Source organism: Camellia sinensis, chromosome 2 (genome assembly GCF_055761805.1).
Source record: "Camellia sinensis isolate YWXY chromosome 2, ASM5576180v1, whole genome shotgun sequence".
In the NCBI taxonomy this organism is placed as follows: Eukaryota; Viridiplantae; Streptophyta; class Magnoliopsida; order Ericales; family Theaceae; genus Camellia; species Camellia sinensis.
In genome coordinates, this window is record NC_138962.1 from 94,068,953 (window position 1) to 94,141,041 (window position 72,089).

General features: G+C 35.5%; 1 protein-coding gene, 2 long non-coding RNA genes and 1 pseudogene across 8 annotated transcripts in view; 3 read left to right on the top strand and 1 right to left on the bottom strand.

Annotated features, from left to right (window-relative positions):
- Positions 1-3,202: 3,202 nt before the first annotated feature.
- LOC114269394 (cell division control protein 48 homolog C-like) lies at positions 3,203-10,687 on the top strand (annotated as a pseudogene). The gene is made up of 7 exons (XR_014358430.1): positions 3,203-3,947; positions 5,481-5,633; positions 8,382-8,448; positions 9,110-9,174; positions 9,612-9,813; positions 10,084-10,221; positions 10,362-10,687. The product of XR_014358430.1 is annotated as a cell division control protein 48 homolog C-like (transcript).
- Positions 10,688-14,610: 3,923 nt separating this feature from the next.
- Positions 14,611-23,410, bottom strand: LOC114269338 (putative disease resistance RPP13-like protein 1). Of its 5 annotated transcripts, none has more exons than XM_028210648.2 (4): positions 18,728-23,369; positions 18,363-18,428; positions 16,382-16,470; positions 14,611-15,420 (listed from the first exon to the last, which is right to left on the bottom strand). In XM_028210648.2, the coding sequence occupies exon 1, from the start codon at positions 23,133-23,135 to the stop codon at positions 18,831-18,833; it is 4,305 nt and encodes a 1,434-aa protein (XP_028066449.2). In that variant the 5' UTR covers positions 23,136-23,369; the 3' UTR covers positions 14,611-15,420; positions 16,382-16,470; positions 18,363-18,428; positions 18,728-18,830. The 5 variants fall into 5 exon arrangements, with proteins under 5 accessions (XP_028066449.2, XP_028066451.2, XP_082771226.1 ...); XM_082915098.1 differs by having other exon boundaries at positions 14,792-15,416; XM_028210650.2 differs by lacking the exon at positions 18,363-18,428 and having other exon boundaries at positions 18,728-23,410.
- Positions 23,411-60,012: 36,602 nt separating this feature from the next.
- On the top strand, positions 60,013-61,522 carry LOC114309507 (uncharacterized). Its single transcript, XR_003645770.2, has 2 exons — positions 60,013-60,338; positions 61,230-61,522. It is a non-coding gene; the product is annotated as an uncharacterized LOC114309507 (long non-coding RNA).
- A 9,768-nt stretch (positions 61,523-71,290) lies between these two features.
- Positions 71,291-72,089, top strand: part of LOC145820195 (uncharacterized) — a 2,050-nt gene continuing 1,251 nt past the window's right edge. Inside the window, exon 1 of the long non-coding RNA XR_014361361.1 lies at positions 71,291-71,429. This is a non-coding gene — a long non-coding RNA (uncharacterized LOC145820195). The remainder of the gene's footprint in view (positions 71,430-72,089) is intronic.

Consider the following 72,089-nt stretch of genomic DNA (forward strand, 5'->3'; position numbering starts at 1 on the left):
GATCAAAAGAGAGAGGGTAAGAATTACACTCAAATGTATAGTTAAATTATTAAATAAAATAACATAATTAAATGCTGAAGATCTATAATTAAAAATTCTTTAAAAAATAAAAAAAGGGTTCTGAAAAACTCAATTATCTTTATATCTTGCATTCAGTTTATTATTTTGTTTGCTTTACATTTTTTTTTTTTTTTAAAGTTTATAACAATAATAACAATAGTGTGGTGGAGGGATGGTGGTACAGGGGGTGGATTCAGGTAAATGAGATAAAACAGATTGAATAAAAAATAGTGGTGAAGGTGGATAATGTGGAAGGTTGGTTGTAGTCAGGGTCGGCCCAACCTTCTTGGGCCTTAAGGCAAAAAATGAGGCATTTTACTATTTAAATGTTAATTATCATTTTTTATATTTTATTTTCATTCCAAATTCATCTTTCTTGTTTTTTGTGATGCAAAACTTTTGCAATCAAAATTTTCTAACGTGTTTTTTCAATTGATAGAATTAATCCACTTAATCTTTTTTCTTTATTTTTTTTGTTTGTAACATAGTTGATTCTATGTATGATTTTATCAATTTCAATTTTGAAAATTTTCTTTATGCATAAATAATTGTTATAAGTATTGTTAATAAATTTCAATTGATAAAATAGTTAATCCAATTGATCAAGTTTTTTTTTTTTTGATATTATTTCATTAGTTTCTATATCTTTTTAGATAAATTTTCACCTTAACTTTTTGTTATTATTATTATTATTATTATTATTATTATTATTATTATTATTTTTTTATTTATTATTTATTTTTTTGTCTATCAAATTTTTTTTAATGGTTGATAGAATTGTGAAAGTAATTATACCATTTTCCATGAATTCCACGTTGGTTAATAGTAAAAGGCTAAATGAATACATGACCCTAATAATAAGGAGCTGGTGGACAAATTATAGTATTTCATTGGTCAGGCATATAAACACGCGGTCTTCCTGACCTACTAGTTGTGTAGTATTTGGTTCTAACTTTACAAATTCTTGCACCGGTTATACATAGAGGAGTAATTAATTTATTTTTTGTTTTTTTGTGATAAGAAATAAATCATTACCTACATTTAAAGAAAGTAGACTAGGCCTTTTAATTACTTTTGTTAATTATGCGAATTCTTTTATCGCCCTTATGCAGTGAAATGTGATGAAATGTATAAAGGAAAATACTAAACACATACGTAGGCATAATAAAATATTTGGAGGCCTTATTAGTTTGAGGCCAAGGCAACGGCCATAATATCCTTCTACTTGGGCCGACCCCGGTTGGAGTTGGAGAGATAAAATGGAAACAAAAGACATGGGAGAAGGTGTTGTAGTGGTTGTCGTGGGAGAAAAGTGGCATTGGTTTGGGATAAAAGCAACCAAAAAAAAAAATTAAAAAATGATGGCGGTTATGATAAAAGGTAGTGATGGTGGTGATATATTAGAGAGGGAAAATAGAGATTAAAAAAGAAAAACATAAAATTGTGGTTGTGGTGGTGATTATAGTAAATGATGGGTCGTTTTCACATTAAAAATAAATAACTAAACTAAATTTTAATTTTGTAAAATAATGGTAAATTCAAGTATCGATTTATAAGGACTAAAAGGCTGAATTGTTTAAATATTAGAAAATCAATTCTTGATTAATTCGAATTGGAAGAATATTTTGATTTTAATATAAAATTAACTAGAAACAAGTATTAAACAAAAAGAAAGATTGAGATGAAATTGAAGTAGAAAATAGTTTTGGATTTCGAATTCACTTCTAATCTCATAACAAGTAAGTAATATATTAAATTACAATAAATCAAAGATTCGGATAATAGTGATGTATCATGGCTATAAGTCCCTGTATCATCGTCAAGAGAATGAATATAATCAAATCCCAGGCACGAATTATCTTCAGTTCGTACAAATCGTTCACACTAAATTAGGATTGCAGCACGACTTGTCTCCCCTAAGTATGATTCGTCTCATGATTTGTATGTACAACAAAGTAAAACAATTGTATGATCATGTATTCTCAATAACAGAAATTGAATAAATAAATGTTTGAATAAAATATCTAAAACAATCATACAATGATTATTCAAATTCAAAGTAGAATCTAAATACAAAATTACAAGTTACTTGATTACAAAGAAGTCCTTCAAATCTGGATCGCATGGAGTCGCGATCCAGATGTGATCCTAACGATCCCGACGATCCCACCACAATCCTGATCTGGAGTCGATCCAAAGTATGAGTCGGATCGAATGGTGTATATTGAGTCGTAGGATCGTACGATCCTACGATCCGGATCGCGATCTTGACAACCTTGCTTATTTCATTGGGTTGCCCCTTTTATTACATCTTATTTTAGATTCTTTTGAAATGTTTTGGTTTTAAATGCATTGCTGTTACATTATAGATGTATATTTGGCTCAGTCGGAATACCTTCCATCCCCTGCCGTCCTTGTTTACGTAGTGTTCTAGTTCACATAATCTTCTAATCAATGAGGCATCATTTCAATTGTAAAATTGTATAATGGCACAGCATGTGTTGAAGCCCAATCGAATTAAAATTTTGAACTATTTGTTTCTTGAAAAATTTTGAGGGCCCGAAATATGAGGGCCGAATGCGGGTCGAAGTCCAAAACGACGTCGTTTTGGGCTTCAAATTTTTTTTTTTTTTTTTTTCGTCTTTTCTTCTTCTTCTTTTCTTCTTTTCTTCTTCTTCTTCGTTTCTTTGAACACAGGAGAAGCAGAGGCGAGAGAGAAACAGAGGGGAGAGGCGGGAGCTCGTCGTCGCAGGTCGTCGCTCGTCGGCCGATCGTCGCCTCTGCCTCTGCCCACCTCCGCCTCTGCCTCCGCCTCCGCCCGCCTCCGCCTCCGCCTCCCTCCGCCTCCGCCACCGCCACCAGCCCCATTTTTAGAGCCCCCTCCAGTTCTGCTTCTCCTCTTCTTCTTCTTCTTCTTCCTCTTTCTTCTCAAATTCGAGCCAAATTTGGCTCGAAACCTTTCGGGCTCTGTAACAGAGCTCTTGTTTCTTAATGCTACCAACTTTTGGATGCTGACATTTTACCGTAGTGAAGAGCTATCGTGAGGAACTCCATTTGAACAACATTGATTCTGACATTTTACCTCTTGAACTTATTATGTATTTCTTTGGAAATTAAAGCTAACAGTCTTTCACAATTTTAATACTGATATAACTTTTCCCGGCGAAGCTTGTTTTGAGCCAAAACCCAACCTTTTTATTTGTTCGACTAAATCATTTTTGGTTTTCCTTCTTCTCTGGGCTCGGCATCATGATAGAGAAGCTTTCGAATGCTTATCATTTCAGGTGCATCGGAAGAAAACATTTGGGAACTTTTTGCGAAAGCATATAGGACAGCACCGTCTATTGTATTTATTGATGAGATTGATGCAATTGCTTCAAAAAGGGAGAATTTACGGAGGGAAATGGAGAGAAGGATTGTGACTCAGTTGATGACTTGCATGGATGAATCACACAGGCTTGTACAACCGGTTGATGTTGATCCAAATGCAGAAAGTTCCAATAGCAGACTTGGCTATGTTCTGGTAATTGGAGCTACCAACAGGCCCGATGTTGTTGATCCTGCATTAAGGAGGCCTGGACGATTTGATCGGGAGATTGTTTTGGGTGTTCTAGATGAAAATGCTTTCTGTTCTTACACGCAATCTCAGACTTGAGGGTGCTTTTGATCTTCTGAAAATAGCCAGGTCCACGCCAGGGTTTGTTGGAGCAGACTTGGCAGCCCTAGCTAACAAGGCTGGTAACTTTGCTACGAAGAGAATTATTGACAGAAGAAAGTCTGAGCAATCTAGAGAACCCATAGATGAGGATCATATTGAAGATTGGTGGAGCCTTCCATGGTTGCCTGAAGAGATGGAAAACCTTACCATCACCATGGCTGATTTTGAGGTATCTGGAGACAGAACACTGTTATCTATGCAAAATTTTAATTCTATTTTAAATGAATACTGTCTACATGGTATTTTACTTATTCGAATTGTAATAAACTTGGGATTTTATCATTGCTTGTTCTGGATGCATGCCTGTACACATTTGTCACTTGTGATTTTATCGTTGTTTGTTCTGCATACATACCTGTACTCATATATCACTTCTGATTTTGTCATGCTTGTTCTGCATATGTGCATGTACTCATATAATGTGATATATGAGTATGGGAGATCGAGTTCGCTTCTGGCAAGATCGGTGGTGTGGGGGCGTCACTATGGCTCCATGTTTCCTTTGATTTATGCTATTGCTGCTGATGGAGAGGAGTTGGTTGCTTTAGTTAGGGTGAAGCAAGGGGAAGCAGTGGTTTGGAATGTTCGTCTTCGCTGTGATGTACAAGATTGGGAGCTCGACCAATTGGTGGATCTTCTTGGCTTTTTGTATGGATTGCAGATTGGGGGGGATGGGATGGATTCTTTAGTATGGGATGTCCGGGGCTCTAGGGGTGTTTTCTTAGTGTCCTCTTTTTATGGGGCGCTAGCAGGGGGGGTTGGTGGTGTGTTTCCTTGGAAATGTATTTGGGCAACAGGTTGCCCTTCCTAGGTTGCTTTCTTTGTTTGGATAGCTGCTTTGGATCGTATCTTCACCATTGATAATTTGATTCGGCGGCGGCATGTGTTGGTCAATTGGTGTTGTATGGATGCGAAAACGGTGGATCATTTGCTTCTTCATTGCCCAGTCACGTCCAGCCTTTGGACTTTTCTTGTTGCTTTGTTTGGTGTAGTGTGGGTGCAATTGGGGTCTTTACTGGGAGTGTTACAGAGTTGGGGTGGGGCTAGGGTGGGGAAGCGGCGCCGGAAGGCTTGGGTTCTTGCTTCCCATTGTTTGCTTTGGTTGGCATGGTTAGAACGGAATAGGCGTGTGTTTCAGGATGAGTGTCATTCTGTTTCCTGGCTAGAGAGTAGATTGTTGATGGTGTTGGGTAACGGGTACAGTCGAACCCAATGTTTTGGTCTTTGTAGATTTTGTGGAGGATTTGATTAGTTAGTTTTGTTTAGCCCTATGATGGGTTGCATTTTTGTATTCTTTGCATCGTCTTGATGCTTTCTAATAAAGTTTGATTATTTATCAAAAAATATTATGTGATATATGAGAACATTTTTGTCTCATCCTTTCCACTCTTAACAGCATTATCCTCTGGAAATCGTACCTTATTCTTTTTGATAATTGAGCTAACTAAATAGTAATTAATTTATATTGTTTTGTAGTTCGGTATGTGCTCCCTTGACTCAATTCTCTAATCTTAATTTGCATGCAGCTGAACATGTAAAAGTGGTTGATGTTTTATAATGGTTTTGTGACCAGTAACTTTGTATCATTTTTCATACCTAAAGCCCAGTTTGCCTACTCATGTTATTGCCGGTTTTAAATGTTGTTTTATGATTGATTTACTTGTACCATGGTGCATATAACCTTTTTACATGTTATCTGCAGGAAGCAGCTAAATTGGTTCAACCCTCTTCTAGAAGAGAAGGGTTCTCTGCCATTCCTAATGTAAAATGAGAAGATGTTGGGGGCCTCCATTTGATAAGGCAGGAGTTTGACCGTTACATAGTTATGCGTATAAAATATCCCGAGGATTATGAGGTAATTTTTACATCTGAATCTCATTATTTAATTAAAATAAGACATTACAAAGGGATATCAAAAGAATTGGGTAGAGTCTTCGCCCCATAGCTGTTCTTTTTAAAATCTCTCTCTCTCTCTCTCTCTCACTCGCGAACGTTTCTAGTCTAATGGTTGACTAAATTGGGCAAACCATGTATTCCAGTAGGAACTCCTGAATTTATTATCCTGAAGTGCTGTTTTTCAAGTTGGTCCATATGCTGTGAGCCGAGCTTCCATATTGGAATGGCAGCATTTATTATGTATATATATATATATTATGCTTTGATTCTAACTAAATAGTTAAAAATGCTAGTTCTATCTCTGCCACTTAATGGAGATCCCTAGTGATTTTGGTCAGACTTGTTATGAAACTGATGAGTGCTGGAACAGCTTACACATATATATGCATATGTATGTTAGTGTTATTATAAACTGGGTAAAAAGCAATCCCATCTCCTTGTTCATTGTGGGGTTGCATGGGATTTGTTGACGTTGACCGTTGTTTGTTTGGGTGTTCCCTAAGGAGATGGTGGACCTCCTTTTTGCTTGTTGTAAGGGGGTGTGGATAGGGGGGAGAAGGATCCTTGGGATTTAGTCTCTTTGACTCTTATGTGGATAGTTTGGGGAGAAAAGAATAGGCTAAGCTTCAATTTTGATTTTAAAGAATTGATTGCTTTCCATTTTGTATAGTTGGTTTTCTGGTTCGGTTAACCTGTCTTTGAATCAATTTTTGGACTTCGCAGAGGCCTTTGAATAGGCATTTTGATTTAGATGCAAAAAGGCATTTTGATGTATAGATGATATAGCCTTTTTGTACATGGGTTGCACCACGGAGGTGCCTCTTTTTAATCAGGAATATGAAAATTTCTATCCTGTGTATATAGATATTTCATTTCATCTCATCTCAACCTGTTGACTTCCCATGTGTTTTTTTCTCATATATAAACACCTTAACATTTTTATTTCCATGTTTTGCTAATATATAAATTTGCAGTGTCATAAGCTATCACTTATATATTTATTCCTACCCCTTTAATTGTACTCAATAATAATAGCCATCTTGCTGCTTGTTATATGTATACACCAACAAATATGGAGCGCTCCTCCCTTCACATAAATATATACATGTGCAAACTGTATGTATACTCATATTCTTACATTTATATTTATTCCTATGATAATTTTTAAATATAAGAAAATAAAATTTAGACTCATTTTCAAAGGCAGAACATTATTTTGTTGCATCAATAGTTTTCTTTCTATTAAACATACTGCTATTTTTAATTTGTCCCTGGATGTATAGTTTATAGGTTTTGGGCTTCTAATGTACAAGGTTTGCTCCCCCTTTTGGTGCTTGTTTATATTCCTTGTAGAATAATATAAATCAACCAGCATTCTAATAAATATATTTTTTATTATTTTAAATTTTCTGTCAATCACAGGCATCCATGGTCTTGTTTTTGCTTACTAATGTTTCAAATTACTGCTCATTCTATTAAAGTATATTTGCTTAGCCAAATAAAGAAAGATATTATATATGGCATCAACAAACATCTAGATATTGCTTTAATTTGCTTATCTACTATATATAAAGTTAACAACCCACTTAATCTCCTAAAGCTTCTTCTCTCTTTTTGCCAAGTGGATTTTTTTCTATTGAAAACAAAAAATTAAATGGTAAGGTGAATAAGACTTGAACCTAAGACCATTGGTCTTCTCAATAACAATTTTACCACTTGAGTAACACACAATACATGTTTTTAATTCAAAATCAAATTTTATATTTTACAAATTTAACAGCACACCCATTGGGTGGGCACACACTTGCTAGTATATTATATGCAGACAGTTATGAAGTGTCATTTTAATGTATATTTGTTGTATCATTGTTTATTGTTGGGTTCTTGTTGCCTAAAATTCAATCTGCTTCTTTGCTACTGTCTATTACAGTATAGAAAGTGAGGCATGACTTCTACATTTCAGGGCAGTTATGAGGCCATAATTTTCATATTTGCACAACATTTCCTTGATATGTTTAGTTTAAACAGCACCAATTGACAAGATTTTGGCAAAATTGTAATTCGATATGTACTGAGTCTACAGACAGACCCATGTTTGGAGTGATTTCCCACTTCCTGCCAAAATATGGAAATTAATTATTTCGGTGTCCTCCATTTGGTAGAGGTTTGATTATGTGCACGCGTGCATCGCTGTTGTGATCCTCCAGTTGTACCAAATCACTCGATCATTATGTTTTTTTACTCTTTAGAATCTTCTTAGGCTTCTTCTGCGTATCAGCATCATATGAAGGAATTTGTGGTTTCAACATTGTAAGATTTGTGTTCAACACTGTGGATGTAGGTGGACGGAGTCATTTACAAAAGCACTTTATGTATAAATTATTATTTTTTTACTCAACCTGTTTGCAGTGGGAGGGGCAGGGGGAAGAGGGTCCCACAGGATTAGAATTCAAGCCAACTATGTAACATTGTTATTTATGCTATGAGAGTTTAACAATGAGGTCTCTCTTCTTCTTCTTTTTTTTTTTTTTTTTTCCAGTAATGACCTTGACTATGAATAGATGATTTTTTTGGGGGGTTTGGGTGGTGGTACTAGTAAAAAAAAGGTGCACCTTTGGCATTGGCCTTAAGGAGTACTGTTTGTGTATCAACAATAATTATCCATGTTCTTAACTTGGTTTTGGAACTCTTGCTTCAACTTTTGTAGGTGGATGCTTTGACTACAAAGCGTGGCAAAGAAGGGGGGCTGGGTTGTTGAGCGGCTCCTGAACCAGGTCTAATAAATTACAATTTCAGTTTCTGAACTCAGTCATTCACATATACTTGTCTTATGTCTCCTTGGTTTGGTGCAATTCTCTGGTCATTATGATTTGGTCTTGCTTCAAGAAATAGCGGTTTCACTTTGTTTTGGTTCAGTCCCAGTTTAAGGAGTTCGGTAAACCGAACCAAATCAAAAGTCAATGGTATATATATGTGTTTGTCACAGAGACATATGTAATGACTCAATTTCTATACATGGAGTCATATCCTACTAAAAATAGGTAATTTATTGTGTTTCAGGTTACTGCTTTATGCTTCTTCGTTCAAGTTTGATAACATTTATTTTTTTATACCAGTGCTTATTATAAAATGCTTGGGTGACCTGAAAAGAAAATATTTCACAAAGTGCCTTTTAATTTTCATAATCTTTATTTTCAAACTGTTTCAATTGGGATTTGTGCAATAATAAGAGAAAAAAGAAGAGAGAGAGAGAGAGAGAGAACTGCACATGGATTGATTCTTGCTTGGTTTGTGGATGGTTTTTGGATCAGAAAATGAGAATTGAACCTACTATGATATAGTTTAAGGTGGAGGGTAAGCTGAACCAAATGGACGTTGAACCCTAATTCTACTATGTTGAAACTCCATTACGAGATGTCTTATTACTTATTGCAGCTACTGGTAGAGCTGGATGGTGCAGAGCAGCGACAGGGTGTTTATGTCATTGGTGCTACAAATAGGTGAACTGATTGTCTCTCTTTTCTTGAAGTTTGCTTCTATGGCGCTATTAATGTTGTAATAAGAGAAAAAAGAAGAGAGAGAGAGAGAGAGAACTGCACATGGATTGATTCTTGCTTGGTTTGTGGATGGTTTTTGGATCAGAAAATGAGAATTGAACCTACTATGATATAGTTTAAGGTGGAGGGTAAGCTGAACCAAATGGACGTTGAACCCTAATTCTACTATGTTGCAACTCCATTACGAGATGTCTTATTACTTATTGCAGCTACTGGTAGAGCTGGATGGTGCAGAGCAGCGACAGGGTGTTTATGTCATTGGTGCTACAAATAGGTGAACTGATTGTCTCTCTTTTCTTGAAGTTTGCTTCTATGGCGCTATTAATGTTGTTTTATGTCTGTAAATTTATCATCTATGATTTTGCTAAAATATGTGCCAGACCTGTGGTGATGGACCGCGCTGTCTTATGGCCTGGAAGGTTTGGGAAACTCCTGTATGTCCCTCTCCCAAGTCCAGATGAGCGGGGGTTGATCTTAAAAGCTCTTGCTAGGAAAAAGCCTATAGATGCCAGTGTGGATTTAATTGCCATTGGGAGGGATGAAGCTTGTGAAAACCTTAGTGGAGCTGATCTTTCTGCACTGGTTTGACTCTTTTTGAACTTCTGTTTGCATAATTTGTTTTTGTACTTCTCTCTCTCTCTCTCACACACACACACACACACACACACGGTGACAGTACTAGGATGCAACTTGGGCAGGTTGACAGGTTATCTAGGATCAACTTACTCGAGCTGTACTGAGAGTTGCCCAATCCCGGCTTGCAATCCGAGATTGTCTGCTCATGCTCATGCCAAGCTTGGCTTGTGGTTGGGCTTTTCCTAACTGCGTATGGTTTGTTTTTTTCAATGCTAGATGAATGAAGCAGTCATGGCTGCACTCGAAGAGAAACTGATTGCCCGAAGTAGTAGTTCAGATGCCACGTTATTGACTATCAAGAAAATGCATTTTGAGCAGGCTCTGGAAAAAATCTCTCCATCTGTCTCAAGCAAGGTATGAGTTAAATAATGATTTTAGCATTGTCTTTGAATGCAAAAACATGCATGTATGTTGGCCTTAATCAGCTCAGTTATATTTATTTATTTATTTATTTTCCTCCCTCCACCTAATTTATGAACTTGTTTGGGGTGCAGCAAAAACAATACTACCAACTTTTGTCAGAAAGCTTTAAAGCAGTGCGAGAGTAGACTTGGGAAAATGGACTATTTGTTGATAGTTTTTGAGATAATCTGAATTTTTTTTTTTTAATTTATATTTTTTATAATCAATTTTGTAGATATTGTGGATTGATTTCTAGTTGCTACTATGCGTGAGATTGCAACAAATAATCTCGAGATAACTTATCTGGCCTGAATATAGTTTTCATCCCTATGTTGGGGAAAGATTTTGTAGTAGTGAAGAATGATGTATTTGGCTTACATGGTACACCATCATTCATAAAGAAGGTTTATTCTCATTATTTGGCTTACATGGATACTTCAATTTTCAGAATTTACTATTTTGGTTTTTGGGAGGTTGGTAAATGGAAAAAAAATGTACAGATTGAATTGAACTATGCCAAATTCAAATAGTGCAATACTTGAACTCCGGGTTTTATGTTCTAGTTTTGTTATGAAGATAGTTGAGACAGCCTAAGCTATTTGTTGGTTTAACAAAATAGGGTTGTCCTTTCTTTGTTGCATATGTATTATATACCTGCATAGCATATACCAAAAGGGGTTGTGTATTATAGATTTTTGCTATAGAATTTCTCATGTATATATGTACATGCATATATACATTGTACATTTCTGTTGAGTGCCAAAGGAAATTACCCAAAACGAGACTGAAGCTTACATTAAAGTTTTTAGCTGGTTCATGGTCCTGGTGAACAGCCCTGGAGCTTTTGGAAAACAATATATTATCAGAAATGGTGGCCGGTGGTGGGTGACTGCCCAGATGTCACAGGGCGGTTAAAGGGTGGAAGTTGGCCTAAGGCTTGCCCGAGGGTTGCCAAAGCTTGCTGGAGGTCACAAGGTGATTAGAGGGTAGCTGGAAGGTGGCTTAAGGCTGCCAGAGGGTGGCAGAGGTGGGTGGTGGCCGGTAGTGGTGAGGGTGGGGGAGGAGAGTGAACGTATTTTGAAAATAAAAAGTATATATATCATAAAAAAATAAAAATAAAACTTAAAATGGAAATTGAAACTTGTTTAGTACTCCCTTGTTTTCAAGTTGTTTTTTTGATCCCGAAAAGGAGAATTAAAAAATATATATTTTTAAGCTCTCATTTTTTATGTCGAATAAACAATTTGAGGTATGGTCCACCTTTAAATATTAATATGATTTTATCAAAAGAAAAAAAGAACCCTCAAAGTTGTGGGTAATTGAGTCCAAATCTGAGTTCAGTTTATTATATTTAGGGTAGGCTTAGGCAAATAAATTTATTAAACATAAGTGTGAAGTTTCATCCTTACAATTTAGAGTAATGTTAGGCATCATAAAAAAAATATCATAAAATGTTTCATGAAATCTTTTCGCCATTTGATTAGTATGTGGTGTTTTATAGTATGTGGGATAGAGAAAATCCTTCAATTAAACACTGTAAAATACACAAACCTCATTGAGCCAAAACTCATTCAAGGGCCACTCCAAAACTCGTACCCCTTCATATCTACAATATATACTCAGATATGTGATATTAACTTCATCATTGCATATATATATATATATATATATATATTCAAATCAACAATTTCATGCAAAATTTTGAGTGAAGAGAGAGAAGATCAAAGTGAGCAAGCTGGCCTTGAAGATAATACAAATAAACATAAGCACTACTATAATAAAAAAGAATGACACTTACCAGCAACGGAAGCCAAAAGAACACTGCTATAATTTGAAGTTTGATTTTGCACCTAATAGAAAAAGCAGTTGCCTATAACTTGTTTTCTTTTTAAAGTTTTGTTGGATGTTTGAATATTAATAGGCTATTATAATTCATATTGAATGTGTGGTAGATTAGTAAAGAATTTTTTAAATTATTTTCATGAATATTGACTTACTCCTATATATTAGGAAAAATGGATTTAAACACAAACAATTCAAAATAATTTTACTTTTATGAAGGTACAAGTGAGCTTGTGTCTGGTGAAAGTGAAATATGTGGTATGGGATGCACTTCTCACATTGCTCTGACTTACATTTCCATATAAGTGCAATTATTTTAAGTTATTCACACTTTAATGTATTTCTTCTATTCTATATATTATCGTTTTCGGTGTTAATATTTAAATAAGTTACCCTTATGAGCTCGTTTGTTTGGCCGCGTGAAGGATGTGAAAGGATTGTGTATGATGTGGGGTCACCAATGGCATGTTTGGTATAGTAGCTCGGGTTTAGATCCGACCTTTTTATGTTCTTTGATCCGGAATCCGGTACTTATTGTTGTTGTTTGTACTCCTTGTTGTCTTGTTGTGATGTGGGAATGGTTGTTTGGAGTTATTGGTCGTGTTTGAACAGGTTGGGAATTGGAATTTCAAAAGAATTTGTATATGTTTGTTGTTGAGTTCGCTTGAGCAGTTTTTCCTTCGCTCGAGCAAGCTTTGGTTCTGCCTAGTATCTGTGTTTGCAGTCTGAACTTCTGGGAGTGGGGTGTTCTTCACTCAAGCTATGGGTTAGTCGATCGAGTAGTATTTTGTGTCTGACACTCTCTTTTGCTCGAGCAGTATCTTTGCAGGTCTGAACTTTTGGGAGGAGGCCATTGTCATCGAGCCATGATTTGGTTGCTCGAGCCGTTCCTTGTGTCTGACGCTCGAGCGATGTTTTGGTCGCTCGAGCGGTCTGTGCTTATATTAATACAAAAAAAGATATTTTCTTTCACTTTTTGATCTCTCTCTCTCTAATGTGATGTGAAACAAGTTTGCTTGAATTAGGATGTACAATCTGCTTATAATCTAAAATAAATTCTAATGCTAACCATGTTAGTCGTGTCATGTTCGGATTGACACAATTACAAGAAGGTTAGGTCAGCATGATATTTAACATGTATAATTAAACGGATCATGTTAGTGTTGGGTGTTTTGGACACGAACCCGTGATGATACGATATGACATGACATGATTCCTATCCCCACTTGGGATGAGGATATTCTTAGAGTGCGTTTGGATAAAGGACTTGAGGGGGATTTTTGGAAGAAAAGAAAAAAAGAAGGGAAAAAAATGAATGTAATAGAAGCTAAAATTTTTCACTTTCACTATCTATTTTCTCCCCCTCCATAATCCCAGAATTCTCAATCGAAACACAACCTCAAAGTTTCAAAGTGAAACACTGGAAATAGCTATCTCGATGAGCTGCAATACATGAGTTCAATGGTTGCCTTGTTGAACTACATATGTAAGACCTTAATTCCAAAGGGTTTTGGTTCATTTGGACTAAAAAAAAAAGAGCAAAAGAAAAAACCAGCAAGTAGATAGAGTATTAGTTAATAATCCCAGTGGATTCTAGTTTTTAAATATCATTCTCCTAATGCTTTGTGTTGTTACTTTAAATGCCCGAAATTAAATTGAGAAATTTTTTCGAATTCTTGAACTTTTGGATGATGCATGGAAATGTCATGGAGATTTCTCAAAATTCTTAAAATTCAACAAGTATTAGGTTCTCTAGTGTGTTGAGAACAAGTATTAGAATAGAAAGACTTGAGTTTGTACTTAGAAAATTGAACAAAAAATACTACTCTAACATTAGCTTGAGAGTCATTAGAAGCAAAAGAAAAACTAAATTAGATCCGCGAGTGCTTTTAATTCTCCATATAACCATAGAAAAAACAAGAGGCCCTTCAGCATTATATTAATTCCTATATTGCAAAGAATCATTCCACAACTACAATGCCACAATAAGATTAGAGTTGATACCTATACAATGAGGAATAATATTATCAGCCATTATGACAACAATTGGAAGAAATTAAGAGATAAATAAGATCTAGGGTTCGAATATAGGTATATAAATGGTATAGATATATTATGTATGTCCACATACATGTATTTCATTCCTTTGAAAATTTTTATACTTGACTCAGAGCTCGCTTAGAATGTGGGTTGGCTTTTTGACTATTTTAGCCTGGGGTTAAAAAGCCTCGTTTGGGATAGAATTTTTGGCTTTTTTGACTTTTATGAGAGAAAAAATGAAATGATTATGGATTGGATGTGACATTTTGTCTTATTTGGCTAAAATAGCCTATTTTGTTTTTAGTTTTTATTTTTTTGGGTAGGTATTATGTTGCAAGTGCCTAACTAGCATTTTGCCTCAGAACATCAACTAAATTGAATACATAATCAAAACTTTGTTCTAGTCATTGTGCTTCTACATCATCTATATGAGCAAGTAACAAAACATACTGTCAAGAATGATCTTGAAAAGTGAATAACATTTGAAAACTCAATTAGGCCATGTGGCACAAAAAAGAAGGAAGTTAAGTTCTAAAAAAATCAGCCACCTAACCACACCTACAAATGAAGAATGTGAAGGATTACAATGCTAACATTGTCAATCACATTGTAAGCTGACTCAAACCACCAAAAACAGTACTAATTTTCCGCTAATGAACAAGTTAGCAGTCATCAAATTGAATTACTTTGTAGCTACTCAAGTTTCACTGAACATGAAGGATATTCGAACAGATTTTCCATATGAAGATTATACTTTATTCAGAATTTTCAGCGGCCAAATCTTCTTCCCAAATGCACTTTCAAAACTCGCACCATCTGAAGAACTGACCTGTTTTTCTCTTCTTTGCAAATCCATCTCCAAATGATATGCAGATTAATAGAAAAAAGAAGGCCATTTTTAGTAAAGTGTCAAACCAGTATGTCATCAGCAAGCCTTGGGCAAAAAGGGATTTTACATATCAACTCAGCTTCAAAATACAAAAAAACATTATCTAATGAGAGCTTCATTCCATTCCAGACACTAGTGCTTTTATCAACAAGAGAGCAAACTTTAGCATCAACATGGAATCCATCTAACTTTCCAAATCATCACAGACCAGACATTCAAATCCTTTCTTGTAGATTGCACACAAAATCTATTGCCTTCGATGACAAGGGAATTCTCAGATGTGCATGGATATTTCAGCCTGCACTACCATTTTTTTTTGAGTCTTCCCATAACAAACCTCCAAATTCTTGTGCAGAGTCTCAAGCATCCTCAAAAGCTACCTGCAAGATAAGGAAACAAAACCATAAGTTGATAAGAGGTTCAAAGTAATATACATGAACACAATTGTAATCGAGATGAGAAGACAAGAAATTTGCTTAATAACAAATAAATTGAAATTAGCAACCCAACTCAAGCTCACTTAAAGGAAAAAGGACCAAACTTCATCATTTTATTAACTATTATTGTAAAGTCTTAACTACTCTATCAAGTAAAAGATGAAATGACCGATTCTTCCATATTGCCATTTTTGGAGTGGCAAAGTAACCATAGATTGCCCATATGGATTTTGACTAGACTAGGTGGCTTCCTAACCAAGGATGGATCTAGGGGGGTGCGCCCCCAAAAATTTGAAAAATTTCATATATTATACTAAGAAATTTAAAATAATTTAAAATTATAGGGGTTTGCACCCCCAAACATACTTTCGCACCCCCATAGTAACAAAGTTGGATCCGTAACTGTCAAATATAGAATAGCATATGAGCAGAAAGGCTTAAGAACACAAAGTGATTTTTTGCAATGTCTGGAAATTTAAACGATCAAAATTCTTGCCTAAGAGTGTGCTGAAGGGAGGTTTTTTTCAATTTTGGAAAGGACTTCTTCTCAATTATGTTGATATATCTCTTACTCCTTTATCATTTTTTTTTTCCTGACTCTTGTTCCCTTATCTCCTATGAGAGTTTTCAACATTACTAGATAAAGCCTTAATTTTAGAATAGAGCAATGTCTGGAAATTTAAATGATCAAAATTCTTGCCTAAGAGTGTGCTGGAGGGAGGTTTTTTCAATTATGGAAAGGACTTCTTCTCAATTATCTTGATATATCTCTTACTGCTTTATCATTTTTTTTTTCTTGACTCTTGTTCCCTTATCTCCTATGAGAGTTTTCAACATTACTAGATAAAGCCTTAATTTTAGAACAGAGCATCCAAAGTACTCATCAAGCAAATTTCAGGCATACCTTGAGAACAAGTGCAAAAACTGGCAATGCAGTTTAGATGATGAGCATGCGTACATCCTAAAGTTTGTTTCAACAACAACAACAAAGCCCTGAGAACAAAGAGGTAAATACAATAGTCAGTACATTTTTCTATTTAAATTTTCAACAAAACATTGAAAAAATACTGAAAAACACAGTTTTACAAGCGGCAATTGCAGGTTTGTAACAGACTGAGGAAGTTGTCCTCTTTAGAGTAAACAATATTGTCGAAGCTCATGGAGGTGTATCTGTATTTGGTGGAATAAGCGAATGTACTCATGAAGCAAATGAAAAACAATATCAGCATTCAAGTGAAATGGAACCACTCATTAGCTCTTGTCTTGGCAATTTCAAAAAGGAACAAATAACTCGAACTAATACAAATTACTGAACCATTTATTTTGTAGCCATTGGAAACATTATGCAGCTAGCTAATACATCATGTGTCAACATTTCAATTGCTGATGTAATAGATTAATTTTCGCAAAATACATTCCATGCTGCCATGGATATTGCTATATGTTTTGCATAAATGGAACACACCAAATTTTTATGTCCCACCTAAGTCCAAAAAATTGCAAGAGTGGAATACATAATTCTAATTCTATTGAAATGAACTTGGAAGCCATGGTATGGACTATGAATGGATAACATAATGAAATTAAAGACAATGAAAATTTTGTCTGCCAATTACGTGGAATCGAAGCAGCATTACAGGAAAAATGAAAGATCAAGAGAAAAGGCGCCGTTTAGCTTAGATTGTGAATGAAGCACCTGAATTTTTTTTTTGTTGTTAAGTTGGTGACAAGGATGAATTAGAGAACTAATGTGTTCCTAAAGTAGAAGTGAACCATCAAAACCTACAGAGTAGATTTTGATTGTCATCCATAGGTGAGCATGGAAGACCGTGAACATAGTGGCTAAGATTTTGGATGATGGATGAGCTCAACATCTTTAGAGATTGTCATTGATACGGTTTCGGAGAGAAGCACTGTTGTCTTTTAAGGATAATAAGATTCTTCAACCTGCTAGCTATTCATTTAGAGCAAGACCCTAATATCTGAAACTCAAAATTTATGCATAAGCCCATCATCAATAAATTTCGAATTTACTAAAACTAGAACCTGAAACAACTCAAAATTGCAATGATGGTAACGATAGAAGAATTATGTTTGAGCAAGTTACCGTCGTGAAGAGTATCAAAAAGTGATGCTATGCTTTTCAATAGACTTTAAAAAATTAGATTTATATAGTTCAAAGCTTGTGCATGCATTTTTTTTTTCTTTTTTTTTTTTCAAGAATGAGATTTAATGTATGTTAAATGCACAATAGTAAAATAAAGTCTCTCTTAAGGTCCTAACAAAAAGGCAAACTCGAGATATAATTGAAACATGGTGCACAAGTAAAATTTTTCCTTCCATTTAGGTACTTTACTTGTAGAACAAAAGTGTAAGGATTCTTTTGTTTACTTAAGCATGGATGAATTAATGTGGGAACAAGTAGAATTTTAGAAGAATGGTAGTTGATTATGCATGAATTGAGCTCAGGGTAAGTAAAAACAGTCATCAATGTCTATCCCTTTGACAGAATATTTGCTGAACCTAGCAAAAATTCATCTCTTATGCTTTGTTTGTTTCGGCAGAAAATATTTTTTGGAAAATGTTTTTCACATTTTCTGGCGGTTAGTACGATAGAAAGCGAAAGTTAAATGGAAAATGTTTTCTATGGTCAATAAAAACAAGCCTTTTTGAGTGAAAAACGTTTTACACTTTTGAAGGTGGAAAATTTTTCCCCCAAGTGTAAAACATTTTTCGGTCTAAAGACTTACCAACACCACCACCCCCACTACAATCAACACCACCACTAATACAACCACTAGTACATTAGTTTTAGAGAGAACATTTTTTAGAAAGATAATTTCGGTAGAAAGGCTCAGTTCATAAGGTGAATTAGTTAATCTTACCTTGTAGAAATGTGTAAAGATTGCTAGTGGCGGTAATAATGAATAGGGCAATTTTTCCATTGACACCTATGAATAATACAAGATAAAATAACAAATGAGAATGAAAATTATCCATTCATTATTAAGGAAAAATTAAGAGAAGGAAATATTTGAAAGGAAAAGATAAAGAATGAATTGAAAAACAGAGCAGTGTGTTTAATTAGTAAGGTATTGGTAATATCAACATTCACAACAAACTGAAACTCTCTTACGATCCAAAAGAAGTAGATAGTAAACTCTCAGTTGTGACAAAAATCTGAGATGATATTAGTAATGAGAAAATAAATAAATAAATAAAAATGGTATGACAGATTTTGTGTTTGTACCTTGCAGGAACTTAAGGCTGACCCGTTTGATCGGAGTTAAAAGACTTGGTGGGGTTTGGTTTGGTTTGGTTTGTTTGTACCTTGCAGTTGGCTGCTTAATAACTCACTCGAAAACTACTTGAGGAATGTGTTGGATGATGGGCCAATATTCTTTCCCCTTTTCACACTTCTGTTTCAGTATTGGATTACGTTCCCCGATAGTCAGTGACAAAAGCGAGGGAGGGAATCCTTGTTCTGGAAAGGTCACAAGCTCAGGGCAGGAATAGATCTGTAGATACAAAAGAGAGGGAGGCAACCCTTCCTTTGGAAAGGACGCGAGCCTAGGGCAACCCTGGATGTCAAGTCTTTGGAGAGAGGTGAGGTTTTGAAACTCCTCATAAGAGAGTCTTTCCAGATTTCGGAAGTGACGGATACTCAAAGTGACGAGAGAGGTGGGCAGGAACATCTCTTCTTCTGGAAAGGACACCGTATCTTCCCACGGCCACTCTTGGCCATGAAGTTGGAGTGCTGTAAGAGAAGAGAGTTTGTGCAAACCCCACTCTAATGGAGATGGAAGTTGACCGAAGTCGTCCACTCTGAGACTCCCTATTTCAAGTGAAGTGATGTTGGTGGGGAAACTCCCTTCCTTGACAAAGTTGGAGACCATTCCTGCTCTGCATTTATATAAACACAGCCTTCGAAGCGAAGTGAGTTGGTTGATGTTGTTATTCTCATCACGACCACCAAGTGACAGGGGCTCCAGATTATGACACCAGCTTATCTGCAATTTACTGAGATTCCTGAGATTATTGGCTTCAGGTAAAGATTTGAGACTGCTGCAATCCGTAATTTCAATATTTTCAAGAGATGGACAATCAATTTTGATCCCTTCCTCTGCGAAAAGTGACTCCAGATTTTTACACCAATTAATCAGAAGTTGTTTTAGTGTGGATGGTAGCCCACCTCTTGATAATAAATATGTGAGTGATGCACAGTCAGAAACCATCAACTCTTGCAGATTATTGAGTGTCATCAACTCGGGTAGGGACTTCAAAGCATCACACCCTGAAACCGCAAGTTCTCTCAGCATAGATGGCAAACCCTTCATCGGAAAAGAGATCAGACTTGCGCAAGCGTGGATTCTAAGCACCCCAAGAGATGTGTATGTGTGCATATCTTGTGGCAGTTTCTTCAGCATTCCACACCAATTAATTGTTAAATACTCGAGTCTCGTCATGCAAGGCAGCCCCTCATGTTGCTGCTTTTTCGAACCTTCTCCTCCTTTTTCTTGCTCTTCTTCAAACAAGCAAACCAGTTTGGGGCAATAAGAAATTTTCAAATGGCAGAGGGAAGGGAGACATACTTGTATTCTCATCTTATTCCGCCACAATGTTATGAGTTCTTGGCAGTTATGAATGTCCAAGTTCTTGAGTCTCGTCAAATCTCGAGTAAACCATGCCGGTAGGAACGCTAGTTTTTCAACATGAGAAATGCTCAAAGCAGTTATTGAAGGCAAATGCTTAGACATTTCATTAGCCAGTAACTCTTCATCAGTTGTGCTTGGATTGCAGAGGGAGTCGAGAACTGTAACATGTCTAATATCCATGGTGAGGGAACCAAGTTCAATCGTGTTCTTCGTCCCTGAGAGTGCTGGAAGGCTTGGGAGCATAACATTGTTCATTGACAAGGACGCAAGTGATGGGTGAACGAGGCTCGAAACATCAATCAACAACTGCGGGCAACCATCAATTTTGAGAGAATTCAGACAAGGAAGATCATTTGGTAATCTTCCAACAAGTTTGGGACAATTTATGATGGAAAGCTCATTGAGATGACCGAACGGCTGAACTCCCTCTGTTTCAAGAGCAGACCAATCCTCCCATTCTGGCATAAACATAAAGCTTAATCTCTCTAGAGAGCGGAAAGGTTTGGCACCACACTGCTGCCCATAGAACTCACAACCCAGGTGCTTTATTGCACTCATTCCTTCAATGTAAAGGTCTTTAAGCAAGGGTAGTTGTCCAAGTGGTGGCAAAGATGTGCAACATTTGCTACCTTTCAATCGCATGAACACCATTTTGGAGAACGAAACATCTCCAACCCAGTTTGGAAATTTTGTACTGTGATACCCACTGATGGTGAGTCGCTCCAACAATTTGAAAGGTCTCATCACGTCAAGCACATTCCTCTCAACTATGTCATTCTGTGAACTATGAGATTCATCCCATTCTAGTGATAACTCTTTCAACTCCTCCTTAGACATTAAATTGGCATCCCTTGCATCCTTAACACCACTGACATTCTCTAGTCTTGATATGTGTATTGCCCCTTGAATGTGTGATAGATTTTTCAACTCTCCTATTTTACGCCCACAATCTTTACCCACCATAAAATTTGACAATGTTTGGAGATTAATTAATTTACCTATATGTAGCGACATCTCTTCTGATGATGGAATATGCACGCCAGTCATGTCAAAATGTCTCAAGTTCACCAGCCTCCCCATGCTTAGAGGCAACTTCTGAAGTTGATGACAAAATCTCAAAAACATGACTTGTAAATTGTAGAGAGTTACCACTGTGTCAGGTAACCTTCTAATCCCAGAACCGGATACATCAAGATACCGCAAATGCTTTAGATCTCCAATGGAATCTGGTAGTTCAATTATACCAATACCACACAAACGCACCTCACGTAAGCATTTTAACTTTGGCAACAAATCATGTGTCAAGTACCTCGTTACTGAGTGAAAATGTTGTTTTGGCAAAAATTCTAAGAATGTTCGTAAGCATTTGGCATCATCGAAAGCTTTAAATTTTTTGATTCCATCATGATAGCTAGCAACATAAGATGCATGGCGTGCTTTGTCCGAAATCTTGTCCTGCCTGCCACCCTCTAAATTATTTTCCAACCTAAAACATTTGTCCCCTGCAACATCTTGAGCCAAATCATTGATGAGGTCATGCATTATGAATTGCGATTTGTTACCACTTGAAGGTTGAAAAAATGATCTTGACACCAATTCGTGAAAATACTCGCGGCCTAAATCTTCCATTTGGTCTCCACATTTTGGTTGCTCAATTAAACCTTCAGCCATCCATAGCAAGACTAATTTCTTCTCCATGAATTCGTAGTCCTTTGGGATAATTGCACAGTAGGAAAAGCACCTCTTCAAATGGATAGGGAGATGAAGGTAGCTCAATTTCAATGCTGTGAGAATGCCACTTTTCTCATCCCATATTTTGCTGTTTAGTATATCTTTCCATTCATGTTCTTCTTGTTTACAGCATAATAAGCCGCCAAGGGCCCTTGCTGCCAAGGGTAAGCCTCTGCACCTGTTCTCAACAATTTTCTTACCAATTAATACCAATTCTGGGCATTCCATGATATTTCTGTTCTCAAATGCATGTTGGGCAAAGATTAACCAACAATCGTCATATGATAACTTGTGCAAATTGTGATATTTATCCATTCCCATCTGCTTTGCAACACCACTGTCTCGCGTTGTCACAATGATTTTACTTCCAGGTGCTCCAGCTCCAAATGGCAATCGTAACAAATTCCACCCATCACGTCCATAGTCCCACACATCATCTAGCACAAGCAAAAACTTTTTCCCTGCCAAAGTTTTGCGAAGTTGAACTTGAACCTCATTTAAGTTACTTAGATTACATGAACCGTGAGTGAACGACTCGAGAATTGCCTTTGTTATTCTCATAACTTCAAAGTCATCAGATACACATACCCATGCTTTTAGATTGAAATGATTTTCCAGTCGGTCGTCATTGTAAATGTGCTGAGCTAGTGTAGTCTTGCCGATCCCACCCATTCCTACAATAGGAATTACATCAAAAATTTTTCCAGTAGGTGCATCCCCAAGTAACAATTCGATAATTTGCTTGATGTCTTCATCTCTGCCATGAATGTGAGGCTCCTTCAAACATGTAGTTTGTGATCTCTGCCGTAAATCTGTAGACATCCTCCCAACAAGTCTTTTATCTAAACCAAGATCTTTTCCTTTCGTAGCAACTTCTTGTAATTGACTAGTAATCTCATTTAGCTTAGACCCATTTTTTAAATTGAATGGAACCATAGAAGAGAGGCGTAGAAACTTAGCTGGTCTTGTTTCCATCGTCGTCTCCTCCGCCATTAGCTTCCTTTCGAGAGCTTCAGTGGCAAAATCATCCAGTAAGTCATCTGCATCGTAAGCCAAATGGTAAACTTCTTCAAGCCACTTTTTGATATCCTTGCGGTCTGTCTGTCTGTTCTCTGCATCAGCCAACAGAGTCTCTAAATCCTCTAATGCCTTCTTCAGATTCTGGATGCCAGCGCCGACGTCCGCTGTGCTCACTAAGTTGTTAAAATAAGAGGACAATTTATCAACCATAGCTTGTATGAATGGAGAGATAAAGATCCCAAATACATCCATGGTGTTTGTTCTGAAAGAAGGAAAGGTAATGAAAGCAAGCAATACAGAGATCAAAAACAAGGTTGAACAACCTCTGCAAAGGTAAGAAAGGAAGCAATACAGGGATGGAAAAAGAGGCTGAAGGAACAACTTTGGTAGGTAAAGGTTGTAAACTCAATACAAACCAAGCAATGCATAAATCAAAAACATGGTCAATTCATGAAGACCCCCCTCCCCCAAAAAAAAGAAAAAAAAAAAAAATATATTTACATTAACGAAGGGCACACTAGTAAATAACTGGTTAAATTATTCAAATGGACAAATGATTTTTCTGCACCTTTAACTAAAGTGAAAGCGATGAAAGAAGTCAATAATGGCGCCTCATCTCAGTGGCTGGCAATGACCCACTTTGCACTCATGTTGTTTGTAACTTTGGGGAAATTGCAATTACGTGCAACAGTGGGAAAAATCATATTCTTACGGTGGTGACACAATTCTTTTTGTGTGTTAAAGTTGCAATGTTTCATATATTTGCAATTTCCCCTACTTTCTACTCGTTTATTCTTCAGTTTTCCTTTTTTTTTTTTTTTGGATTTTCCGTTTCAATCAATTTTTTTTTTTTTTTTTTTTTTTGAGTTCTTCAAAAAATTTTGAGAAGAAGAAAAAAAATGATGAATATGTTGAAGCAATTAATTATAGAGTCAATTTAATAAAATAAAATTAGAAGAAAAGAAAGGAATTAGAATAAATTATTTAATAAGAAAATAACAGATCTAATAATATGTAATTGACTAATGATTAGAGAAAGAAGAGGGAGAATTTTTTAAAATATTTTAATAGATTATCAAATCATTAAATTTGACATTTTAGTTTTTAATATAATCCTTTTTTAATTCTTCCATGGAAGCACATGCAACTATTTAATTTTTTTTCCTATTTAAATCTTTAACTTTAACCATTATAAAAGTTTATTTATAAATCTCATTTAGAGCACTTATAACCAAATAAATCTGCAAAATATTCTTATATTTCACCTAATACTATCCCTTTGAACTGATATTCTAATAGATATTTTATCCTATATTACAAGTAATATGTGGACTATTCTACCCTTACAAACTTTTATTAATATATATATATATATATATAATTATTATACCATATATCTAAGAGAAAGAAAATCATTTATTAGATGTATTTCATTTATGATATATATAAAATAGGAAAAATTAGAGATGAATCCAATTTAAGGAGGGTATAAGACATTAGGTCCAATAGATATTTTTTGTTGGTGAGAGGTTCACCTTTTGTGAAATAGTTTGCTGAGAAGTTCTTTTGTTATTCTGGGAAAACATTTTGTTTTCAATTTTACCCCTTAATTTATCTGTTGACTTTTTTTTATCGGTTGACTTTTTTGACTATCTGTTGAAATTTGTATCTATCTGTTCAAATGTTTTTTCTATCTATTCAATTTTTTTGACTATTTGTCCTTTTTTTTTTTTTGGTTCAAATTGAAGGCCCATTTTCCTATATGTTTGAAATTTCACAAACTTGTTTTATATCTGTTGGAATTATCCACTACAACAACAACACACCAACAGATAAAAAAACAACAACACAAAACAAATAAAAAAAATAAAATAATTTTACATATTTGAACAGCTAAATCCAACATATATCTGTTCAACAAAGAAAAAAAAAGTTATCATTAGGGAGGCATGATCAATAGCAACACAACCAACAACAACAACAAAAAATTATCTGTAACAACATATCTATATTCTAGGGTTTTCGTCCAACAGATCTGTATTTTAGGTTATTTTGCAATTAAAATGTATTTGGCCTTATATTCATCTTGAATGCCAAACTCCGAGTGGCCAAAGACCTCGCCAAAGCAGATCTAGCGATGTACATAGTCACAAAGATCGCATGAATACGAAGGCTGAACCCTAAACCCAAAATTATGGATTACTTGGATTTTTATACACATATGTTGATACACAACTACGGAATGCTCATCTAATGCATCTATGTAGACATCTGAAGACCCTGCAATGCAGGATTTAGCTGAGGTTTGAGGATGGATAGGTTGAGATATTCAACGTCGACAGACACCGGATAGAGCATTACTCGCTAGGGTTGACTTCCATTACCGGAGTTCGCTATAAACCACAAAGGGAGGAGTTGGTGGGGTAGATGATCGTCTTAGATTAAGGTTTCTCTATTGCTGAAGACCTAGAGTAGACTGAGAACCCTGAAATGCTATATACCAACGTCGGAGTGAACTAGTGCGATTATTTTTGTCGAGCTTTGAAGGATCTAGATCCATTACCACCGCCACTTTGTTCACGCTGTATAAGAGTACAACACTGACTCCGCCAGATAAATCAGGTGTTGGTGGCGAAGAGTTGTTTCTAATCTTCTTCTTCAGGCCTTCGGTGATGGAGGACAACGGAAAAAGAAGAGGGGTTGTGGTAGTTCACAAGTGGTCCAATGCAATCGAGAGATTGAGCAGTGACTCTGACGACTCCGGTGACTACAAGAGAGAGAGGATTAGGGTTTGGAGAGAGAAAGAGAGCGGGACAAGCTTTTCCTTTTGGACAAAGTATTCTAGCGCCTGGACCTTTAGCTAAAAAAATTGAAAATTAGACTTTTTGGCCAAGTGCCCTATAAAACATTGTATGTAAGTATAGAAGATTATTATTCTTAGTGCTTTGTTTGCCTCAATGTGAGGGATTTACTTTATCAAAGATCTTCAGTCACCATTATTTTACAATAAGCTTCTATTATAGAAGAACATTTAGAAGAGAAGATTAGTTGTATATATAAACTGATGATAGAGATGATGGTGGACTCGCAATAGAGATGATGGCAAACTGGCGATGAACAATCATTTTTCATTATTGTTGTACTTAAACTGTAGTCTCCCCGTCGATATGTGTATTCATCAATATTGTGTAGTTTATTCACTAGTATTATTGCAGAATTAATTATACACATATTTTTCTAAAAATGTGCATCAATATATATATGAACTATTTGATATTTTTTATATATTGTTTGTCACTATACTTGTTGGTTGAACAATTATTTTTATTGCCATTGAACAATCAAAGTCAATTTTTTTTTACTTTATTCAATTTTGTTTCACGTTTTCACGTTGCAGTGTAAATGTTCACATTGGTATGAGTTTAACTTTTTTAAAGCTAGTTGTATGTTAATTTAAACTGTAAAGATTCACATTGTATTTTGATGTAAATTTTATTTTTTCGAATGTTAGTTGTATGTTTGTTATTTTTGTTACTATACTTGTTAGTTAAAAAATCATTTTTTGTTACTATTGAACAATCGAAATAATCAGTTTTTACTTTTTTAATTTTTTTTATTTATGTTTTCACGTTCCAGTGTGAATGTTCACAATCGTATGCGTTTAGTTTTTTTTAACGGTAGTTGTCTGTTAATTATAAACTGTAAACATTCACATTGTATTTTAATATGAGTTTTATTTTTTTAAGGTTAGTTGTACGTTTGTTATTTATTGTGAACATTCACATTGTACTTCGATATATATTTTGTTTTGTCGAATGTTAGTTATATATTTGTTATTTACTATGAATATTCATATTGTATTTTAGTTTTTGTTTAGATTTTTGGTTGCGTTATTTTTAAATTTTCGCATTATAAAAAAATGTGAAAATAAGATATTTATTAATCTTCAAAATTTTAAAACAGTAAGATTTTAAATATGATATTTATTAGCTTTCATGATTTTAGATTTACAATTCATCTTTTGTATTTATAGTGCCTAACTCAAATGTGAATGTCCACACTTTTGATGTTGAATGTGGTTCGGAAAACAATGTTGAAGTAAGATAGCTCAACTAGGATGATAACAGATGCCTGTCAAAATCGCTGTGAAATTTGCAGTAATAGGATTCCGCAATGAGACTGAAATATTGGTTTATTCGTAGCAATGAATTCATGTTTGGAGATTTTAGAAAGTTAACTTTCTAGTATATCGTTAGTTAGGAGATTACAATTTGAACTCCAAAACATGTATGATTGAAATATTTGAGTGTTTATATAATTACATGCCACAAGATTAAATGAGTTATAAGAAGAAAAAAAGAAAGTAAGAGTTTTTAGATAGATAAGTCCCAATACATGGGATTTATGGAAAAAAATTCCTTGTAATTTGTATATTCTTGTCATATATTTCAATATTTTTTTTTTACACAGTGGTTATAAGAAGAAAAAAAGAAAGTAAGAGTTTTTAGATAGATAAGTCCCAATACATGGGATTTATGAAAAAAAATTCCTTGTAATTTGTATATTCTTGTCATATATTTCAATATTTTTTTTTACACAGTGGTTATCATTTTCTTATTTGAAATTGTTCAAACCTATTATAAATTGAATAAATTAATAAAGTGGTATAATTGTGATTTAAATTCTGTCTTCATTTAGAATTTAGGATTTTAGTATTTGTGTTTATTTATTTATGGATAGGGAGATTTTTAGCTATTATTTAGTTTTTAATATTTGTCTTAATTCATAAAGTGGTAGTTGAAGGTGTTTTTCAAGAAAATGTGGTGGCCAAAGGTGGTTACTGCCAGCAAGAGAAGGCAGGTGGTTAGTGATTGAGGGAGATGGTGATCGAAGGTGGTTGGCGAAGGAGGTCATTCGATGGTAGCCGATAGCAATGAGTAAGGATGGCAATGGAGCAGGTTTGTCATCCTCTGTCCTCACCCCCACCCCATATCATAGTGGGGCATGGTGAAAGTGGGGGCGAGAGGCGAGTTAATTTTGTAACTTAACAAATGATTTTTTAAATAAAATTATAAATAATAATTTATAATTAACGAGAGTTAAAAGATGTATTATAATAAATAATGAGTGAAAATGAATACTAACTATAATATTTTACTTTTATTATATTGAAAAAAATTTAAGGGAGATTTATTTATAAATCCCTTTGAGTAGATTTATAGCCCAATAAATCCGTAAGGTTTTATTGTGTTCTATCAAGTCCCATATATTTAGACTTGTATCCCACGAGGTCATTTTTTCCTGATTTATAATTTGTTTTGGACTATTATACTCTTTGTTCTATTTTGATAGTACATATTATACACAATAAGATATATACGTTTTTTAGATTTTGTTATTTCTATGTTGGAAGTTTTGGTGATAGGATCTTGGAGGAATCAATAGATACGTTTTTGTAGGAGTTTCATTTATATGTTAGTGGTGATAGAACATTTGAATATTTTATTTTTCCATCGTTGTGGTTCGAAACTCTATTTTTTATTTTTTATTTTTTCCATTTTTACAGTTTTGAAGTTTTATTTTCTTCCATTGTTGCAGTCTTGATGTTCAGAATTGTTGGACGAAGGTTAGAGAACATTCAAATACTACCTTCTTCTATTGTTGTAGTTCGGAACTCTATTTTCTTTCATTGTTACGGTTTTGAAACTTTATTTTCTTCCATTGTTGCGGTATGTAGGTATGTGTTTAGGTATGCCTTTGGTAGGGATTCATGTTCTATAATTGATTAAGAAAGGAAGCAATGCAGGGATGGAAAAACAGGCTGAAGGAACAACTTTGGTAGGTAAAGGTTGTAAACTCAATACAAACCAAGCAATGCATAAATAAAAAACATGGTCAATTCATGAAGACCCCCCCCCCCCCAAAAAAAAAGAAATATTTACATTAACAAAGGGCACACTAGTAAATAACTGGTTAAATTATTCAAATGGACAAATGATTTATCGGCACCTTTAACTAAAGTGAAAGCAATGAAAGAAGTCAATAATGGCGTCTCATCTCAGTGGCTGGCAATGACCCACTTTGCACTCATGTTGTTTGTAACTTTGGGAAAATTGCAATTACGTGCAACAGTGGGAAAAATCATATTCTTAGGATGGTGTAATTTAGTGTGTACAATTCTTTTTATGCGTTAAAGTTGCAATGTTTCATATATTTGCAATTTCCCCTACTTTTTACTCGTTTATTCTTCAGTTTTCCTTTTTTTTTTTTTTTTTTTTGTTGGATTTTCCTTTTCAATCATTTTTTTTTTAATTTTATTTTTGAGTTCTTTAAAATTTTTTTTTCTCTCTATTGGTTCAAATTGAAGGCCCATTTTCCTATATGTTTGAAATTTCACAAACTTGTTTTCTATCTGTTGGAATTATCCACAACAACAACAACAACACACCAATAGATAAAAGAAAATAACAACACACCAACAGATAAAAAAACAACACAAAATAGATAAAAAAACAACAATAATTTTACATATCTAAACAGCTAAATCCAACATATATCTGTTCAACAAAGGGAAAAAAAAAGTTATCATTAGGGAGGCATGATCAATAGCAACAGCAACAACAAAAAATTATCTGTATCAACAAATCTGTATTCTAGGGTTTTTGTCCGACAGATCTGTATTTTAGGCTATTTTTCAATTAAAATGTTTTTGGCCTTATAGTCATCTTGAATGCCAAACTCTGAGTGGCCAAAGACCTCGCCAAAGCAGATCTAGCGATGTACATAGTTACATAGGTCGCATGAATACGAAGGTTGAACCCTAAACCCAAAATTATGGATTACTTGGATCTTTATATACATATGTTGATACACATACTACAGAATGCTCTTTTGATGCATCTATAATGCATCTATGCAGACATCTAAAGCAGGGCCAGCCCTGAAATTTAGGGGGCCTAAGGCGAACTTTAGAAATGGGGGCCCCTCTTTCATTGAAAAAAAGAGAGTTCATGGATAAAACGATAAGTTACAATAATTTTTTTATTTGTTTGTAGCCACAAAAAATTTACTTGCACATATAATCATTAAAGTTATAAACAAAACAATTTAATGAAACAAAATTGGGGGAAAAAAATGAGGAAAAAATTATTCAATTAAAACTGATAAAGATCTAAGTAAAAAAAATTAGGGACTACAACATGGGCTAAACCATACATGGACCCAATAAAATTAGGGCAAAATTTTTATATATTTTTTCATTTTAATAAATATGGGCCAAACTACACTTATAAATAAATATGAGCTAAACCATATATGGATCCAATAAAATATTTTGGGGCCCTTTAAATTGATCCTAAAAAAAGAAAAAACATTGGGCGTATAACATTTTACTAAATTTAGGTGCCTTATTTTTGGGCCCGAATTTTGGGACCTAAGGCACAGGCCTTACTGGCCTTAGGGTAGGGTCGACCCTGATTTGGAGACCCTGCAAGGTAGGATTTAGTTGAGGTTTGAGGATGGATAGGTCGAGATATTCAGCGTTGATAGACACCAGACGGAGCATTACTCGCTAGAGTTGACTTCCATCGCCGAAGTTCGCCATAAACCACAAAGGAAGGAGTTGGTGGGGTAGATGATCGTCTTAGATTAAGGTTTCTCTACAGGTGAAGACCTAGAGTAGACTGAGAACCCTGAAATGCTATGTACCAACGTGGGAGTGAACTAGTGCGATGCTATTTTTGTCGAGCTTTAAAGAATCTAGATCCATCACCACCGCCACTTTGTTCACTGCCGTATAAGAGTACAACATCGACTCCGCCAGATAGATCAGGTGTTGGTGGCGAAGAGTCGCTTGTAATCTTTTTCTTCAAGCCTTTGGTGATGGAGGACAACGGAAAAGGAAGAGGTGTTGCGGTAGTTTGCCAGTGGTACAATACAATCGAGAGATTGAGCATTGACTCCAACGACTCTAGTGACTACAAGAGAGAGGGGGCTAGGGTTTGGAGAGAGAGAGAGAGAGAGAGTTAGGGGCATGTCGGTCAATTTGTCCAAGCTTGTCCTTTTGGACAAAGTATTCTAGCGCCTGGACCTTTGGCTAAAAAAAATTGAAAATTAGACTTTTCGCCCAAGTGCCCTATAAAATATTGTATGTAAATATAGAAGATTATTATTCTTAGTGTTTTGTTTGCCTCAATGTGAGGGATTCATTTTATCAAAGATCTTCATTCACCATTATTTTACAATAAGCTTCTATCATGGAAGAACATTTAGAAGAGAAGATTAGTTGTATATATAGACTGATGATAGAGATGATGGCAAACTGATGATGAACAATTGTTTTTTACTATTGTTATACTGAAAGCGTAGTCTCCCCGTTGGTTTGTGTAGTCATCAATATTGTGTAGTTTATTCACTAGTATTATGCTAGAATTGATTATATATAGATTTTTCTAAAAATGTGCGTCAATATATATATATGAACTAATTGATATTTTTTATATATTGTTTGTCACTATACTTGTTGGTTGAACAATTATTTTTGTTGCCATTGAACAATCAAAGTCTTTTTTTTTTTTTTTTTACTTTATTCAATTTCATTTCATGTTTTCACGTTGCAGTATAAATGTTCACATTAGTATGGGTTTAACTTTTTTAAGGCTAGTTGTATGTTAATTTAGACTGTAAACATTCACATTGTATTTTGATATAAATTTTATTGTTTCTGATGTTAGTTGTATGTTTGTTATTTTTGTTACTATACTTGTTAGTTAAACAATCATTTTTTGTTACTATTGAACAATCGAAATAATCAATTTTTACTTTTTTAATTTTTTTTTTCATGTTTTCACGTTCCAGTGTGAATGTTCACATTGGTATGCGTTTAATTTTTTTTAATGGTAGTTGTATGTTATTTATAAACTGTGAACATTCACATTATATTTTGATATGATTTTTATTTTTTTAAAGGTTAGTTGTACGTTTGTTATTTATTGTGAACATTCACATTGTACTTCGATATATATTTTGTTTTGTCGAATGTTAGTTATATTTTTGTTATTTACTGTGAATATTCACATTGTATTTTAGTTTTCATTTAGATTTTTTGTTGCGTTATTTTTAAATTTTCACATTATAAAAAAATGTGAAAATAAGATATTTATTAATCTTCATAATTTTAAAAGAGTAAGATTTTAAATACGATATTTATTAACTTTCATGATTTTAGCTTTACAATTCATCTTTTGTATTTATAGTGCCTAACTCAAATGTGAATGTTCACACTTTTGATGTTGAATGTGGTTCAGAAAACAATGTTGAAGTAAGATAGCTTAACTAGGATGATAACAGATGACTGTCAAAATCGTTGTGAAATTTGCAGTAATAGGATTCCTCTATGAGACTGAAATATTGGTTTATTCGTAGCCATGAATTCATGTTTGGAGATTTTTGAAAGTTACCTGTCTAGTATATCGTTAGTTAGGAGATTACAATTCGAACTCCAAAACATGTGTGATTGAAATATTTGAGTGTTTATATAATTACATGACATAGGATTAAATGAGTTATAAGAAGAAAAAAAAGAAAGTAAGTTTTTAGATAGATAAGTCCCAATACATGGGATTTATGAAAAAAAATTTATTGTAATTTTTATATTCTTGTCATATATTTCAATATTTTTTTTTACATAGTGGTTATCATTTTCCTATTTGAAATTGTTCAAACCTTTTATAAATTGAATAAATTGATAAAGTGGTATAATTATGATTTAAATTATGTCTTCATTTAGAATTTAGGATTTTAGTGTTTGTGTTTATTTATTTATGGATAGGGAGATTTTTAGCTCTTACTTAGTTTTTAATATTTGTCTTAATTCATAAAGTGATAGTTGAAGGTGTTTTCCAAGAAAATGTGGTGGTCAAAGGTGGTTACCGCGAGTAAGAGAAGGCAAGTGGTTAGTGATTGAGGGAGATGGTGATCGAAGGTGGTTGGCGAAGGAGGTCATTCGATGGTAGCCGATAGCAATGAGTAGGGATGGCAACGGTGTAGGTTTGGAATAGGTTTGTCATCCTCTATCCCCACCCCCACCCCCACCCCCACCCCATATCATAGTGGGGCAGGGCGAAAGTGAGGGGAGGGACGCAAGTTAATTTTGTAACTTTACAAATAATTTTTTAAATAAAATTATCAATAATAATTTATAATTAACGAGTGTTAAAAGATGTATTATAATAAATAAATGAGTGAAAATGAATACAACTATAATATTTTACTTTTATTATATTGAAAAAAAATTAAGGGAGATTTATTTATAAATCCCTTTGAGTAGATTTATAGCCCAATAAATCCGTAAGGTTTTATTGTGTTCTATCAAGTCCCATAAATTTAGACTTGTATTCCACGAGGTCATTTTTTTCCTGATTTATAATTAATTTGTTTTGGACTATTATACTCTTTGTTCTATTTTGATAGTACATATTATACACAATAAGATATATACGTTTTTTAGATTTTGTTATTTCTATGTTGGAAGTTTTGGTGATAGGATCTTGGAGGAATCAATAGATACGTTTTTGTAGGAGTTTCGTTTATGCGTTAGTGGTGAGAGAACATTCGAATATTTTAGTTTTCCATTGTTGTGGTTCGAAACTCTATTATTTTTATTTTTATTTATTTATTTATTTTTTTTCATTTTTACAGTTTTGAAGTTCTATTTTCTTCCATTGTTGCAGTTTTGAAGTTCAGAATTGTTGGACGAAGGTTAGAGAGCATTCAAATACTACATTCTTCCATTGTTGTAGTTCGAAACTTTTTTTCTTTCATTTTTGCGGTTTTGAAGCTTTATTTTCTTCCATTGTTGCGGTATGTAGGTATGTGTTTAGGTATGCCTTTGGTAGGGATTCATGTTCAATAATTGATTAAAGTTGGATTCAACTTTTTGTTTCGAGATGAATTGATATGGTATTATGTTTGAGTGTGTGTATGCTGATTGAGTGAATATTTCAATGACTTTTTTAAATGACTTTTTTTCTCCAATTTAACTATTATTTTAATATTAAAATGAATATTTATTTAATTATATTGAAATTAAGTACAAATGTGTCATATATATATATATATCCAAAATGGGTATATTACACTTTGCCTCCTTTATGTTTGGTCACTTTCCTACTTTGGTTCTTGAAGTTTGTTTTTTTCTCACTTTGACCCTCATGTTTCAAGTTTTTCCCAGTGCACTACTAAAGCTAATTTCTGTTGAAAATTAGATAGAAAATTATACATTGACAATCACGTGCCATAAAAATATTTTGGGGTAAATTACATTAACACCCCCTGACTTTCTGGAAACTATATTTACACCCTTGTGATTAATAGTCTCATTTTACAAACCCCTCACTTATATAAAAGGCAACAACTCCTAGTAGAAAAACAGAGAAAATTACATTGAAAAAAAAAAGTAAAGCAAATGAAAGGAAAAAAAAAAAAGATAGAGGAAGTAAAGCAAAGTAAGAAAAAAGAGAATGCATGAGCTCTCTTGATTCCGTCTAAATAATTACAATGACAGGGGTTAGTGTAATTTCCCAAACGTTCGGGGTGATATGTATTAAGCCCAAACCTCAGGGGTATAAGTGTAATTTATCCAATATTTTATTATATAAGACACAAACTCAAATTTCAATATATATATATATATTTTTTGTACTCAAATTTTTTTATTTGTTATTCGCACCAAGAAAAACTTTTACAAATTAAAGAGGTTCGAGATGAACCTCAGAACAGAAAACAAGAACAACAAATGACAAAAAAGAATAGAGAAATTCATAAGCAAGCTACATGTAACGCCCTCAAAATAATACATATAAACTCACATTCTTGACATGCATAGACATAAGAGAATAAAGTATATTTCCATTTATCAGAGTATTAAGTACAAAAGTATTACATGTTGACATCAAAAGTAAATACCCTACGCGCTTACAACTTTCCAAGTCAATACTTGGTTACAACAAAACAAGAGTCTAACTCTTTATACAAAATAAGCCCTTGGCTTGAATTTACATGTAATACCAAAAAGATAACAACAAAAGATCTCTCAGTCTCTAAGCCTCCCAAGCTACGTTCTTGGAGGTGGCATACCATCTGTACTTGAAAATGATGTCCCATATAGGGTGAGTCAAAGCCCAGTAGAGATATACTAAACCAAATATGAGCAATAACTAAAACATTAGCATTCGATAAAAGGTTAACACTTGTAAACCAACCTACAACACTTTCCAGTTTCATAACAAACACACTCGTGTTTCGTTCCACTTTCCTTTACTTAACCAATTTCAATTCATAAACATGGCTCATTGTCTAGCCAAATAATTAAATGAGATTATAATTCACATTAAAACACTTCCATCATCCGCAATTCAAATGAGACTACATCTCATATTAAACACTTCCATCATCCGTAATTAAGATTTCGGGACTTTCACCCTGGACACTCCGGCCAACTTAGTTATAAATGGAGTCCATCCTCTATCTCCTCCCAAACAGGTTTGAGAGTGCATCCCCTATCTCCTCTCAAACCATGGAGTACATCCCCTATCTTTTTCCACACAATATACATATACAATGTATTTAAACACTTATCATATACAATGATCATTCAATACACATATTCGATGTATTATTCCAACCGTCATATTCAATGACATATTCAAAGTGATTAGTTTCAGTTTTCTCTAATCAACATACAGTGTCTACAACAATCAAGACTATCTTCCACCGATAGCCCAAAGCAGTTATCTCTAAACAGATAATAAATTTATCAAACAGATAAACTATCAACATTTTTATAGGTGAGTGATTAACTAATCCAACTACACCATTTAATCCCATAATTTCCCAATTTCATGATTTTCAACTCAACTTCACTCTTACTTAAATTAATTATTCAACATAACTAGGGCATTTTTCCCTTATTCACAAGGTTGCCCCCAAGGCTCAAATTTCACTCATATTTTATAACCAACCCCAATTTCAAGTCTCTTACACATATTTGACCCAAACATGGAAAACCCCTCTTTTATAAATTACAAATCAAACCCTAACTTTCCCAAAATTACCACAATTCACCAATTGATCAAAATGACTAAAATTTATGTCAAAACCCATAAGAAGGAGTAGGGTATCCCTACCTCAAAAGAAGAGACCCAAAGGAGAAGATGACAAAACTCAAGATGCTCCAAATCTGAAGATTTTCGGATCAAAACGAAGGCCACGCCAAGCTCCATACTTTTTACAAAGGAACTAGGGTAGGAGACCACTTGAACTAGATGGATTTTTATAGAGAAAGTATGTAGAGAGAGAGGGAGCAGCCGTTCTAGGGTTTGTGTAAAAGAGATAATGAAAAAGTGAAGAAGGAGCTGCTGTTGCGAACTGATATATTCGAGGCTCGCTCGAGCGAAGGAGTGGTCGCTCGAGCGACCAGACACAAGGAAACCTCGCTCGAGCGCAGAAAGCCTCGCTCGAGCCAACAACACGAAGCTTCAGGTCTGCAACCCAGAAGCACACTCGAGCGAAGAAAAGCTCGCTCGGGCGAAGAAACCCAAAACATAGTCCTCGCTCGCTCGAGCCAAGAAATGCAACCTTCAGGTCCAAAACTAGACACAGACGCAAGCTCGAGCGCAAGACTTCTCGCTCGAGCCAACAGACACACCAGTCAACTCTCGCTCGAGCGAAGGAACCCTAGCTCGAGCGAAGGAACTAAAACACAGAGTTCGCTCGAGTGACAAAAGCCTCGCTCGAGCGAAGACACCAAAAACTGGGCAGCAACCTTTTGTTTCTAATCACAACCAACCTGTTACAAACCTGCCCAACATGTCCTAAAACTCATATACAAAGAATTAAAGGACGGAAATGAAAACTATACAACAACAAACATCTATGGAACCGAGTCCGGAATATAATAACAAATGGAGGGAAAATCGGGATCGCTATAACCTTCCCCCCTTAAAGAATTTCGTCCCCGAAATTAGATATAAGTTTCAAAAACATGTTTTCTCAATTCTCAACAGTATTACCATTCAATGTTCAACATTTAGACCCATTACCAGTCATCCCATCTCTTTTCAAGAGGCAATTCACAACATAATTCAATATGCATTTATAACATGCTTTTCCTTGAAATTCAACCATTTCCAATACCATATTCCATCATTCCATAACATACTCAATGTTAATGATATTTGCATTTCTATAATACATTTAACATATACAATGTCAAATTAAACTGCCATTTTCAAGGTATATTCAATGATACTTCCATAAATCAAACATATACAATGTTTTACAACTTAAGACATATTCAATGTTCTTAAAGTTTATCAATATAACAAAATATTCAGCATAAGCTCAAACATCCAGAAATAGATCCGGATACTTCTCTCGGACCTCAAATTCACGTTCCTAAGTGGCTTCCTCCACCCCGTGATGTTTTCAGAGAACTTTTACCAAGGGAATGGTCTTGCCTTGCAAGACTTGATGTCGCCTATACAAGACCCTCACCGGTCTCTCCTCATACGAGGCATCCTCGTCTACCTCTAAGTCGGTCCAATCTAATACATGTGACGGATCCGGCTCGTACTTCCGAAGCATACTAACATGAAACATGTCATGCACTCCGGACAACTGCGGCGGTAAAGCTAGACGGTAGGCAACCTCGCCAATCCTCTCAAGGATCTCGAAAGGGCCAATAAACTGAGGGGACAACTTCCCACTCTTCCCAAATCTTATCAAACCCCGCTTAGGTGATATTTTCAGAAAGACGTGATCACCCACCTCAAATGACAAAGGCCTCCTCCTATGGTCGGCATAACTCTTTTAGCAATTTTGGGCTGTAACAAGTCTCTTACGGATAAGCTTAACTTTCTCCATCGTTTCCTGAACCAACTCCGGGCCCAACAAAGGTGCATCATCCACCTCAGCCCAACACACTGGAGACCTACAAGGTCGGCCATACAAGGCCCCAAATGGTGCCATACCGATACTCGACTGGAAACTGTTGTTGTAAGCAAACTTCACTAAGGGCAAGTGCCTCTCCCACAACCCACTAAAGTCAAGGACACAACCTCGAAGCATATCCTCAAGGATCTGAATAGTACGCTCGGACTGCCCGTCAGTCTGAGGATGATAAACCGTGCTAAAGGTCAGTCTAGTGCCCAAGGCACTCTGCAAACTCTGCCACAACCTAGCAGTAAAACGTGGATCTCTATCTGAGACGATCGACACTGGGACCCCGTGCAACCTCACTATGTCCCGAATATACAAGTTGTAACGCCCTCAAAATAACACATAAAACCTATCACTTTAGACATGCATTGATATAAAAGAAACCAACTATTTCTATTCATCAGAGTAGTTCTTACAACAGTATTACATGTTAACAACAAAAACAAATGCCCTATGGGCTTACAGCTTTCCAAGTCAACACCTGGTTACACAAAAGAAGAGTACTAACTCTATACAAAATAAGCCCTTGGCTTGATATACATGTAATACAAACAAAATAATCAAAAAGAGTCTTCAACTCTCATCATCATCCAAGCTATGTCCTTGGAGGTGGCATACTACCTGTACCTGAAAATAATGTCCCATATAGGGTGAGCCAACGCCCAGTAGAGATATGCTAAACACAGTATGAGCAATAACTAAGACATTAGCAATTGATAAATGTTTAATTTTCATAAATCAATTCATAACCCATTTCCATTTCATGACCACAGTGTTCATGTTTCATTTCATTTTCCATTTCTTATCACTTTCACAATTTACATCAACGGCTCAGAACCTGGCCAACCACTTATATGAGATAGTGACTCATATTAAACGTTTTCCATTTTACAATAGATAAACACACTAGTTGTATTAACATCTCAACAGATAAGCATACAAGCTGTATCCACATTTCAACAGATAAGCATATTGGCTATATCAACACTTCCAAAGATAAGCATATGAGCTGTATCAACACTTCCATAGATAAGCATATAAGCTATATCAACACTTCCATAGATAAGTATATAAGCTATATCAACACGTTAACTGACAAGCATATGAGTTGTATCAGCGGAGTCTATCCCCTATCTCCTCCCAAACAACATCCGGTTTAGAGATCTATCCCCTATCTTCCCCTAAACCGTGGAGTACATCTCCTATCTCCTCCCACACACACAACGTATATACACATAGGTCATATACACAATCAATCAATACATAACGTTAATGTATTCTATCAACCGTCATACTCTATGACATATCCAATTGATTAGTTTTAGTTTGCCTAATCATCATGCATTGTCTACAACAATCAAAACTACCCTCCACCGGTAGCCCAAGCAATTATTTCTAAACAGATAATAAAAGCTCCAACAGATAAAATATCAATGTTTTCAAAAAGTGAGCGATTAATAAATCCAACTCCACTATTCTACTATATAATGAGCCAATTTCATTATTTCTAACTCAATTCCATATAACCACAATTTTCTCAAATTAATCATACCAATTAATTTATACAACCAATTAGGGTTTTCTACCCCATTTCCCAATATTGACCCAATGGTCTATATATTAACAACCAACAACAATATCATTATTTTGAAACCCACAATACACATTTTTAGAATCAAAATAACAAAACCCTCTTTTAACATTTTGAAACCCTAAGTCCCAAAATTACCCAACTTCAACACTTTATCAAAACAATCAAAAATCTATGTCAAAGACCATAAGAGTGAGTAGGAATCCCTACCTCAAATTCGGAGCCCAAGAGAAGAGGATGAAGAAAATCAAAATGCTCCAAACTCCAAGATCCACGGATCAAAACGAAGCCCTCGACGATCAACACAACTTTTACAAAGGCCAAAGGGGAGGGAAGCACTCTAACTAGATCAAACCCTAGAGAGAAGGGAGTTTCTAGAGAGAGAGGCTCTCAAAAATGTTTTTGGGAAAGTAAGAGAGAGAGTGGAAGTGTAGAAAATGATTCAAAAGTGCCCAGCTGTCCTCTATTATACGACATTCCCGCTCGAGCGGAAAACATAACGCTCGAGCGTCAAGAACAAAAAACTAGGTAAGCTCGAGCGCAAGAAGTCCCGTTCGAGCTCCAAGACACAAGAATAAAGTACATCCGCTCGAGCGCGAAAACCAGTCCGCTCGAGCGTAGATTTCTCCCTTCCAGAACTTACACAAAAAATGTACTACCCGCTCGAGCGCCATAGTACCTGCTCGAGCGCGACCGCTCGAGCGTGAAAAACATGCTTGCAGAAGGTTCGCAGAGCACCAAAATACTGGGAGTGTGCAATCTCCGCTCGAGCGCAAGAAGACCCGCTCGAGCGGACCTCCTAAAAACTGGGTAACAAGGAATTGAAACCCAAGCCTAATCAACCTGTAACAACTCTGCCCAATACATCCTAAAACTCAATCAAGCGGAATTAAAGGATGACAACAAGGTATACAACCACCAACACCACGGAACCCAAGTTCGGAAAACAATAAATACAGAAAGGTAAAACCGGAATCGCTATACAAGTCGGCAAGATGATCTACTGAGTCTCTCACGCGCATAGGAATGAAGTGCGCCAACTTAGTCAACCGGTCAACTACCACCCAAATAGCATCACTACCCCGCTGAGTCCTCGGAAGACCTACAACGAAGTCCATAGTGACATGCTCCCACTTCCATTCGGCAATAAGCAAAGGTTGCAACAAACCCGCTGGCCTCTAATGCTCGGCCTTCACTTGCTGATAAGTAAGGCACTTAAATACAAAAACTGCAACGTCCTTCATCATACTCCGCCACCAAAACTGGCGACCCAAATCACAATACATCTTAGTACCTCCCGGATGCATCGCAAGGCGTGAATGGTGAAACTCTCATAGTACTTCCTCTCGGCAAGACTCCGGCACAAACAGGCGGTCTCGATACCTCACACTCAGGTCGGGATACACAGTCAAACCCTTCTCAACCTTCCCACTGGAGATCTTCTCCCGGAGGGATTCTACTTCAAGGTCACTTCCTTGTGCCTCTAACACTCGATTCACAAGTATAGGCTGCGCAACTACTGAAAACAAGGCCGCAGACTCAACAGATTTGCCCAGAAGCAAGTCAAACTCGCCAAGTGCACCCAACATTTCCCACTCTCGGATGGCTATACAAGCTACATCACTAATGGATTTCCTACTAAGAGCATCGGCCACAACATTGGCCTTCCCTAGATGATAATACAACTCGAAGTCGTAATCCTTAATGAACTCCATCCACCTCCTCTGCCTTAAGTTCAAGTCTTTCTGTGTAAACAGATACTTCAGACTCTTATGATCCGAGAACACCTCGAATCTCTCACCATACAGGTAGTGCCTCAAAATCTTCAAAGCAAAAATCACCGCTGCTAACTCTAGGTCATGTGTAGGGTAATTCCTCTCGTGTATTTTCAACTGCAGCGAGCCATAGGCTACCACTTTTCCCTTTTGCATCAGCACACAACCCAGACCCTCTCATGAAGCATCACAATACACTTCCAAACCCAAACCCCTCTCCGGAATAATCAAAACCGGAGCGGTGGTAAGTCTAACCTTCAGCTCTTGGAATGACTTTTCTCAAGTCTCACTCCATACAAACTTGACCCCTTTCCGCGTCAACCTAGTCAACGGCGAAGCTAGCCTGGAAAAATCTTTCATAAACAGATGGTAATACCCAGCTAATCCCAGAAAGCTGCGGATCTCAGAAACACTCTTAGGCTGTGCCCAATCTTGCACTGCCTCTATCTTGGATGTATCAACAGACACCCCTTCCCCGGAGACTACATGGCTTAAGAACTTAACCTCTCTTAGCCAAAACTCACACTTCCCAAACTTAGCATACAGCTTATGGGCTCTAAGTAACTCAAGCATCACTCTCAAGTGTTCCTTGTGCTTCTCCTCAGAAGGTGAATAAATCAGAATGTCGTCCATGAAGACGACCACAAAACGATCTAAGAATTCCCGGAATATCCGGTTCATCAAGTCCATAAACACTGCCGGTGCATTGGTGAGCCCAAAAGGCATCACTAGAAACTCATAATGGCCATATCGCATACGGAATACAGTCTTCGGGATATCTTCTTGCCTGACCCTCAACTGATGGTAACCCGATCTCAAGTCTATCTTAGAGAAGCAATGGGACCCTTTCAACTGGTCAAACAGATAATCTATATGAGACATAGGGTACTTGTTCTTAACCGTAGCCCGATTTAATTTTCGGTAATCAATACAAAGTCTCAAAGCCCCATCTTTCTTTTTAGCAAAGAGGGCTGGTGCTCCCCACGACGAAGTACTAGGGTGAATGAAGCCCTTATCTAGCAACTCTTGGAGTTGAATCTTCAACTCACTCAACTCGGCTGGGGAAAAACGATACGGTGCCATGGAAATCGGTGCCCTGCCAGGCACTAAGTCAATAAAGAACTCGATCTCTCGATGGGGTGGTAAACTAACAAGATCTTCAGGAAAAATATCCGAATACTCACAAACCACTCTCGGCAATACAGTCTGGGTCTCATCACACTCACTACTCATACAGCTAGGGAGAAGACAACTAAGCTCACTCCGCCCTCGCAGATCATACACTGGTGGCAAAACTCTACCAACCCGATCTCCCAAGAAATGAAAATAATCCCCGCTCAAGGTACATACAGTAACTCTCTGGCGGTAGCAATCAATAACAACCTGGTATGACGATAACCAGTCCATGTCCAAAATCACATCGAAACCCGACATAGCCATCACTACAAAAGAAAATGGAAGCCGGCGGTCGGCGACCTTTATATCACAGCCCCGACACCCTTGTTTCAAAATAAACTCACCCCTAATGGGCGACATAACACATATAGGAGATGCTAACTATGCCAACTCCAACCCTAAAACAGATGCAAATGCAGCAGATATAAAGGAATGGGATGCACCCGTATCAATCAACACATTAGCAACTGAGTTGCAAAACAATAAGGTACCTCTCACAACAGATGGAGCCGGTACAAGATCCTGCGCGGTAACAGCATACACACGCCCTGAAGGTCTCTGATCTACTTGCTCACCTCTCGGAGCATAAGACTGCTGCACCGATTGAGATGAAGAGGCTCCCTGATTGGCACTCGAGGCCTGAACTGACTGAGCTGGCTGATGGCTCTCAGTTTGCCTCGAACCAGATGCACCAGATGTGCCACTCAACTGCGGGCAAAACCTCTTCAGGTGCCCTGCCTGACCACACTAGTAACAAGAGAGCGGCTGACCTCTGCCCTAACTTTGGCTCTGAGGACGAGCCGAAGATGAAGCTGCTCTCTGTCCTCCTCCCCTCTGCGGGCAAGCCGGAGACTTGTGGCCCAGCTGACCACATTTGTAACAAGTAAAATCTACCTGACTGCCTCTCCCAGAGCCTGAACTCGGCACTGGAAAGGTAGATCTTGCAAATGCACCCTGGGACTGCTGAGGGTTAGAACCCCTCTGCCTCCTACCATCCCCCTGGCCATCCCGACTCCTCTTGGAGCCCCTCATCCTCTCCTCCTCCTCATGCATAATAATCTCAAGATGCGCCGCAGCATCGACAAGGAGCCCATACTCCCGAGTCATGGACCCAGCAACTCTAAGCTTGAGCCCGGTCCTCAACTTCTTCTCAAACTCAAGACAACGATGTTCTTCAGACGCCACTAGCTCAGGTGTAAACTTAGATAAACTGGTAAATACGGCCTCAAACTCGGCCACTGGTGTATTTAGCTGCTTGAGTTGACAGAACTGATCCCTCAACTTCTCCCTAACAGTGGGAGGCAAAAAATTTTCCTGGAAGGCACCAACGAAAGCCTCCCAAGTCCCACCAATATGGCCCCGAACAAATTTCCACCACTGACCCGCGTCTCCCTTCAGTTGGAAGGACGCCAAGGTCACCCGTAAACCTCCGTCTTCGATGCCAAGCATCTTAAACGTTTTCGTCATCTGCTCAAGCCACTCATCAGCCTTAAGTGACTCTTTAGGATCTCCCAGAACTTCGTCCGGGTTAGACCGAAAAAACTCCCTCTTCAGAAAAGAAGGCCCTGCCTCAGCAACATGGGTCTGGACTTGATTCTTAGCTCTGAGAATGTCCAAGGATTCCCTCAATGCTCCTGCTATCTCGCGGGCTAAGGCGCCCATGGCTTGCTGACCTACTGGCTCAGCCACATTGGCCTGGCCAACACCCTCCTGCTGCGCCGGAATCTCATCTGGTATAGGCATCTCCTGCCTTCTAGGCCTACCTCGCCTACCACCATGTCCTCGTCCCGACATCCTAGTAAAGGTAACGAAAACATTAGCACATTCACAAATGTGCCGAAGCTATCTCACTCACGTCCTAAAGCATTGGATAACAATAATTCATTCCACGTAAGCACATAATCACATAAGCACTTATGAATTTCATTTCCGGAAAATGATAGTCCCGAGGCGTTGCCAGAGTTCCGATTAGCAACAGCATTGATCAAGTGCTTTTCCAACAGGACTCCTAGAAACCCAAGGATCTAATCAACATCCTAGAAACTAAATCCTATACCCATATAGTCACATAAACATGTTATCACATAAGCACATAATATCATGCATAAGTCTCTAACAAGCGAGACAAAACCCAATGTGGTACTAACCACTTTCCACGTACCTGAAGTGTTCAAACCCGGTACGCTCTGATACCATGTTGTAACGCCCTCAAAATAATACATATAAACCCACATTCTTGACATGCATAGACATAAGAGAATAAAGTATATTTCCATTTATCAGAGTATTAAGTACAAAAGTATTACATGTTGAGATCAAAATTAAATGCCCTACGGGCTTACAACTTTCCAAGTCAACACTTGGTTATAACAAAAGAAGAGTCTAACTCTTTATACAAAATACGCCCTTGGCTTGAATTTACATGTAATACCAAAAAGATAACAACAAAAGATCTCTCAGCCTCTAAGCCTCCCAAGCTACGTCCTTGGAGGTGGCATACTATCTGTATCTGAAAATGATGTCCCATATAAGGTGAGCCAAAGCCCAGTAGAGATATACTAAACCAAATATGAGCAATAACTAAAATATTAGCATTCGATAAAAGGTTAACACTTGTAAACCAACCTACAACACTTTCCAGTTTCATAACAAACACACTCGTGTTTCGTTCCACTTTCCTTTACTTAACCAATTTCAATTAATAAACATGGCTCATTGTCTAGCCAAATAATTAAATGAGATTATAATTCACATTAAAACACTTCCATCATCCGCAATTCAAATGAGACTACATTTCATATTAAACACTTCCATACTTCAATTATCTACGTTATGCAAACGTAATTAAGATTTCGGGACTTTCACCCTGGACACTCCGACCAACTTAGTTATAAATGGAGTCCATCCGCTATCTCCTCCCAAACAGGTTTGAGAGTGCATCCCCTATCTCCTCTCAAACCATGGAGTACATCCCCTATCTTTTTCCACACAATATACATATACAATGTATTTAAACACTTATCATATACAATGATCATTCAATACACATATTCGATGTATTATTCCAACCGTCATATTCAATGACATATTCAAGGTGATTAGTTTCAATTTTCCCTAATCAACATACAGTGTCTATAACAATCAAGACTATTTTCCACCGATAGCCCAAAGCAGTTATCTCTAAACAGATAATAAATTTATCAAACAGATAAAATATCAACATTTTCATAGGTGAGTGATTAACTAATCCAACTACACCATTTAATCCCATAATTTTCCAATTTCATGATTTTCAACTCAACTTCACTCTTACTCAAATTAATTATTCAAATTAATTATTCAACATAACTAGGGCATTTTTTCCTTATTCACAAGGTTGCCCCCAAGGCTCAAATTTCACTCATATTTCATAACCAACCCTAATTTCAAGTCTCTTACACATATTTGACCCAAACATGGAAAACCCCTCTTTTATAAATTACAAATCAAACCCTAACTTTCCCAAAATTACCACAATTCACCAATTGATCAAAATGACTAAAATTTACGTCAAAACCCATAAGAAGGAGTAGGGTATCCCTACCTCAAAAGAAGAGACCCAAAGGAGAAGATGACAAAACTCAAGATGCTCCAAATCTAAAGATTTTCGGATCAAAACGATGGCCACGCCAAGCTCCACACTTTTTACAAAGGAACTAGGGTAGGAGACCACTTGAACTAGATGGATTTTTAGAGAGAATGTATGTAGAGAGAGAGGGAGCAGCCGTTCTAGGGTTTTTCTAAAAGAGATGATGAAAAGTGAAGAAGGAGCTGCTGCTACGAACTGATATATTCGAGGCTCGCTCGAGCGAATGAGTGGTCGCTCGAGCGACCAAACACGAGGAAACCTCGCTCGAGTGCAGAAAGCCTCGATCGAGCCAATAACACGAAGCTTCAGGTCTACAACCCAAAAGCACGCTTGAGCGAAGAAAGGCTCGCTCGAGCGAAGAAACCCAAAACATAGTCCTCGCTCGCTCGAGCGAAGGAAAGCTCGCTCGAGCCAAGAAATGCAACCTTCAGGTCCAAAACTAGACGCAGACGCAAGCTCGAGTGCAAGACTTCTCGCTCGAGCCAACAGACACACCACTCAACTCTCGCTCGAGCGAAGGAACCCTGGCTCGAGCGAAGGAACTAAAACACAGAGCTCGCTCGAGTGACAAAAGCCTCGCTCGAGCGAAGACACGAAAACTGGGCAGCAACCTTTTTTTTCTAATCACAACCAACCTATTACAAACCTGCCCAACATGTCCTAAAACTCATATACAAAGAATTAAAGGACGGGAATGAAACCTATACAACAACAAACATCTACGGAACCGAGTCCGGAATACAATAACAAATGGAGGGAAAATCGGGATCGCTATACTACATCATCACCAGACAAAGGCAACAGAAGCACCAATTGATATGTACAACATAACTTACACTAACGATACCATCAGATGATCCAATTGACGATTGGGGACAACATCATAACAATCAACAACAAAATGTTTCATTAAAAAAATTCATTCATCCATTAAGCATAAAAAAGAATGAAACTAGCAATGGAGAACCAAAACCAAATCTAACAGAAGAGTCACTCTAAATCTACTGAATCCAGTAGAAAAGTCACACCACATCCACAACAGAGAGAAGATGAAAAGAAAGGGAAAAGGATTATGAAGTGGCCTACTACTTCAAACTAATTTAACAGCTTGAGATTAGCCAGCAAACACTACAAGAAAAAACACTTTTGGCGACCACCTATTTTTTTTGGTCACAAATAGTCCACTTTCTACGACCAAAATTTAACTTTTGGCGACCACAATTTTTTGGTCGCCGAAAATCACCTTTTGGCGACCAAAAAAAAAGTTGGTAGCGAAAAGTATACCTATTGGCGACCAAAGGCTTTTTTGGTCGGGGAAGATCACCTTTTGGCGACCAAAAAAAAAGTTGGTCACAGAAAGTATACCCTTTGGCGACCAAAAAAAAAAGTTGGTCACAGAAAGTATACTATTGGCGACCAAAGGCTTTTTTGGTCGCGGAAGATTACCCTTTGGCGACCAAAAAAAAAAGTTGGTCGTGGAAAGTATACTATTGGTGACCAAAGGCTTTTTTGGTCGCAAAAGATCACCTTTTGGCAACCAAAAAAAAAAGTTGGTCGCGGAAAGTATACTATTGGCGACCAAAGGCTTTTTTGGTCGCAGAAGATTACCCTTTGGCGACCAAAAAAAAAAGTTGGTCGCGGAAAGTTATGGCGGGATAAATTTTTAAAAAAATGATACTACTGTAATTACATGTTATTTTTCTGTTTAGGCATTAAAAGTTTTATAAAATAATATATAATCCAATTTTTATGGGTTATATATATTTTTTGCCAAATATGAACAAGAAGCATGTTATTGGCAGAGTGGATTGGGTGCATTGGTCAAGAGTTCAAGTCCTAGGTAGCACAAAAGAATTAATTTTTTTGGGTCAAGGCGCTGACTTTTGGCGACCAACTTATCTTTGGTCGCTAAAAGTTCACTTTTGGCTAATATGAATTGGACTTTCCACGACCAAAAAAGTTGGTCGCGAATGGTCACTTTTAGCGACCAAAGACTTTTTTGGTCACAGAAAACTATCTGTGACGAAGCTTTAGCGACCAACTCGCGACCAACATATTTTGGTCGCGAAAAGGTTTTAGCGACCAAATATGGTACTTTTCGCGACCAAAATGTTGGTCACAGAAAGTGTTTTTTTCTTGTAGTGAAAATGTACCTTAAAAATAAATTATATTGTAATAGCGAGTTATAATCCATTGAAAAGCAAAATTATATTGTAACAGTGAGTTACAAGTTTGGTAGGTAGGTAATTGAGTGAAGAACATGATTTTGGATGGTTCTCTTTGTTCTCTAGCAAACAGGGTATAATGGAGATAGGGCCCTCCCTCCCTCCCTCCCCTCTACTGTTAAAATCATAATCATATAGAAAGAAAGAAGTCAATAATGACGTCTCCATGTCATTCTCAATGATGTTCCCAAAAAAAAAAAAAAAAAAATCTCATTCTTAATGGCCCATTTTGCACTCAAGTTTGTTTGCTACTACTTTTTTACTCATTTCCTTACTTGAGTGGTAGCTAGCGAGCATGACTTTAAAACAAAAGTTTGATAGAAAATAAGAACACTTTTTTTTCTACAACTCCATGACTGTAATTGTTATTGCCAAATTATAATGAGAAAATTATAGACCAGATAGTTCAAAAAAAATTATTACAAATTTATATTTCTAATTATTCATATTTATAAAATTTATTACGTGTTTATAATTATTTTTTAAAATCATTTTTGAATTAAAATTTCTTCAATTATAATTACTTTGAACTCACCATCTACATTTTCATATATGAAGGATTTTTACTTCCAACGAATCCTCTAAAATCAGAGGAGAGGATGGATTGATCCTCCAAATATAGAGAGAGGATGAGAAATGAAGGAGTATCTCTATAACACTAATTGTTGGAGTGTTTACCAAAATAAATGAATAATCATAGAGTCAAAATAAATATAGGCAATAATCATTACCATGAGAAGACACTAGATTTACATGGTTCGGCATAGTTGCCTACATCCAAGGATATTACCCTTCGTTCACTATATTAAATATCTATATAACAAAACAACTCTATTTTTTACTCCTGATGGAACTTTTGTCCCTTTGTCAAAACATGGACCATTAGATTGAATTCAATCCAAGGGCTCACATTTACATTTTCAACACACACCATCTCTCTCTCTCTCTCTGTCTCTCTCTCTCTCACACACACCCACGCGCACACACACACACACACTCCTCACAAATTTTGAACACACTCCTCTTTCAAATTTTGAACACAAACCCTCTCTCTCTCTACCTCCATCGGAGCCCATTCCCGTGCTTCCCTGTCGGAGCCTAACCTTTGCCGGTGACCGAACCCCAAACCCCCTATTACTCTCTTCATCTTCTCTTCAAAAAATTTTGAGAAGAAGAAAAAAAATGATGAATATGTTGAAGCAATTAATTATAGAGTCAATTTAATAAATAAAATTAGAAGAAAAGAAAGGAATTAGAATAAATTATTTAATAAGAAAATAATAGATCTAATAATATGTAAACGATATAATTGACTAATGATTAGAGAAAGAAGAGAGATAATTTTCTTAAATATTTTAATAGATTATCAAATCATTAAATTTGACAGTAGTAAGTCCCTAACTTTATTTTAGTTTTTAATATAATCATTTTTTAATTCTTCCATGGAAGCACATGTAACTATTTAATTTTTTTTCTTCCTATTTAAGTCTTTAACTTATAACCATTATAAAAATTTATTTATAAATCTCACTTAGAGCACTTATAACCTAATAAATCCGCAAAATATTCTTATATTTCACCTAATACCATCCCTTTGAATTTATGTTCTAATAGCTCTTTTATCCTATATTACAAGTATTATGTGGACTATTTTACCTTTACAGACTTCTATTATAATATATATATATATATATATATATATATTATATACCATATATCTAAGAGAAAGAAAATCATTTATTAGATATATTTCATTTATGATATATATAAAGTAGGAAAAATTAGTGATAAATCCAATTTAAGGAGGGTATAAGACATTAGGTCCGGTAGATATTTTTTGTTGGTGAGAGGTTCACCTTTTGTGAAATAGTGTTCTCAGAAGTCCTTTTGTTATTCTGGGAAAACATTTTGTTTTCAATTTTACCCCTTAATTTATTTGTTGATTTTTTTTATCGGTTGACTTTTTTGACTATCTGTTCAAATTTATATCTATCTATTCAAATTTTTTTTCTATTTGTTCAAATGTTTTTTCTATCTATTCAATTTTTTTGACTATTTGTCCAATTTTTTTTTTCTTCTATTGGGTCAAATTGAAGGACCATTTTCCTATCTGTTTGAAATTTCACAAACTTGTTTTCTATCTGTTGGAATTATCCACTACAACAACAACAACAACACACCAATAGATAAAAAAAACAACACAAAACAGATAAAAAAAACAACAACAATTTTACAGATCTGAAAAGCTAAATCCAACATATATCTATTCAACAAAGGAAAAAAAAAGTTATCATTAGTGTCACGTCCCACTTTTTATTACTCGAAGTCATTACCAAATTCATTAGCTTAATTCAAGTTCAGAGATAACATGCGGAAATAAACTCTTTAGTCCCATGAATAGAAGTAAATAACAATTCTCTCATCCGAATGCAAATTAAATACAACATGAGCATACTGAATAAAATGCCCGAAGGCTTACATCATTAAAGAATCAAAGAAGGGTGTAACCCTTTTGCATATATGGCATTCTGCCAACACAAAAGAGGCCCCATGGCCAACAAGTACGAAGATCCACATCTTGTAACACATCCTGCTTAACATCTGAAAAAGATTCAACAACGTGGGATGAACATATAGTCCAGTAGGGATCTCTACGTGATCCTCAACAATAACAGCTTACAGATAGCTATGATGATAAATGCTCAATCTCGTACTAGAATATTAATGTGGCAGTTTATACAAAAGTATACATAAGTATAAGCTTTTCTCAAAACAGTCAATCCATTCAGCGCTATAAGCGATTCATCTTTCATTTCATTTCATTAACCCTTGTTCCCAAACTTTCACAACAATAACAACTTCTTAGGAAACCAATTTCTCTAAGCCCATTATCTTTCTCACATTTTCCATACTTACAACAGATATTCCCTTTTTCAAAATATACTTTCAAATACCCAATTTTTCCTTCACACTTTCCCAAAATCTCATAATGGCATTTTGGTTTGTTTTCAATACATTCATAACTATACATGCATGCCTTCAATAAAAGGGAGATAACAGATCATCAACATGTGTAAAATTAATAATTGAGGCAACTAGGTCCTCCAAAACTATAACCATCACAATCCATGATATACTTAGATACACTGAGACAAAACAATAAAAACTCTGCTCTATCAGCTATATGCACAGTAAGCCAAGGATACAACTCTCACAACAATATGCCATTTTACCAGGCGCTAGCTGGAAAGGTGTGGTACCTTCTATTCTCAGCGCAGTCAGTTTTCCAGGCGCTAGCTGGAAGGTAACGGTACCTCTGATTATAAGCACAGGGTATAACACCAAGAATCACCATACAACAGAGTATAACCAACAAGTGTAATACGTACACATAAGCTATCAAAATACATAAGCAATGTGTTAAAGTATATGAACACATAAGTATGTGTGGAGTACATCCCCTATCTCCTCCCACACACTGGAGTACATCCCCTTTCTCCTTCCTAACAATTTATACATATATAATGTACAATAGCACTTCATTACATACAATGTTCAATCAACACAGGTGTAATGCATACACGACAATTCAACACAACCATGTTATCCTCCACCGATGACCAAGGACAAAACCTCTAGATGCATGATTTTAGTACATCTATTATAAAGACTCAACTCTCATGAGATCTTAAACCCAACAACGGCACTAGTATGATAGGTGAGGGTAAAACCCATAAATGTGTGTATTCAACGCTCAAGATACAACACTTCAATTCTCATATTCATTTTCTAAAACTCACATGGAGTTAACATTACATTAACCATTTCCAAGGTCGACTTCCAGGATTTTCCAATTCCAAAACCTCTTTTTCATTTCATAAAATCAATATCATTCCTTTCATAATTTTCAAATCAATTATGCAAATTAATTCATAACAGTAAATTAGGGCTTTTCTTCCTCTTTCTCAATATTGACCAAAAAGGCTCAAATACCAACAACAAATAACAACAATCTCATTCGAGACCCAAAATACATATGTATTGGCCCAAAGTACAAAAACCCCTCTTTTAATTTATCAACTCAAATATAAATTAGGCCTTTTTCTTCTTTCAACAATAATATACTAATTTACACCCCAATTAGTCCAAATCACAATCAATGATAACAAACCCATTTTCAAGCAACCAACCCTAGGTTCACCCTCATGATTTTCAAACAAACCCAACATGGATATGATTTTCATGCAATACAAAACTACCACATGTCTATCTATAGACGAAGCATTGTGAAAGAACAAGAAAATCCCTACCTCAAATTCGGAGCTCAAATGGAGAAGATGATGAAAACTCGAAGTGCTCCAAATCCCAAGGTTTTCGGATCAAAACGAAGCCCACGCAACCCTCTAACTTTCTTACAAAGAGGTGAGGGTAAGAACACCCAAGAACTAGATCAATCCCAAGAGAGAAGTTGTATTTTAGAGAAAGAGACTCTCAAAATAGGGTTTAGAAAAGTAAGAGAGAGAAACGAAATGTGAAAAGTGATTTAAAATCACCCAGCTACCAACTGATATACGTATGACCCGCTCAAGCGGAGAATAGGACGCTCGAGCGTCAAATACAAAAATTGGACCCGCTCGATCGCCAAGACACAAAAACAAAACACACCCGCTCGAGCGCAAAGGAAAAGCCGCTCGAGTGTAGATTACACTCGTCCAGCACTTTTACAGAGTTCGAACACCCGCTCGAGCGCCAAGATACCCGCTCGAGCGTGACCCGCTCGAGTGTAAGAAAATCCACTCGAGCGTGAAAAACACATCTGCAGAAGTTTTGCAGACGCACAAGATACTGCAAGTATGCAGACTCCGCTCAAGCGCAAATGGACCCGCTCGAGCGGATCACCTAAAACCTAGGCAACAACACTTGAGACCAAAGCTCAACCAACCTGCTCCAAACACGCCCAAAACATTTCTAAACTCACTTACTAAGAGTTAAAGGATGGAAATGCAACACAGACAACAACCATCAACCACGGAACCGAGTCCGGAATAAAAAAAAAGAAAGGGGAAAACCGGGATCGCTATAATTAGGGAGGCATGATCAATAGCAACAACAACAACAACAACAAAAAAAATTATCTGTAACAACATATCTGTATTCTAGGGTTTTCGTCCAACAGATCTATATTTTAGGTTATTTTGAAATTAAAATGTATTTGGCCATATAGTCATCTTGAATGCCAAACTTCGAGTGGCCAAAGACCTCGCCAAAGCAGATCTAGCGATGTACATTGTCACACAGATCGGATGAATACGAAGGCAGAACCCTAAACCCAAATTATGGATTACTTGGATCTTTATATACATATGTTGATACACACACTACATAATGCTCATCTGATGCATCTATAATGCATCTATGCAGACATCTGGAGCAGGGCCGGCCTTGAAATTTAGGGGGCCTAAGGCGAACTTTAGAAATGGGGCCCCTCTTACATTGAAAAAAAAAAGAGTTACATGGATAAAACGATAAGTTACAATAATTTTTTTATTTGTTTGTAGCCACAAAAAAATTTACTTGCACATATAATCATTAAAATTATAAACAAAACAATTTAATGAAACAAAATTAGGGCAAAAAAATTAGGAAAAAATTATTCAATTAAAACTGATAAAGATCTAGGTAAAAAAATTAGGGCAAAATTATTTATTCCACTAAAATCTAATAGATAAAGAAGGTAAGAAAAAAAATTAGGGCCTATAACATGGGCTAAACCATATATAGACCCAATAAAATTAGGGCAAATTTTTTATATATATTTTCATTTTAATAAATATGGGCCAAACTACATTTATAAATAAAAATGAGCTAAACCATACATGGATCCAATAAAATATTTTGGGGCCCTTTAAATTGATCCTAAAAAAAAAAAAACATTGGGCGTATAACATTTCACTAAATTTAGGTGCCCTATTTTTGGGCCAAAATTTTGGGACCTAAGGCACAGGCCTTATTAGCCTTAGGCTAGGGTCAAACCTGATCTAGAGACCCTGCAAGGTAGGATTTAGTTGAGGTTTGAGGATGGATAGGTCGAGATATTCAGCGTTGACGGACACTGAATAGAGCATTACTCGCTAGAGTTGACTTCTATCACCAAAGTTCGCCATAAACCACAAAGGGAGGAGTTGGTGGGGTAGATGATCGTCTTAGATTAAGGTTTCTCTATAGGTGAAGACCTAGAGTAGACTTAGAACCCTAAAATGCTATGTACCAACGCCGGAGTGAACTAGTGCGATGCTATTTTTGTCGAGTTTTGAAGGATCTAGATCCACAACCACCGCTACTTTGTTTACCACCGTATAAGAGTACAACACCGACTCCGCCAGACAGATGAGGTGTTGGTGGTGAAGAGTCGCTTCTAATCTTCTTCTTCAAGCCTTTGGTGATGGAGGACAACGGAAAAGGAAGAGGTGTTGTGGTAGTTCGCCAGTGGTGCAATGCAACCGAGAGATCGAGCAATGACTCCGACGACTCTGGTGACTACAAGAGAGAGGGGGTTAGGGTTTGGAGAGAGAAAGAGAGAGAGTTAGGGACATGTTGGTCATTTTGTCCAAGCTTGTCCTTTTGGACAAAGTATTCTAGCGCCTGGACCTTTGGCTAAAAAAAATTGAAAATTAGACTTTTCGCCCAAGTGCCCTATAAAATATTGTATGTAAATATAGAAGATTATTATTCTTAGTGTTTTGTTTGCCTCAATGTGAGGGATTCACTTTATCAAAGATCTTCATTCACCATTATTTTACAATAAGCTTCTATTATGGAAGAACATTTAGAAGAGAAGATTAGTTGTATTTATAGACTGATGATAAAGATGATGGTGGACTCATAATAGAGATGATGGCAAACTGATGATGAATAATCATTTTTTACTATTGTTATGCTGAAACCGTAGTCTCGCCATCGGTTTGTGTAGTCATCAATATTTTGTAGTTTATTCACTAGTATTATGCCAGAATTGATTATATATAGATTTTTCTAAAAATGTGCGTCAATATATATATGAACTAATTGATATTTTTTATATATTGTTTGTCTCTGTACTTGTTGGTTGAACAATTATTTTTATTGCCATTGAACAATCAAAGTAAATTTTTTTTTATTATACTTTATTCAATTTTATTTCACATTTTCATGTTGTAGTGTAAATGTTCACATTGGTATGAGTTTAACTTTTTTAAGGCTAGTTGTATGTTAATTTAAACTGTAAACATTCACATTGTATTTTGATATAAATTTTATTTTTTCTAATGGTAGTTGTATGTTTGTTGTTTTTGTTACTATACTTGTTAGTTAAACAATCAATTTTTGTTACTATTGAACAATCGAAATAATCAATTTTTACTTTTTTAATTTTTTTTCATGTTTTCACGTTCCAGTGTGAATGTTCACATTGGTATGCGTTTAATTTTTTTAATGGTAGTTTGTATGTTAATTATAAACTGTGAACATTCAAATTGTATTTTGGTATGAGTTTTATATTTTTAAAGGTTAGTTGTATGTTTGTTATTTATTGTGAACATTCACATTGTACTTCGATATATATTTTGTTTTGTCAAATGTTAGTTATATATTTGTTATTTACTGTGAAGATTCATATTGTATTTTAGTTTTTGTTTAGATTTTTTGTTGCATTATTTTTAAATTTTCACATTATAAAAAACTGTGAAAATAAGATATTTATTAATCTTCATAATTATAAAAGATTAAGATTTTAAATACGATATTTATTAGCTTTCATGATTTTAGATTTACAATTCATCTTTTGCATTTATAGTGCCTAACTCAAATGTGAATGTTCGCACTTTTGATGTTGAATGTGGTTCAGAAAACAATGTTGAAGTAAGATAGCTCAACTAGGATGATAACAGATGACTGTCAAAATCGTTGTGAAATTTGCAGTAATAGGATTCCGCAATGAGATTGAAATATTGGTTTATTCGTAGCAATGAATTCATGTTTGGAGATTTTAGAAAGTTACCTGTCTAGTATATCGTTAGTTAGGAGATTACAATTTGAACTCCAAAACATGTGTGATTCAAATATTTGCGTGTTTATATAATTACATGCCACAAGATTAAATGAGTTATAAGAAGAAAAAAAAAGAAAGAGTTTTTAGATAGATAAGTCCCAATACATGGGATTTATGAAAAAAAATTCCTTGTAATTTGTATATTCTTGTCATATATTTCAATATTTTTTTTTACACAGTGGTTATCATTTTCCTATTTGAAATTGTTCAAACCTATTATAAATTGAATAAATTGATAAAATGGTATAATTATAATTTAAATTCTGTCTTCATTTAGAATTTAGGATTTTAGTGTTTGTGTTTATTTATTATGGATAGGGAGATTTTTAGCTATTATTTAGTTTTTAATATTTGTCTTAATTCATAAAGTGGTAGTTGAAGGTGTTTTTCAAGAAAATGTGGTGGCCGAAGGTGGTTACCGCCAGTAAGAGAAGGTAGGTGTTTAGTGATTGAGGGAGATAGTGATCGAAGGTGGTTGGCGAAGGAGGTCATTCGATGGTAGCTGATAGCGATGAGTAGGGATGGCAACGGAGCAGGTTTGAAGTAGGTTTGTCATCCTCTATCCCCACCCCCACCCCCACCCCATATCATAGTGGGGCAGGGTGAAAGTGGGGGCGGGAGGCGAGTTAATTTTGTAACTTTACAAATAATTTTTTAAATAAAATTATAAATAATAATTTATAATTAATGAGAGTTAAAAGATGTACTATAATAAATAAATGAGTGAAAATGAAAACTAATTATAATATTTTACTTTTATTATATTGAAAAAAAATTAAGGGAGATTTATTTATAAATCCCTTTGAGTAGATTTATAGCCCAATAAATCCGTAAGGTTTTATTGTGTTCTATCAAGTCCCATATATTTAGACTTGAATTCCACGAGGTCATTTTTTTCCTGATTTATAATTTGTTTTGGACTATTATACTCTTTGTTCTATTTTGATAGTACATATTATACACAATAAGATATATACGTTTTTTAGATTTTGTTATTTCTATGTTGGAAGTTTTGGTGATAGGATCTTGGAGGAATCAATAGATACGTTTTTGTAGGAGTTTCGTTTATATGTTAGTGGCGAGAGAACACTCGAATATTTTATTTTTCCATTGTTGTGGTTCAAAACTCTATTTGTTTTTTCTTTCTGTTTTTACAGTTTTGAAGTTCTATTTTCTTCCATTGTTGCAGTTTTCAAGTTCAGAATTGTTGGACGAAGGTTAGAGAACATTCAAATACTACCTTCTTCTATTGTTGTAGTTCGAAACTTTGTTTTCTTTCAATGTTGCGATTTTGAAGCTTTATTTTCTTCCATTGTTGCAGTATGTAGGTATGTGTTTAGGTATGCCATTGGTAGGGATTCATGTTGAATAACTTATTAAAGTTGGATTCGACTTTTTGTTTCGATATGAATTGATATGGTATTATGTATCAGTGTGTGTATGCTTATTGAGTGAATATTTCAATAACTTTTTTTCTCCAATTGAACTATTATTTTATTATTAAAATGAATATTTATTTAATTATATTGAAATTAAGTACAAAAGTGTTATATATATATATATATATATATCCAAAATGGGTATATTACACTTTGTCTCCTTTATGTTTGGTCACTTTCCCACTTTGGTTCTTGAAGTTTGGTTTTTCTCACTTTGACCCTCATGTTTCAAGTTTTTCCCAGTTCACTCCTAAAGCTAATTTCTGTTGAAAATTAGATAGAAAATGATATATTGACAATCACGTGCCATAAAAATATTTTGGGGTAAATTACACCAACACCCCCTGACTTTTTGGAAATTATATTGACACCCTTGTGGTTAATAGTCTCATTTCACAAACCCTTTACTTATATAAAAGACAACAACTCCTAGTAGAAAAACAGAGAAAATTATATTGAAAAAAAAAAGTAAAGCAAACGGAAGGAAAAAAAAAAATATAGAGGAAGTAAAGCAAAGCAAGAAAAAAGAGAGTGCATGAGTTCATTGTCTTGACTCTGTCTAAATAATTACAATGATAGGGGTTAGTGTAATTTCCCAAATGTTCGGGGTGATATGTATTAAGTCCAAGCCTCAGGGGTATAAGTGTAATTTATCCAATATTTTATTATACAAGACACAAACTCAAATTTCAATATATATATGTATATTTTGCACAAAATTTTTTTTATTTGTTATTCGCACAAAGCAAAACTTTTATAAATTAAAGAGGTTCGAGATGAACCTCAAAACACAAAACATGAACAACAAATGACAAAAAAAAATAGAGAAAATCATAAGCAAATGACATCATCACCAGACAAACGCAATAGAAGCACCAATTGATATGTACAAAATAACTTACACTAATGATACCCTCGGATGATCCAATCGACGATTGGGGACAACATCATAACAATCAACAACAAAATGTTTCATTAAAAAAATTCATTCATCCATTAAGCATAAAAAAGAATGAAACTGGCAATGGAGAACCAAAACCAAATCTAACAGAAGAGTCACTCTAAATCTTATCAACAGAGGATTAAAACTGAATCCAGTAGAAAAGTCACACCACATCCACAACAGAGACAAGATGAAAAGAAAGGGAAAAGGATTATGAAGTGGCCTACTACTTCAAACTAATTTAACAGCTTGAGATTAGCCAGCAAAATATACCTTAAAAATAAATTATATTGTACTGGTGAGTTATAATCCATTGAAAAGCAAAATTATATTGTAACAGTGAGTTACAAGTTTGGTAGGTAGGTAATTGAGTGAAGAACATGATTTTGGATGGTTCTCTTTGTTCTCTAGCAAGCAGGGTATAATGGAGATAGGGCCCTCCCTCCCTCCCCTCTCTACTGTTGAAATCATAATCATATAGAAAGAAAGAAGTCAATAATGACGTCTCCATGTCATTCTCAATGATGTTCCCAAAAAAAAAAAAAAAAAATCTCATTCTCAATGGCCCATTTTGCACTCAAGTTTGTTTGCTACTACTTTTTTACTCATTTCCTTACTTGAATGGTAGCTAGCGAGCATGACTTTAAAACAAAAGTTTGATAGAAAATAAGAACACTTTTTTTCTACAACTCCATGACTGTAATTGTTATTGCCAAATTATAATGAGAAAATTATAGACCAGATAGTTCAAAAAAAATTATTATAAATTTATATTTTTAATTATTCATATTTATAAAATTTATTATGTATTTGTAATTATTTTTTAAAATCATTTCTGAATTAAAGTTTCTCCAATTATAATTACTTTGAACTCACCATCTACATCTTCATATATGAAGGATTTTTACTTCCAACCCATCCTCTAAAATCATCTCCATTTGGGAGGAGAGCATGGATTGATCCTCCAAATATAGAGAGAGGATGAGAAATGGAGTATCTCTATTGCACTATTTGTTGGAGTGTTTACCAAAATAAATAAATAATTATAGAGTCAAAATAAAAATAGGTAAGAATCATTACCATGAGAAGACACTAGATTTATGTGGTTTGGCCTAGTTGCCTACATTCAAGGATATTACCCTTTGTTCACTATATTAAATATCTATAACAAAACAACTCTATTTTTTACTCCTGATGGAACTTTTATCCCATTGTCAAACCATGGACCATTAGATTGAATTCAATCTAAGGGCTCACAATTACATTTTCAACACACACCATCTCCCCCCCCTCTCTCTCTCTTACACACACACACACACACACTCCTCTCAAATTTTGAACACACTCTTTCAAATTTTAAACACACACCTTCTTTCTCTATCTACCTCCATCGGAGCCCATTCCCATGCTTCCCTATCGGAGCCCAACCCTCACCAGTGATTGAACCCCAAACCCCTTATTACTCTCTTCATCTTCTCTCTTCTTCCATCTCTCTCTCCGCCATCTCAATCGTCATCAACAGTGGCAGCCCCAAAGACGAAGACCAAATACAAGGGTGTTCAACAAAGGAAGAATCTGATAGAAATACTGTTCAGGTGAGCATACCCATCTTATTTGAGAACCAAAATTAAAACCTATGCCTGTGTATTTGGCAACCAAAATTGGCTTGAAAGCATATAAAGCTGTATTGGAATCCTGTGCCCATGTATGGATTTCATGAAGGTAAATTTCCAAAAGATTCACAATTGCCTATTTCAGATGATTATAAAGATTTTTTAAATATTTTTTATTTTTTTAAAACCTGTTTTGCTTTGGTTTATCAGTTCTCTCAGGCTGCTAACTTCTCTTTTGCTTATTTGGTTGTATTAATTTCCTTAATGTTTTACAAATGGAGTGCTTATTTGCGGATAATGTCTATGATGCTTTATTTTGCTTCACTTCACATTGTGTTCATATGATGCTTTTCAATTGGTTTATTAAACATCAGTCGTTTTGAGAATAAAAATTTTCCCCATTATATTTTGGGAATGTAAACATCAATTAATACACTTTGTATTTGAGCAAACAATGGAGAAAATAGAAACCTGGGCTTTCATTTTTCTTGAGTATTTATATTTCTATCTTTAGATATCTTTTGTTTCAATAATGTTTCAATAATTTTTACTCTAATTTTTGGATATCTTTTGTTTCAATAATCAACAGGTTTGTCCAATTTAATTGCTTTATTGATTTTACAGTTTGTGATTGAAACATTGTGTCTGATTTTTATAGTTTATAGTGACTCTGGTTTACATCCAACCCGTTCGAGTTTCATTGTCTTATATGGTTGTTCATGTCATGTTTCCCCTTAGTCCTCAATGATTTTGGGTATTGGGGTGTGTTGGTTGCATTTTGAGTAGGTTGGTTACATCTTTCTAAATCTGTTGTTGCCCTGAATTTTGTCTCTACGCTCGAGCGGTGTTTGAAAACTCTCAGTACTTTTACAGGTTTACAAAACTATTGGGAGGGTGCATTCTTCACTTGAGCGATGATTCCTGCGCTCAAGCGGTGTCATTTGTTGTGTCTGGACGCTCGAGTGACGTTTCTTGCGCTCGAGTGGTTTGTCCGAATTCAACAATTGTAAAAGTCACTTTTGATCACATCTGGATCACTTTTCTCTCTCCCTTCTCTCTCTCTCAAATGCCGAAACTCTTTTATATTCCTTGACACAGAGGTGTTGTTGTTGGTGTGTTTCTATCTAATCTCTATCTATATATATAACAGGTGCGACGATTACCAACGGAGAAGAGTCTTTAAAAAAAAAAAAAAACTTTCTTTGTGGTTTCATCGTTTTTACATTGTGCGTTTGATTCATCATTTTGATTTCAATAAATATTTAAAAAATAAAAATAAAAAAGACAGGTAAAATATAAATTATTTTTGTAAGGTTCATGATATTAAAATTTTATAAGATAAAAGATATATAATATGTTCATAATAGTTAAGGTTCCTCAACATTTCCGCAGAGAAAATTTAACTTAGAGAAATTTCGCCTCGATTTAGAGAAATTTCAATTTTCACAAAGAAATTTCTCTGTGATCATACCGAAGAAATTTTGAAATTTCTCTAAGTTAAGGCCGAATTTCTCTAAGTCGGGCAAAATTTCTCTGAGTCAAATTTCCTCTGTAAAAATGTTTAGGAACCTTAGTTAATAAAAAAAATATCTTAGACTTCACATACTATATAAAGTTGGAGAGGGACGTTTCACTAATTTTCCCAATATAGGTACTATTTGGTATGACTTAAAAAAGTATATTTTTATTTTTTATTTTTTTAAGTTACATTACTTTTTTACTTTTCTATATATTTTTTTATAAAAAATTAAAAAGTACACTTATTTAAATTATCCCAAACACTCTCATAATTATATTTTAAGTATAAACTCTCTTTTCTTTTTTAAATTTCTTTCAAATTTATGACAAATATAATTTTGAGATTTATTTAAAATATAAATTGCTCTTTATAATTTTGAAAATTATGTCTTGTCTTTTTAAATTTCTAATTGCATAATAAATGACTCAATATTATTAATAAATCATTAAGTCAATTAATAATTTTTAATTATGTCAAAAAATATATTTTAATTAACAATTTTGATAATTTTATTGTTGTATAAAAAAATAGTAAAAAAATTCATTTTTTTTGTTAATTCTGTTAAACAAATTTTTTAAACAAGATATATTTATAATTTTCAAAATTACATTGAGCAATCTATATTTTCAGTAAACTAATTGTAATTTACCCTTACACCTTAAATATAAGTGACGTGAAATATATTACATCATATTATTATTTAGGTAAATTACATGAGATTTAAATAAAATACAGTAAGTCTCATATAATTACCGTTACTTTTATTTTAGTAAGATTAAAGAGATTAAAATTAATACAGATAGTATAAAAACATTACGATACACAAGATAAATATATATTTCAATATAAAAGAAATGGTAACATCAATTTTCATTCATAAGATTAACGAATTTCTGATAAAAAAAAAGGTCAAATGTTATATGAATTAAAACTTTAGAAAAATCTAGTATAATTTTGTCAAATTTGTGGAGCTTATATTTTATTTAAACCTTGGGAAATGTCAATGTAATTTACCCTTATTATTTTTATATTTTTTTATTAAATATTTTATTCTTATTTTTGTCTTACTAATTTACTTTCATATTATATTTTTTAACTACTCTAATCATATTTTTTATTTTCACTAATTAAAATATAAAAAAATATATTCTTTATTTTACTTAATTCAATTTTTTATTTGTGTAGTCTAATTTTGCTTTTTATTTGTTACTTATTTATCTATAAAATAGAATTTTATTTTTATAATCTGTCAATAAATAAAATTTTAAAATTCAAGTAGCAATGGTTAATAGTTATTATCTTGTGGATTAACACTACAAAAAATTAAGGTTTTAGAGACCAAAATTTATGGAAAAAATTATTTTTTGGAACCAAATATTTTTGTTGTGAAAAGTATCGTTATTATATTTTTAGTAACAAAAAATAGACATTAGTGATGAATTATTATCATTTTGGGACCAAATTTTTTGTCTCAAAAAATAAACCATTTTGAGACTAAATTATTTTGTTCCTAGAAGTCTATTTATTAGTGACATTTTTAAAATTTTATCGCTAAAAGCCTTATTTTGGAGTTTTCGAGACGACCTTTTAGCGACTATCCTTATGACGATAGAAATTAGTTCCTAAATATCTTTTACAGCAAAATTTTCACTTTTAGAGAACAAAACATGTGATGTCTAAAACTCTTATTTGTTGTAGTATAACTTTCGTGTTGATTATGGGATTATGAATGGATTTTCAAAAAATGATGAAAGGAGGTTAAGATTATAAAATTTCACTTGACATAAAAAAAGTCAACGTTTTAAAACACCAATTTCGATCTTTAATTTATAGATAGATAGATTACTACATATATGTTGATTTTGTCACCATGTCATATTATTCGATATGTGACAAGATATTATTTATTTTTATTAATTTCTTAAGTATGATTAAACAATACAATACGGTGATAAAAATTCGATGGCACATAACGTTTGTCATATATTTATAATGCGTGTTCGTAATTTTTAAGAAGGAAAGTTATAAAATTTTACATGTTTTTTATTATATAAAATATTTTTAATTTTTGTGGTAAAGATACACATTAATAAAATAAAAAATAAAATCTTTTTCTGGTAAAGATACACATTAATAAAATAAAAAATAAAATCTTTTTCTATGTTGTAGAAGATAATTGTAAGAAAAATGTTTGAAAGTCTTAAAACAATTCTTACAATTGGAACAATCTTCTGTGTCAATTAAATAACTTGAAACAAATCAAACAAATAAAAATAAATTACTTATATAATTTATTTTACCAAAATGTAAAAGTACAAAAAGATCAAGTCGAGTGTGTGACACTCTGTCCTTAAGACAGATTCGTCCCGCTACGATGCTTACGGACAAATGACGTCTATCTCCTAGGATACAATGATCTTCACAAATTGTAGTAGCACTCCAAACAATTTGTACGGCGAACAAACCTGTGTTCTATACTCTCTGAATTTTTCTCTAAAACTAGTATGAAGAATAATAATGTAAGAGAGCAAAAATGAAGGCAAGCAAATCAATTTTTTGGAATCCACAAATGCTGGAACAGATCTGGTGTTTATAGACCTAAACAGGTGTTATTTTCAAACTGGATCAGATTGGTTTTGAAACCAACAGGTGCATTATTGTTAGAACAGATAACTACTGGGCAGTTTTATCCGTTTGAAATTGCAGCAGTTATAAACTTGTCCAGAAAATCCGAACAGGTATGAAATCTACCGAACAGATACAGATATGAAACTAAACAGATATGCAACTGCTTTGAACAGCTGCAGTTCAAATTTTGAACAGATCTGGTCACGTTGAATCTGTAAACTGCTGGCAGTTTAAAAAACCTATTTAATAGTTGGAAATTTAGTGGAATTCAGAGGCATAATTTTTGGACAATAAATTTGAATTCAAATTTGAATTAAATCCAATTTGAAATTCAAATAATTTCTGCAAGAATTTGAAAAAATTCAAATAAATTTTGTTAAAAAAAAATTAATATTAGAACCGACCTGACCCACAACCCACACCCGGCACGGCTCGATGGATGGACTGCGGCGGCGCACGCACGTGTGTGTGGTGGTTTGGACTAAGGTTTACATTGTCCATAACTCATCTCCTCTACAAACTTGGGGTGCTCCTTGGAGCCCAACCCAAGTGTTGCAATCTAGAGCTTATAAATATACACAAGCTCTCTTAAAGTTTCAATGTGGGACAACCCATTTCAAGGAAACCCACATTTAATTCTTTAATTGTCTATTCCACGAACCTGAAAACGACGTCAACTTCTCATTCACTCATAAATGGTTTTGACGAACCGTCTTCACCATGTGACTTGCCATAAGGCAAGGAACGTGTCATCTCTTCGGACCCATCCCAAAAGATGTTTGGGACCTACTCAAAATTGGGCTCAAAGTTGGCCCAAAATAAGCCTATAAAAACCAAATTTTCTAGCAATCCCCCTACATGAATGGAATTTGACGGAGAGAAAATGCAACAACATGATCTAATTACAGAGAGTACAGAAATTGGAAATATTCTGCAAATGATAGGTAGCTTTTGGCTTTGAACCTTCCCTTGTGAGACACTATCGGATTTACTAGCTAATCAGTGAACATGATGTCTTAAACTGTTCATTCGTTTGTGTACACTAAGACAATAGAACTCACACAATGTATCACCAGACACAGTTTAGTTCTCACTATTGTGTTCATTTTGGCCCTGAACAACCTGGTCTTTCATGAGTGCTTTAGAGAATTGTAGCCCTTCACAAATCTCATAGAACCAGCCCAGTTCACACTTACATAGGTGATTCTTATGAAGAGTATCCTGCCATATTCCACTAGGTTTACCTAGATATAAGAATCATTAAAATTTTACTTAACCTAAAACGCTACAGACATCACTATTTCATTATAGAAATGAGTAGGAGTTTGACTCCCTAGTGATCCTTATGAGTCATATACAACTCGGTTGTCCCTTTGAACCTAGATCTTGCGATCTCTAGTCAACTAGCTTGGGTTGCCGTTATGGTAACTCTTATTTAATAGGCTTAAGTCCCATTCCCCTCGATGAATTCTTAACTAACTCTCTTACTAACACTTTGGTTAGTGGATTCGTTATATTGTCTTTAGACTTCACATATTCAATAAAAATAATTCCATTAGAGAGTAGTTGTCTCATGGTGTTATGTTAACGACGAATGTGTCGTGACTTACCGTTATACATATGACTCTGTGCTCTACCTATTGTTGATTGACTATCACAATGTGTGCATATAGCAGGCACCGGTTTTAGCCACATTGGAATATCTTCAAGAAAGTGGTGAAGCCATTCTGCTTCTTCCCCAGCTTTATCTAAAGCTATGAATTCTGATTCCATAGTAGACCTAGCAATGCAAGTCTGTTTGGAAGATTTCCAAGATACAGCCGTACCACCAAGAGTAAAGACATACCCACTGGTGGATTTTGAGTCTCTAGTATCCGATATCCAGTTTGCATCACAGTATCCTTCAAGTACTGTTGGATATCTAGTATAATTTAGCTCAATGTTACGAGTAAATCGGAGATATCTTAGAACCCTTATAATTGCTTTCCAGTGTTCTACTCCCGGATTACTCGTATATATACTTAATTTACTTACTGCATAAGCTATATCTGGGCGAGTGCAATTCATTAAGTACATTAAGCTTCCAATAATTTGGACATACTCTAATTGAGAAATACTTTCCTGTACATTCTTAGAAAGAAACAAATTAACATCCACAGATGTTCTAGTAAGATGATTATGATCTTTGCAAAATTTGTCAAATATTTTCTCAATGTAATGTGATTGTGACAAAGCATAATCTTCTGATGTTTTGGTAATTTTCATACCAAGAATTACATAAGCAATCCTCGTGTCTTTCATGTCAAAATGTTTATTCAACATTTTCTTGGTAGTTCTAATCATGTCATTATTACTACCTATGATGAGCATATTATCTATATAAAGACATACTATAACATAGTGTGGGTGTTGATTTTTGACCACACAACCAAACAGGAAAACTCAGCAGAAGAGTACCGACAGAATAGATTAAGCCCGAACAACCTGGCATAGAAAGATAAGAATCCAGCGGTGGTTCGTCCACTCGGGGGTACTCCGATGATCACGTCAGTAATTATCTTTCAAAGATAGCCAATAGTGTTTAACTTACTAGACAGAGCATAAAAAACATACCTTAGACCCACGAGGGTGCCTTACCATTATAGCCAGCACTAACCTGATCCCTGTAGAAGCCTAGCTTTAATGGACTTTGCCTCAATGCTCATCTTGGACTCCCAACTAGATAGAGATAAACTCCCTAAGAGCTTTATCTTTATCCAGACTGAGCTCCTCCCCCACTCTAGGACTCTTGTCCTTTATCCGTTCATCTCGGATTTCGATATCTTCAAAGATAACCTCGGTCTAGCCGAGATCATCTCGTTACGTAACCAAGCCACGTGGCACCTCGACTGACACTTCGACGTCACCTTGGCCACGTGTTGTCATTCACAAAATATGTCCCCACAACTGCCCCTAGGTTCTATTACCTCGGCATCCTGAGGTGATAGAACCTACATTGTTTGTCCACATAGCACGTCGGCTAAGACTTACTTTATCCTTTATGACCGAGATCATCACTCGTCGGCTTCACATGACCAAGACTCTGCAGTCTACTTTATCAATGACCAAGAACTAATAACCAAGTTCTTTAAGTTCCTTAATCGAGATCACTCCTCTAGCCAAGGTTTTTGTTTCATTAAATCAAGAACTCCAAGAGTTTTATCTGTGCATGAGCTGTCACGCACGGTTTACTTAATCGTTTTCTCCACGCGTCGCTTCCTCATTGGTTCGTACCTGACACGTGCTATCAGGTTGCGTCACTTCTGCGCACGCCGCTTGATAGATACGTCGTCAAAGGCAAATCATTATGGTTTGCCGCCTTTTCACAATTTTAAGAAAACTTCTCACTCTCTCTCTCTCCTTCTCTTCACTTTTAAGTATTCAATTTGCAACTAATTTTCTCTCTCTGATGCTTCTCTCCCAAATCCTCCATTTTCGTGCTTCGAAGCTCCTGTAACTACTTCAATCATCTCCTCCGGAGAGCATTTCGTCATCTGGTTTCGATTATTCACACCGTCTGACTATGACGATCTTCATTTCCATGTCATTTTCTTTGGCTTCAATCGGTAAGTCCCCGATTTGTTTTCGTACCTCTGTTCATTCTTTAGAATAACTTGTACTGTTTTTAGCCATATGGTTTTGAATTGTGTCTGTTTAATTGCCTCACATGTTGCCATTGAATCTATTTTCTATTTTTCGTCTTATGAGTTATTTCTGGCTTATTGAATCTTCGCTTGTGCTCTGAATTTCAGCATTTAGGGTATCAGACATGCTTGTTTGTGACTTTGTGTTTATTCAATCTATCTCTGTGTCTATATACACACATACGCACTGTTCATATACTTGATGCTTTAGCAATTTGTCACTGCTCTTGACTTTTGCACATCTGCACACACTTACTTAGTGCTCTTGAAAAATGTTACTTTCTTGACTCTGAATCATGTTTTTTTCCTGTTTTGACTTGTTTCCAGATTCTTGCCCTTGATTCTTGTTTCCGTATAGTCTTAGGTTTGGGCTTTGATAGAAATCACATTCCTTAGGAAAATTGAAACAAATTCCTCTTAGGTCTTCAAAAACCCTTGCCCCGGTTCTAATGTAGGTTTTAACCGAGGTCTTTGAACTCGTATCAACCACTCTTTTATGAAATCTTGCCCCAATCTTCACTAGTCGACATCATAGGTATGTTCAGGTGGAGAGTAGATACCACAGAAAAAATAGAGTATTTCCGTTGAGAGTTCTCCATCCCAACAGACGTTCAACTCAGGTTGGCTGGGGAGGAGGACTCTATCATGCCTAATGAGGATTCCATGCCTTTCCCAGTAGTGGCCTTTATAGAGTGTGGACTTTGGTTTCCCCTAGACATTCTCTTTAGGGAGGTCCTTCATTGCTATAAGCTCAACCCTATGCAGCTAGCCATCAACTCATATAGGGTTATGAACGGCATAATCGAACTAGCACACCGAGAAAAAGCTAGGATTACTTTAGCCGATATCTAATTCTGTTATACCATCTGTGGCTTTAAGTCTGAAAAAGGCTATATATACTACCTCAAGCCCAGATCCACTGCCTTTAAACTAATAGCCAACCTTCCAGACTCCAACAAGGGTGCTGGAGATGATTACTTCATCGTCTCAGACAATTGAGAGTTTTCACCTGATGATGACCTCCATCTCTATCCTCTGAGTCGAACAGTTTTTAAAGAGGGTAATGGTAAGACTTAGTCATTCGTACTAAAATTCCATTTTGGTTAAGGCTTTCTAGTTTATTAATCTCTTCCAATGTTTGCTCTTTGTTTTCAGCAGTTCTTCCTCAGCCAGCGAAGGGATTTCGACAATTATTCGTTCGCAGCCAAGATCTAAAGAAGCTCTTATATCTCCCTGTGTAGAAGCGTAAGACGCCTCTTCTACTGAACTACATACCAACATACAAGTCAGCCCTGCCTGATGTTCCACGCCGAAGTAAGACCCCTCATTCTGCTACAACTCCACCAACAACTTCATCTCCAAGGCCAGATCAGGCCTCCACTTCTGACCCAATTGAACAACCATCTACTTCTGCCCCTCAACTTATTCCTCCATCCCAATGCCAATGTTGACACCGAGCTTTAATCTCTGCCCCTGCCAGCAGAACTCGGAGCCGCAAATATCGAATATTCTGAGGCATCGGCTTACAACCCAGCCAATCCCCTAACCGCCCTTCCAGTAATACACTTCGGCACCAAAGTAACAGTTGCTTCCACTGCCAACGGAATGGGCCGCAAACTAACCATTGTTAAGGATCTCCTTACCAATATCCCTGGGTTGTAACGATGCAATCCACGTCTTCTCTATCCTAATCAACAGCCAGAAAGAGTGAAAAAGGCCAAATCTAAGGCCACAGTGACTCAGATTGACTCTGAGGACACTGTGCCAATTTCAAAACTAGCCGAGGTTGAGAAGAACCAAACTGCCACTAAGAAAAGGCCACCCGAGGCCGATGCATTAGATTCCCAACCATCTAAAAGGCTGAGGTCTGACCAACCTGAGGGTCGCAGCTTTTCGCGCAATATGACTCGGGCTCCCGAAGTCATGGTAGGGGACAGACCCTTGACAACGGGCGACAACGCAATTAATGACGTCGAGGTTGGTGCTGCCCTGTCAACGGTCGTGCTTTTACCTCGAGGATATGAATCACATGGCCGACCTCCATGTATATGAAAATTTTGGCCTCATGATGCAACTCAGTCTTGGTAATCCTCTTTACGTACTCTTTTACAATCTTTCTTATACTTAGTCAAATTTCACTAATCTGTTTTACTTCTTACAGGCTATCCAGCATGCTCATTCATATGTGGTCAAGACTGAGATGACAAGGAAGGAGTTGGCAAAGAAGACTAAGGAAGCTGCCAAACTCCTCACCTCACTCAATCATGCCGAAGCCAACAATCGAGCCTTGTTGCACCAAGCCAAGGCTTCCAAAGCTGCTCAGGATTTAGCCGAGGAAAAAGCCAAAACGGCCGATGCTGAAGTCGAGGTCGCTAGAGTCGATCTTGAGGCTGCTAAGGCCAAGGCAGCTGACTTAGAGGCTAAGCTTTAAGAGGCCCTTGACAACAAGGAGGCCGATGTAGCACTTGTGCCTTTTAAAGCTTTTGGTAAATGTATTTGGACCCTTTATTCTATTTTGGAAACCTTTGGTGTTGTTGTACTTTAGTTTTGGAGGAGTACAAATTGATTTAAACTTGTTAGGTTTGGTTGTTCGCACTTATTCTTGTCAAAAGTTCCTTGGAGACTTAGAAATTCCATTCTAGGGTCGACACCAGCCTTCCTAGGGTTGACCCTTACCTGTTGATGAAGTTCTGGAGGTGTTGCTGGAAAATAGGGTAAACACCAGACTAGGAGAGGGTCGACCCTCTTCTGTCTGTATGTTGGCTGTTGGAACATAGGGTAGACACTAGTCTGGGGTAGGGTCGACACCAGCAGTGCAGTCAAGCTTAGTTTTCTCAGATTTTCCTCTTTGGTGTCGATACCACTGTTGCAGGGGTCAACCCTTGCAGATTTTTTTTCAGATTTTAGTCCGACTTTTGGCCCTATTTTTTAGGGGTTTTGACTTGATATTTTGGGTTGACTTTGGGGCTTATTTCTAATTTTACCTAGTCCTATAAATAGGCTTTCAGTTGACCCTTTTCTTTATTTTCTTCTTCTCTTTTCTCTCTCTAAACCGTATCACTCTCTCTTCCTCTCCAAAATCACTTTTGCTCAAAGATCTCTAGATCTACTGACCAAGAGTGATCTTTTCACCATGGTCCTTTGAGATGGATTGTAGATCTCGTCAAGGGCTTCATTTTGGTCCGAGTGGTTCGTGGTTTCGGCGCCGGTGATTTTTGGGTGGTGTTCTCTCCTAAGCTTGAGGTAGAGATTTCTTTGGTCTTTTTCAATACTACTTTTATAGATAGACATGTGGTAGTTTTATTGCATAAAAACCATATTCACTATGGGTTTTTCTTGAAAAACATGAAAGGGGATCTAGGGTTTGATAGTCATGATTGGTATTGTTAAGTTGTTTGTTGTTAAGTTATTTTGGAAATGATTTACTATGTTTATGAAGAAATGGAGGAAAGCCCTAGTTTGTTATAATTGATATAATGGATTTAAAAAGGGAAGGGAGTTGAATAATCTTTATATCTTGCTAAAATGGGTTGGTTAATTGTGTTCATATCAAAAGAAAATAAAAGAGAAGTAACCACGGTGTTGGTATTGTTTCAGACTAATCACGTGATGTTGAGTTGAGTTATGATTTTGGTACTATGAAATTGATTTTGTAAAATAAAGGTGATGGATTTGGTTTTGGTTTTGTAAAATGATGAGAATGAATTTTTAGAAAATGGTTGAGGTTGTGTGGTTCGGAAAATAACGAAAAGTGGTCTTCTGAAGGAAAATGAAATCATCACCCTTTGTAAATCGATAATGAACTTGAGGTTGGATTTTGGGATTTCTTCACATATTATTTTTACAATTGGACTGTAAGTCTAGTGAGAACTGAGTTTGTTTTTCTTTCGTGTGAATTGTAGA

Excerpts from the sequence above, each read along its gene's own strand:
- LOC114269338 (XM_028210650.2), bottom strand. The coding sequence starts at position 23,135 with ATGGATGTATTTGGGATCTTTATCTCTCCATTCATACAAGCTATGGTT.